Genomic DNA, 65124 nt, shown 5'->3' on the forward strand with positions numbered 1-65124 from the left:
AAAAACATTAACAAAAGACATTAACAAAACCATAGGACAAGAAGGATACAACTCCACACAATTCCCACCACCAGATCTCTGTATCCCATCCCCTCCCCTGATAGCTTTCCTATTCTTTATCCCTCTGGGAGTATGGACCCAAGGTCACTGTGGGATGCAGAAGGTGGAAGGTCTGGCTTCTGTAATTGCTGAACATGGGCGTTGACTGGTCGATCCATACTCTTAGCCTGCCTATCTCTTTCCCTAGTAGGGTGGGGTAGTGGAGCTCCAGAACACATTGGTGAGGTCATCTGTCCAGGGAAGTCTGGTGGGCATCATGCTGGCATCTGGAACCTGGTGGCTGAAAAGAGAGTTAACATACAGAGCCAAACAAACTGTTGAACAATCATGGGCCTAAATGCTGGAATAGTGCAGATGAAGTGTTGGGAGGTATTCACTGCAGACTATTGTGTACTTTTGCTTTCAGGTATATATTTTGCCCTAGTTTATGGATACATGTGAACATAAGTTCTATCTCACAGGACTGGTTTATACCTAGGTTATGGGACTTTGTTAGGAAGTGAACCGCCTGGAATAGAATTAGAGAATACTATGAAAGGAAAGGTCTCACCCGAGTAATGAAGCTGAAGGGTTGTCATTCCACATCTGAAGTCTCTGGACACAGTCTGAAATGAAGCATGCTGAGGTGGTACTCATTGCATTGATTAGTTTGGGATCTGTGGATGCAATATTATTTGGTATGAATTAAGAGAAGCATGCAGGAAAGTGTGCCCCACCCTAAGGTTCCAGGACTAGGGGAAATAAAGGATCTATAGTGGAAATGTGAGGTTCCTGCTGTTTTAGGGTTTAAGAAGACAATAGATAGTTATTGTTATAATTACATTGTTTGGTAATTGGGTTAACTTTGAAAAATCCCTTTGCTAGGATTTGCTGTATAATACCCAATATCACCATAATTTATGTCCTTTAACATTATTTGTATACAGTTGTGTCACCAGTTGCTTCTGTTCTCCCTGGTCTAGGCTTCTGAGAAAGTCAACATATCAAAGACTTCAGCCTATGTATTAAAAAGACTCAGTCTGTGCTTTAAAAAGTTTGAGGCATACAATTAATTTTCCCCTTTCATATTATTTAAATAGAGATTTATATGTCTACAAATTAATAGGAGTTTGCAGAAACACCATTCCCACCACCAAAAGACTGTGTCCCATCCCACCTCCCCTCCCCTCGCAGCCCCGGAAGCCGATTATCCACCTTCACCCTCACCCCAGGGTTTTTATTTTGGTGCACTACTCCAGATTTAGTCAAATCCTGCTTTTAGTTTCCCTTTCTGTTCTTCTTTCTCAACTTTTGTTGATGAGGGGGATAATCCCATACTCATCTTTATATTTCTGACTTAGCCCACCTAATATAATTCCTTCCAGCTCTGTCCAAGATGGATAAGATAAGGTGAGTTCATTGTTCTTAATAGCTGCATAGTATTCCACTGTGTATATATAACACAGCTTTCTCAGCCACTCATCTGTTGTTGGGCACCTGGATTGCTTCCAGGTTTTAGCTATTACGAATTGTGCTGCTATGAACATAGGTGTACAAATATCTTTTTGGTTGGGTGTTATGGAATCCTTGGGGTATATCCCCAAGAAAAGAATTACTGGGTCATATGGTAGGTCCATGTCTAGCCTTGTGAGAGTTCTCCGGACTGCTCTCCACAGAGGCTGGACCAGTTTACATTTCCACCTGCAGTGCAGAACCCTTCTTTTTTTGTTATTAATTTATTCATAAAATTAAAATATAAATAAGACCATAGAATAAGAGAAGTACAATTCCCACCACCAGAGTTCCGTATCCCATCCCCTCCCTTGAAAACATTCCTTTCTTTATCTCTCTGGGAGTATGGACCCAGGGTTACTATAGGGTGTAGAAGGTGGAAGGGCTGGCTTCTGTAATTGCTTCTCCACTGAACATGTGTGTTGGCAGGTAGATCCATAATCCCATCCATCCTGTCCCTATCTTTTTCTAGTGGGGCAATCTTCTCAAACCAGATTATAGAAGTGTTAAGTGGCTGATTCCACACAGAAGTTCTCCAGGCCTCCAGCCACTAGAGGGTGCTGCTGCTGCTCCTTGGCTCCTTGGTGGTTGCTGGAGGCCAAGAGCTGGCCCCATGTTGCTATTGGAAAATATTTGGATTATGTGAAATAAAAAGCAGTCCTGTCTTAGAATTATAGGGTTGTAAATCACTCTGGGGAGAAAAGGGGCCTGGGGAGGAGGAGACTGAGGAGGTGAGTTTACGATCTCTCCAGAAGCTCTCAATGGAATTACAGCCTCATAATTCACCAGGGCTGTTGCCTTTTGCTCCAGCTCAGCTTCAGCTCTTAGTCGGGCCCTCCCAGGAAGGCCAGTAGGGTGCCAAAACCAGAGGCTTGCTTGGAGAAAGCCTTCAGCAAGGCCCTTTACGTTTTCCTTGGGGAATGTGAGGAGAGGTGGTAATGGCCTTGATGTGTATGCATTGGGTGCTGGGAGTGGGTGGCCTCAGTTTTCGATTTTCTCACTCTGGTCTGTATCCAAATATATTCTAAGAATAGAAACTAAAGACCCCAGTTGAGCTATTGGCTCCATCTGTGACATTTTACAAAGTGCTAAGGGATCATGGTCAGGAGACTTAGACCTTTGTGTGTGTGTGTGGGGGGGGGGGACATGGAGTGGCATAAATGTGCCCTGCATCCTCTTCTTCATCTGGATGTTAGGACCATGTCTCCAGCTGGCCCTTTTACAAAATGGAAGCCATGTGTTCTCATGAGAAAGGAGAGTGATGCACAGCAGGGACCTCAGACTGACTGATGGATGCTTTCTGAGGGAACTGGCGCTTTCTTCAGTTCTGAAGACATGCCCATGGAAGGCCATCTATATTCTTGTCCTTCCCTATCCCTAGTTGTGGTCTCTCACATCCAGTGTAAAAGCAGACAAGTAAACATAAATTAAAACATTGCAATAAACTTATTTTCAATGACACACTGTTAAAAATAACTAATTTTTGCCAATATTATATTGAGTATCTTCGCATTAATGTTCATCAGGGATAGAGGTTGATGATTGTTTTCCTTTTTGGTAGAGTCCTTTCCTGCTTGGAAATCAGAGTGATGTCAGCCTCATAGAACATATTTAAAAGAGTGATTTCCCCTCTTCAATTTTCTGGAAGAGTTTGAGGAGAATAGGTGCTAGTTCTTCTTTGAAAGTCTTATGAATTTGTAAGAAAAGCCAGCGAGAGCTGAATTTTTAATCTTGGAAAATGTTTGATGACTGACTCAATTTCTCTTCTAATGATTGGCCCATTCAAGCTATCGACTTCTTGGATTAAGCTTGGCATTTGGTATGATTTGGATGCATAATAGCTAAGTAACTTGGGGTGTGCTTACTCGATTGGTGTTAGACGATGTGCACATAATTACACAAAATTCTCTCAACTTTCTCATAAAATGTTTTCATCTTACAGATGAGGAGAGTAAAGCATGAAGATGTAAGTTGACTTAGCTAAAGTCACTCATATACAACTAAGTGTCATACTGGAGATTTGAGTCTACACACCTTTATAACTACGATACAGTCCTCTAGGAAGTCTGCCCAGGGCCTCAGCTCAATAAATGATAGTCCTCAGATCGTCACACCAGCTATAAATCTTTATTTATTTATTTATTTATTTATTTATTTTTTAAAATAATTAGTGATTTAATATTGATTTACACAACTATAAGACAATAGGGGTATAATTCTGCACCATTCTTATCACCAGAGTTCTGTATCCCCATTCCCTCCCTTGAAAGCTACAGTAGTTCTCCTAAAGTTGCAGGTATGGGTTAACTATTATTTATTTCTAAATATGTTTATATTTGTATATATTTGCTCATTTTTCCCATTTTACCATATTCTTTTCCTTTCCAAGTCACACCTACACCTATTACTATTAGCTCTCTAGTCATTTCCCCCCCTATAATTTGTCCCCTACTGGGAGTATAGAACAAAATTCTTTATGGGGTGCAGAAGGTGAAAGGTCTGGCTTCTGTAATTGAGTCTCTGCTGGACATGGGCATTAGCAGGTCAATCCATCACCCCAGTCTGTTTCTGTCTTTCTCTAGTGGGTTAGAGCTCTGGGGCAGTGAGATTCCAGGACACCATTGGTGAGGTCATCTGTCCAGGGAAGTCAGGATGATGTCATGATAGTATCTACAACTTGGTGACTGAAAAGTTCTAAGATATAAAGCAATATATAATGATTATTGAACAGGAACCAAAAAAATAGCAACAGAGCAGATAAGAATAGGAAACTTAGTGTGGAAAAAAGTGAAGAAGTCTGTTTTAGGTATGTTACTAGATCTATGACTATTTTGTTTTTGCTTGAGTTTGATAATTAACAGGGAGGTGGACAAAAATATTGGCTGATAAGATGGTGTCAGAGTTGAGAAAAGGGATAGAAAGTTGAATTATGGCAGAGAGTAGCTCCCAATCTTGAAGAAAATCTATGAATAAAATTAACTGTTTACCTAATCCACCTGATCCAGGGCTCATATAAATTTATATTTAGCACAGGAGTCTGTGCATCCCCTGAATCCCTGTCAGTCTGAGCTCACGGACTATGATAACATCTGTGAACTCTCTATGCTGCACTCATTTCAGGACCAGTCTTCCTCCAGTGGCAGAGTAGGATGACCTAGCCTCCCTTTTGAGACTGGAGCAGTCCTACCATTGATAGTTTATAGTGAGGGCAAGGTCCTGGAGAGGCCCATGAGAAGGCTTATTACACTAGCTAGAAATATTTCCAATAGAATCTTTCCTAATCAATGTGCATTATTCTTGTCCTATATGAGTTCACAATGGGCAACCCATTGACTAGGCATGCAATTCCCTTTGCATTTCCATGTATGGTGACAATCCACACACCAATGACACCTCAGAGATGTAAGGAAGAAGTAAAAGAAACACACCTTATTTGGTGTTTGTTGTAATAGAACACAGGCTAATTATTTTTTTAATTCCAAAGTGTGCTTCAATCTAATCCTCAAACAATATTAAAATAAATTATTTCTGTTTATATAATAAAACCATAGCTTGAAGTAGTTTAAATGGCACTGAAAAGCAGAAGATAGAAGCCCACACGTTACTACTTTCTACTATTATAGCTAATTGAGTGAGAATAATGGTTATAATGTTAAAATTGCCACTTCTCCCCTGCAGTCAGATTCATTCCAAAATTTCTTTATATATATAATGCTAAGTCACATTTTCCTTTATTTTAATTTATTTATTGGGAAATTAATGTTTTACATTCAACAGTAAATAAAATAGTTTGTACATGCATAACATTTCCTGATTTTCCTTATAACAATACAAACCCACTAGGTCCTCTGTCATCTTTTTTTGGCCTATATCCTACCACCACCACCCCCACCCAAGAGTCTTTTACTTTGGAGCAATATGCAAACTCCAGTTCGATTTCTACTTGTGTTTTCTCTTATGATCTTGGTCTCAACTTCTGACTGAGAGTGAGAACATCCCATATTCATCCTTCTGTTTCTGAATTATTTCACTCAATATGCTTTTTTTTCAGGCTCCATCCAAGATCAGAAAAAAACAGTGAAGTCACCATTTTTAATATCTGAGTAGTATTCCACTGTGTATATATACCACAACTTGCTCAGCCACTCATCTGTTGTTGGACGCCTGGTTTGCTTCCAGGTTTTGGCTATTACAAATTGTGCTGCTAAGAATATATGTGTGGACAGATCTTTTTGGATGGGTGTGTTGGGTTCCTAAGAATATATCCCCAGGTGAGGAACAGCAGGACCATAGGGTAGGTTCATTTCTAGCTATCTGAGAGTTCTCCAGACTGTTCTCCACAGAGGCTGGACCAAGTTACATTCCCACCAGCAGTGCAGGAGGGTTCCTACAACCCCACAACCTCTCCATCATTTGTTGTTGTTACATTTTTTGATGTATGACATTCTCACAGGAGTGAGGTGGCATATCATTGTTGTCTATATTTACATTTCTCTGACAATTAAAGACTTAAAGCATTTTTCATGTGTTTCTTGGCCTTTTGGATCTCTTCTGTGGTGAATATTCTGTCCATGACCTCTCATCATTTTTGGATGGGTCATTTGTTTTCTTGTTGTTGATTTTGGCAAGCTCTTTATATATTTTAGTTATTAAACTCTTGTCTGATGTACGACATGTAAAGATCTTCTCTCATTTGGTGAGGGGTTTCTTGCTTTGGGTAGTGGTTTCTTTTGCTGTGTAGAAGCTTTTTTATTTCATGTAGTCCCATAGGTTTATACTTGTTGTAGTCTTCCTTGTAATTGGATTCATTTCATTGAAGATGTATTTAAAATTTATGCAGAAAAGAGTTCTGCCAATATTTTCCTCTAAGTATCTGATAGTTTCTGGTCTAACATTCAAGTCCTTGATCCACTGTTGGGTAGTATGCCAGCTCCCCCTGGCTTCTGCTTAACCATATGCCTATATAGGGATTGATTTGTTCAAAGCTTTGGTCTATTCACACAAATCACTTTTACATTTACATAAAGCACCACACTCCCTCCAGGGCATTGGTGGTTTAGTGGTAGAATTCTCACCTGCTCCACCCCCTCTCCTTGTCACACCCTGATCCTCTCCTTGTCACACCCTGATCTTCCACCAGTCACTTTTCGCTCCACCCTCTCTATGTCACATCCTGTTTCCACCCTACTTGGAGAGTATAAAAACAGCTGCTCTTCTGATTAAAGACACTTGGAAATTGCTTTCCGGCTCTGAGAGTTCCAGAGTGTATCTCCTGCAAAGTTAGTGCGGCACGAGTTCCTGATCCCTCTCCCATGCAGCAGCCTAGATCAGCTCCAGTTGAGTTCTCTCCAACCCAGAGAGCACTAGCTCGGGAAGAAGCACCCTCAGGCTATCCCGGCATCTGGTGCCCAGAACAGGGACATGTAAGCAGCAGATTTACAAGAAGACATCCTAGATAAGTACATACCTTTTGGGTATCTGCAATATTGTGTTAAGGCACTGTGATTTTTTTTCTTTCTTATTGTTTTCCTGAGATTTCTCCACCATGGAAAATCTTTTCCAAATTCTGCATTCTTTTTCCAGTATACAATTTTTATATATCTGGGACATTTTTCTCAGGGCTGCACCTTATATCCTGTTGATCATCATAGCAGCTTTTAAGGGATATATAGGGCAACCTCTCAAAAGGCTTAAGGACCTAGAGGCTGAGGTCCAAGAGATAAAGGAAGTGATCATAGAACCTAACCAGCACCTTAAAAACAAGAAGAAGCAAAGGCCTGTCGTGATCCTGACCCACCCTAATTCCTCTGCATCTTGCCCTGAGGCCCCTATTTTGGCATCTTGCCCTGAGGCCCCTATTTTGGCAGACACATGTCCGAATTCTCCTTTGGACTCCACAGCCACTTCTTCGGCCACCCCCATTTTGGCAGACACATGTCTGGAACCTCCTGCTGCCTCCACGGTTGCTTCTTCACCCACCCCCGTTTTGATAGACACATGTCCGAATTCTCCTGTAGCCTCCAAAACCACTTCTTCGGCCGCTTGTCCAGAAGCTTCCACTTCGGTGACTCCTGCTACCACTACACACTTATCAGAGCAAGTCCACACATTTCCGGTCAATGTTGCCCCCAATATACAAAAACCTCAGGCCTGGTATCCATATTCTGCCACAGACCTGAAGGAACTATGCCAGGCTATCAAGGATGATGGTATTCATGACCTATGGACCAGGTCCATTTTACAAGGCCTGCTTCAGAACCTTAATACCCCCCAACATTGGAGGGATGTAACTCGTGCTACGCTCCCAGGCCCCCTCTTCCTGCAATGGGAGGCATTCTTTCGCGACAAATGTTTGCAACAATTGCGGAAAAATATTCAAAATCAGCCAGAGGGTAATTTTGATGCATTGTTTGGAACAGGCCAATTAGAAACAGGGATTCAACAGGCGGAAGCCAAGTTTCCACCGGGGTATTTTGATCAGGTACGCTTGTGTGCATTAAAAGCATGGGAGCGATTAACACCACCTATGGGAGCGGCCTCACCCCCCATCTCTCCCTTCAACAAGAACCTGATGAATCCCTTGCTAAATTCATTGCCAGGGTCCAGTTGAGTTTGGAAAGGAAGATTTATAATCCTGACACTCGTTTTCTCCTCCTGCGATCCATAGTCTGGGATGGAATGCTTCCGCATTTTTGTCAGGCCTGTATCACTCTTAAAAATGAACACCCAGATACTTGGATTATAGCTACACAGGATCTCAGATCAAGCTCTTTTCAAGGACCTATGTTACAGGCCTATGCAGTTACCTTACATAAGCAAAAAGGGGCTTGCTTTCAGTGCGGTCGCCAAGGGCATTGGCGTACCCAATGTCCAGAAAATAGACCGCGACCCCGCCTCCAGTCAGGGCAACCCTGCCTCCAGACAGGGAATCAGAGACCATGAATGCTTTGTCCCAGATGCCAGAAAGGATTTCACTGGAGGAGAGATTGTTGGTCAAGGTTCCATAGGAATGGCACGCCTCTGCCAAATGTAAGCAGGGATTTAAACTAGGTGTGGGGCTTCCCTTAGCCCCGCCCCCAAGAGGGAAGGAAGCAGGTCGCCTGCTTGGTGCTGTGCCCTTCTTCCACAAACAGAAGCCCAGCTTGGGGCCCAATCCATTGCTACACCCACCACGCCAAGTAACAATAACAGAGGGTGAGCAGAAGGAGGAACCCGCAGTATGTGGGAACTTCCAGCATAGAAATAACCGGCTGGAGCAAGAGAACAGCTCGAATTCGGAGCCTGAGATTTTATGGACCACCCCTGTTTTAGAAAGGGGTCACCCAACTATGACAGTAAAGATTGGTAATATTCCTTTTAAGTGTTTGATTGACATGGGAGCAGATAAGACAATATTAAGACAAGCAGAGGTTCCCCAGAGTTGGGAACTCCTCCCAGGACCACACTTACATGGTGTTGGAGGATTGACTCAGGCATTCCGCACACGAGATTCCCTTCTGTGGGAAGATCCAGAAGGGACTACCGGACGCTCTCAGCCTTTAATAGCTGATATAAGCACTAATTTATTAGGAAGAGACTTGCTGGAATCTTTAGATGTAGTGATATCCTCAGACACCTCTGCAGGACACCACACTCACTCCTGTGAGACTGCTAGACCCAACCAGCACCCCCAATACTAACTTCCACTGTTTGTAACAGAACTCCCCACTTAGATTGGCTTTCTAATGAGCCTGTCTGGGTGGAACAGTGGCCTTTGCCTAGGGAGAAGCTAGAAATTTTAAAAGAACTCGTCCAAGAGCAGTTATCTTTGGGACACATTCGTCATTCTCAGAGCCCATGGAGTACTCCAGTCTTTGTGATTAAAAAGCGCTCAGGAAAATGGTGCCTCCTCCAAGATCTTCGTGCAGTTAATAAAACCATGCAGGTTTGGGGCTCCCCCCAAAGGGGTTTGCCTCTTGCTTTTGCAATTCCCACAGGAATTCCAATCATAGCTATTGATATACAGGATGGTTTTTTCTCTATTCCCTTACACCCACAAGATTGTGAACGTTTTGCTTTCTCTGTTCCTTCTATTAATAATGCCAGCCCTGCCGATAGATTTGAATGGGTGGTACTGCCCCAGGACATGGCTATTAAATCTGCCCTTCTTCCATATATTCATAAGGGCCTTAAGGTTTTTCATTATATGGATGACGTGTTAATATGGGGAGAATTAGATACAGATCTCTCCACCCTACGTGATTTTCTAATCCCTGCCTTAAAGAGAAGTGGACTTAATGTAGCTCCTGAGAAGATACAGCTAATTGCTCCAATATCTTTCTTAGGCTCAGAGATTTCCCTAACGCAGATTCATCCTTTAAAACCTTGTGTTACTTTTCCTTCTAATCTCACTCTTGCTTCTTTACAAAGTTTTCTTGGAAATTTAATTGGCTTAGGCAGTATCTTTATCTGCCTATGAGCTGCCTGCAACCACTGTTCAATCTGTTAAAAGGAAACAAACAGCCCTCCTCAAAGCGTATGTTAACCCCTGAAGCCTCCTTGGCACTGAAAAAAGTTAACCAGGCTCTCCAGGACATGCACCTCATTCGGTTCTCCCCCTCCTCTCCAGTAAATCTTCTAATCTTTAACTCCACCCCCACGGTAGTGGGGGCATTGTGGCAGAAACATGGCATTCTCGAATGGCTTCATACGCTAGTAGGCGGAGCTCCAAGACTCCTTACCAAAATTGATTCCTTAGCATTTATGGTTCGCCAAGGAAGAAACAGATCGATTCAGGTCTTAGGAAGGGAACCAGATTCAATCATTCTTCCCTTTTCTCTCACAGATACAGAATGGCTCTTACGCCACCATTCTCATTTTGCCATAAGTTTAATGGGTTTTCCAGGACAATTAGATAATCATTTTCCCTCTAATAATTTGATAGCTTCTTTATCTCTGTTGCCTCTACTAGTACCTAAACTTTTCTCTCAAGATCCCATCCCCTCTGCTCCTACAGTGTTCACTGATGTGATCTTCCACCAGTCACTTTTCGCTCCACCCTCTCTATGTCACATCCTGTTTCCACCCTACTTGGAGAGTATAAAAACAGCTGCTCATCTGATTAAAGACACTTGGAAATTGCTTTCCGGCTCCGAGAGTTCCAGAGTGTATCTCCTGCGAAGTTAGTGCGGCACGAATTCCTGATCCCTCTCCTACACAGCAGCCTAGATCAGCTCCAGTTGAGTTCTCTCCAAGCCAGAGAGCACTAGCTCGGGAAGAAGCACCCTCAGGCTATCCCGGCAATCCACTTGAAATTTGCTTTTGTATTTGGTGAAATATAGTGGTTCAGTTTCATTCTTCTGCATTTTTTAACCTATTTTATCAAACACCATTTGTTGAAGAAACTCTGCTTTTCCCATTTAATAGTCTGGGCACCTTTGTCAAAGATTAGATGTCCATAGATGTGGGGGCTTACTTCCAGGCTCTCAATTCTATTCCACTGGTCAGTGCTTTCTATTCATGTTCCAGTAACAAGCAGTTTTGATGACAATGGCCCTGTAATACTATTTGAGATCTGGGAGTATAATGCCTCCAGTTCCATCCTTTCTTCTCAAGATTGTTTTGGCAATTCTAGGTCTATTCTGGCTCCAAATAAACATTTGTGCTTTTTCTTGTTTCCTAATGTGTGCTTGTATGGCTATGAAATTCCCTATAAGAACTGCCTTAGCTGTGTCCCAAATACTTTGATAGCTGTGTCTTCATTTTCATTGAACCATTGAAACATTTTGATTTCTTCCTTTATTTCCTCTTTGACTCACTAGTTATTAAGTAATGTGCTGTTGAGCTTCCACATTTTGGGACTATTAATAATATTTTGTTGATTGTTAAGTGTTAGTTTAATTCTGCTGTGGTCTGAGATGCTTGGGATGATTTCAATGCTCTTGAATTTGCTGATGCTGCTGTCTTTGTGGCCTAACATATGGTCTATCCTTGAGAATGACCCATGTGGACTTGAATAAAATGTGTATTCCAGTATCCTGGGGTGAATGACTCTGAATATATCCAATAGTTCTAGTTTGTCTATCTCCTCATTTAGCTCCCTCATTTCTTTTTTTTCTGTCTGGATGACAGAAGTTGAGAGAGTGTCAAGTTGAGAGAGTGGGGTGTTGAAGTCTCCATACTATGACTGTGTTGTTGTTAATATATTGCTGTAGCTCTTTCAGTAGATGTTTGATGTATTTAGATGGCTTCTCACTGGGTGCATATATGTTAATAATTGTTAAGTCCTCTTGATTGACTGATCCTCTGAGTATTAAGTAGTGTCCATTACTATCTTTTTTAATTTTATCTATTTTGAAGTCTATCGTGTCAGATATGAGAATAGCTGGTCCTGCCCTTTTTTGTGGACCATTGGTCTGTATGATAGTTTTCCATCCTTTCACTTTGAATCTGTGTTTGTCTTGTTGAGTTAGGTGTGTTTCCTGTAGACAGCATATTGTTGTGTTGTGTTTTCTGATCCATCTTCCTACTCTGTGTCTTTTGATAGGTGAATTCAGGCCATTGACATTGATTGATATCAAAGATTGAAGATATTTTAACGCCATTCTTGTAGAGTTTTAGAGTGTTCTGATATATGGCCTATTTATGGTGGACTGACTGTTTATAGGAGACCTTTCAGAACTTCTTTCAGGGCAGGCTTGGTGATAGTTGATTCCTTCAACTGTTGCTTGTCTAAGAATGTTTTTATGTCTCCATCAAGTCTGAATGACAGTCTAGCAGGATACAGTAATCTTGGTTGAAAACCTTTCTCATTGAGTACTCTATAGATATCTTGCCATTCTCTTCAGGCCTGTAGCGTGTATGTGGAGAAGTCTGCTGCTAATATTATGGTTTTTCCTCTGTAGGTGACTCTTTGTTTTTCTCTTGCAGCCTTCAGTATCCTTTCTTTATCCTTATTCCTTTCCATTATAAATATGATGTGTCTTGGTGTCTTTAAGTCTGGGTTAATTCTGTTTGGGACCCTCTGGGATTCTTGAACCTTTATGTCTTTGATGTTGTCTAGAGAAGTTGTCAGCTCTTATGGCCTGAAGAATGCTCTCTTCCTCTCCCTCTCTTTCTTCCTCTGGTAAGTCAATAATGCATAATTTTTTTTAGTCATTCCATATGTCTCTGTTGTTATTTTCAGTATCTCTTAATCTCTTTTTGAGATCTCTTACTTCTTTTTTAGTTGTCTCTAATTCATCCTCGATCTTTCTAATTCTGTCATTCATTCAGCCTCATTCATTCTATTCTCTCTCCACTATTTCAGCTTTCAGCTCTCTACTAACCTTGAGATTATTAGTGTTTTCTTCCAGAGTCTCATTTGTTGTTTCTGTATTTCTGATGACAATTCTTTCAAACTCTTTACTCACTCCTGTGATAATTTCCTTAGCTAGTGTTTGGATGTTGACCTCATTGTTTTGTGCTTCAACCTTTGGGGGGCTTTTAGCTGGACTCTTGTCCTGGTTCATTTCTCTAATATTTCTTCTTGTTGGTTTAACCATTTTATATATTATGTTATGAGTTCCCTCTCTCAGTACTTTTCAAATTACTGATCACTCTTGCCTGGACTGACTTGTGTCTAGGTAAGGTACTTAAAGGGCTGACAGTTGTGGAAATAAACAGTTGTTTCAATATTATTTTAATCCCTCAGTTGGAACATGGGGGCTTTAAAAGCCTCTTTTGTTCTTTTTCTTCCCTGTAGTTGATGGGAACCTGAGGGCTTTCAAACTATAAGCAGGCTTTTTATCTTAATCCCTCACTCCTGACCAAGAGATAATACAGTGGTTATGCAAAGAGACTCTCACACCCCAAGGATCCAAATCTCCAGGCTCAATTCAGCTTCTTGGCCAAGCTGGGCAGCACTGCTGGGCCCTGTGAGTTTCTAAGCAAGTCCCATTTATAGTCTATAGGTTCTGAGGCAACTATGTTCTCATCAGGAGAACAACATAGAAAGGCTCCCACCACACAGCCCAACCGCTAGGCTACCAGGGTGTAGATCTTCTCCTGAGTTTCCTGGTGAGTTTTTTGTCCACCAGTGTCAGCACAGAGCCTTCCCCTGTGCTGCTCCAGCCTCTGAGGGCAGTAGCAATGGGGACTCACAGTTGCATTTGGTGAGTCTTAGGGGATTCCTCTCCTCCCTTCACCCATCATTTTGTAGGTAAAACAGACTGGAGGTGGTGCCTCAACTGATTAAACTGCTGGACTGTTACCAGCCACTTAATCTCTCCATAGGATCCTCTCTGCCCATGAGCCACACATATTTGCACTCCCTGGTGATTTGGTGGGTTCCTGAAGTTGTTCTAGTCCTGCCTTGTTGCAGTCCCAGGTGGTCTCCTTTGGTATTCCCAGTTGACCCAGGGGAGGAGGGGAGAGAAACACAGCTGCTGCTGAATTTTTTAAAATATTTATTTACTTACTCCCTTTTGTTGCCCTTGTTGTTTTATTGTTGTAGTTATTACTGTTGTTGTTATTGATGTAGTTGTTGTTGGATAGGACAGAGAGAAATGGAGAGAGGTGGGAAAAACAGAGAGGGGGAAAGGTATACACATGCAGGCCTGCTTCACTGCTTGTGAATAGACTCCCCTTCAAGTGGGGAGCCGGGGGCTCTAACCGGGATCCTTAAGCCAGTCAGTCCTTGTGCTTCATGCCACCTGTGCTTAACCCACTGTGCTACCACCTGACTCCCCATTTATCAATTTCTTTCTCTCTTTCTTTCTTTCTTTCTTTCTTACTTATTTTTTTTTTTAATCCAGAGCACTTTTCATCTCTGGCTTATGGTGGTGCAGGGGATTGAACCTGGGACTTTGGAGCCTCAGGCATGAGAGTATGTTTGCATAACCACTATGCTATCTACCCTCTGCCCCATTCTTCAATTTCTAATGCTACTTTCACATCTTCTGATATGCACCTCGCTAACTGAAGGTTACCTCTTTATTTTTATCATTTTCCCATTCTTTTATATGATAAGACAGAAAGAAATTAAGGAGGGGATAGAAAGGGAAAGAGAGGGGGCCAGTTAGCGGCTCACCCAGTAAGCATGCATTATATGAAGCACAAGGACCCACTCAGGAATTCGGGTTCAGGCCCCCATCACCTACACACAGGAATGAAGCTTCTAAAGTAGTGAAGCAGGTCTGCAAGTGTCTATCTTTCTTTCTCCCTCTCTATCTCCCTTTCCTTTCTCAATTTTTCTCTATCCTAGCCAACAAAATAGAACAAATGGCTGCCAGCAGCAGTGGATTCATAGTGCTTTGTGATTTGGAAGGTGAGGATCCTCTGTCCAAAGGTTATACTTCTACCCCATCCTGTGTTCTCATCTTTATCTCCTTTTGTATCTCATCAACTCTCCATTTTCTTTTTTTCCCCTCTATTTTGTTTTTTTATTATTTTTAGTATATTTATTTATTGGATAGAGATAGTCAGAAATCAAAGGAAAAGGGGAGACAGAGAGGAAAAGAGACAGAGTGACTCCTACAGCACTGTTTTACCACTTGCAAAACTTTCCCCCCCACAGGTGGGAACCAGAGACTCAAGCTTGAGTCCTCAGGCATTGTAACATGTGTGCTCCAGCAGGTGCTCCACCACTTGCCCCCCCAATTTCTCTCTTTTTTGTTTTTAATATCTTTATGTATTTAATAGAGACAGCCAAAAATCAAGAGGGTAGGGGATGAGAGAGAGAGAGAGAAAGAAAGACACCTGCAGCCCTGCTTCACCACTCATCAAGCTTTTCCCCTGCAGGTGGAAACTGGGGGCTCGAACCTGGATCCTTGCATACCATAACATGTGTGCTCAACCAGGAGCACTACTACCCCAGCCCCCAACATTCTGACAGGAAACAAGTTCTTTTTAATTGGTAAGATATGGAAGACTCAGGTTATTTAGAATATCTTGTCTGTGCGATCAGTATAACTTCATGACATGATTGTCCTCAGATGTCTGATCCTGTGGCCCAGAACTCTGAAGGAAAAAAAAAGGGGGTGTTTGTCTTATTACTATATCCCCAGCCTACAGTTCAGAAGAAAAGAAACCCAAGATTGGATGTGTTAGTGGGTTGAAGAGACAGGGCACCCAAAGAGAAGGTGTAACTGACTAGGGAGTAAAATGATCATGTACATAGCAGCACTGATTCTGTTGAAATCAGCGCTGAGTGGTGAATTTCAGGCAATTAGAGCCTCCTGCCATCCAGAGTTAAGGTGCTAATTGTGCAGCACCGAGGAGAAAGGGAAGAGAATGTTGAGGTAATTCAATTGCAGCAAGTCCTTTCTGAGGAGTCACTAGGGTGTCACCTCAGATTCAGAGGCAGGGGGAACCAATTCAGCCTCACCCACCTCCACCACTCCCCCATATCACTCTTGTATCTCACCCTGTCATCCCATCCACCTGTCGTAGTTTTACAGGCAGAATAAATGCCAGGCATCACTATGAGTAATGAAAAGGGAGAAAGAGGGGGCAGGGAGAGGAAATGTCTGTGACTGGAAGAATAGAAAAAAAAATGGAGGGCTCTTACCAAGAACAGATTGTCTGAAACGACTTTAATCATGCAGTAATAGAATAGAATTGCAAGGGCTCTACAGGATGATGTGTTGTGTGACAGACCATCCTGGGGGTTCCCCCTGCACTTCATACCCTCTTAACCCACCTTTCAACTCCAGCTGTTGCCACAGCAACCAGGTGGCATGCAGGCGTGCTGGCAGCAACTTCATTAGGGACAGATATTGTGTGTCCTTCTTGTCTTCCGGCCCAGGGCCTTATACTGCTACCAATGAGGGTAGAGTGGGAGGCAAGGATTTCTCACTGTTAAACACTTCTAAGTATAGAAGTCAAAGAAAAACAAAATCAACCTGCTTGGCAGTCTACCAGCTAGAGAGCCAGGGGAATCTGTGGTCACTCTCTCAACTAGGTCCTATATTTTCTAGAGCCTGATGGTGGTCTGAGTCCTACATCCCAGTGGGTCCAGATTGATAGCACCTGAATAAAGTGACTAGTTTTCACTCTCCAACCACAAATCTTACATCTCAGGACACTATCTCTCTTAAGCTACCCATCTAGGCTCTGTCTGGGGAACAAAAGCAGGCACTTACAATTTCTTTTCACACACTAATTTTTTATGTTTTATTAGGAAAATAATGATTTTTAAGACAACTGTCTCAGAGGTATAATTTCTCATCCTTCCACAATGCATATCTATACATCACTCCCACTGTCAACTTGGGTCCCTTGCCACCATTGTGCATTGGGTTCCAAAGGTCCTCTCAGCCCTCCTTCACTGTCCCACCCACCCACCCAACCAGTCTGTTGCCCTGATAGATCAGGTCTGGCCTGGGTTTCACCTGCTTTTCACCTTTCCCTTCTTGTTTCTTAAGTTCCCTTAATACATGATATAACATGATATTCACTCCTCTCCTTCCAGCTGATCTCAATTAACATGATTCTTTCAAGTTCCATTCATGGGAGAGAGAGAGAGAGAGAGAGAGAGAGAGAGAGAGTAAAAGGAAGGAACGAAGGAAGGAAGGGAGGGAGAAAGGGAAAAGGACAGTGGCAATGCAGCAGGTAGATGACACACTTTGCCAAGTATAAAGTTTGCAGTGACTGAAAAAGTGCAACAAGCAAGTAGAAAGACCTAGAAAAGACACCATAATGCACTTAATCAGATAGTTTCTACTTATTCCTAGATACCTTCCTCACCTACTTTCTATTTCACTTCGCTCAATCACTCTAAGTCAGATAAAGTAAGGACTACAAAAGCTGGATCAGGGCAAGAGATGGGCATACTTTAATGATGCCTCTTTTGGTTACTACAAGGCCACCCCATCATCAGGGCTCTTGTCAAGGAATCCTGAGACTCCCACATAGATATGATGGGTCTAGACCTCTAACAGATCCCTCTCTCTACTATTTCTGATAATCTCCATCAGGAACAACATCATAAATCCTTTTGTAGGTTTCTATAGGACTTTGCCCTCAAGGTGAAACAATGATGTCGGGACTGCTCTACGCTCCAAAGGAGGCTGAGTCAACACACTCTGCCACTCCAGGAAGATGGGTCCTGAAATGAGTGTAGCCTAGAATGTTCCTAGCTAACATCACTGAATGCAAGCTCAAACCTACAGGGATGCAGAGGTTACACAGGCTCCTGTGCTGAATATGGGCCCCAAATCAGATCAATGGGGTTTAAAATTAATGGCATTTATATTTTTTTCCATATTTGGGAGCTACTCTCTTCTGTGATCCAGCTTCTAGTCCTATGTCCAACTCTAACACCATCTCCCCCAGACAATACCTTTAGGCCACCTGCATGTTAGCTGTCAGGCTCAGGCAAAAATTAGTAAAGTCATGGACCTCTTGGAATATACCTAAAATAGGCTTCCTGCTTTTAGGTAGGCATACTCAGAAGGGTTCAGAGACTGTGGTGGTTCTAAGTGAAGGAACATTGGCTTGGACTTGAGGCCTGTTTACTCTCCTAGTTGGATGTGCTATCACCTCCAGAGTTGCCTGCTTTGTAATTAAGGTCAAGACCTGGTGTAAAAAAAAATGATCTCCATGGAGGAGCAAAGACACAGCCATGAATCTGGAGACAGCTCATCTCTCTCTTTCTACACCAGAGAGACACCTCAGCCTTCTCTCCCACCCCAGCCAATTACAGAAAGACTCAAATCTCACACAACATTTTAATTATTTTTTAATAAACTTTATTCTATATTACAAATAGGTTTTTTTTTGTTCTGAACTGCAAAATAGGAATGCCTTATATTTACATACACAGGTATACAATTAATTATAACAAAGGTACAGAAGCTTGCCTTTACCAAGTTACAACTGGGCTCCAATTTAAATAGCATAGGTTTCCTTTTTTAAAAACTTTGTTTAAATCTTTTTTTTTCTTTAATCTCACTAACATATTCTTTTAAAAAAATCAAACCAGATGACCCTCTTCCTTGAAATAGATTTTACCCACCTGTCTTGGAGGCTCATTATAACACTGTTTTCTAAGGGTAGGATTTGCATTGTTCTAATAAAGGGTCAGTGTTCAAGGTGTGAGCTTTCTGGAAGGTGAGGTGGGCCGGGGACTGGAAGGGAGGGGGACAGGACCAGAAATGACCTGCCTTATGTCTTTCAATTACCTCTCTCTGAGGCTCCAAGTTCCTGGCCTGTTTTTCAAACTGCCTATATATCCATTATCATCTCTCTTCTTCCCTCTAGTATTGGAGACTGAAGTTGAGATAATCTGGCTGGGCCTGCCGCCCTAACCCCACCACCTCAGCTCATTGAAACATTGTCTCCTGTGGTACCTTGGAGATGCTGGTTGCTATGGTGACTTGGCGGGACCCCGACAGAGGAGAGAGAGGCCTGTACCTACAAGCTATCTCAGGGAATATACAGCAGCTGCACCACATCTTGCTCTCCCATCTCAGTATCTGCAGGTGGGGGACCTATTCTTGACAACAAAGCCAACTCATGACCAGAAGTAAAGGGCTCAAGTGGACAGGCAATGATGAAGGGAAAGGGGCTAATGCAAAGCCACTGGTTTCTGAAAGGAAACAAAAACCTCTGAGGTAAATTAGCTTTGCTTTTGTAAGAATGGAAGGTTCCAGAAGCCAACCAGCTGAGGAAGAGAATATTGGGGAAGGAAAAGGGGAGAGCCTGTGAGGACCTGGAGCCTACCCTGCTCTTGTGTCCTGGTCAGTCCTGTTTGGTTAGAGTGCCTCAGTTTCACCAGTGTCCTTTGTGTTGCTCTTATTAATTTTTTTCAGTGAAAGAAAGAGACCAAAGCACTGCTCAGCTCTGACTTATGGTGGTGCTGGGGATTGAATCTGGACCTCAGAACCTCGGGCATGAAAGTCTTCTGCAGAACCATTATGCTGTCTCCCCATACTTGCCTTACTATTTAGACATTATCCTCTGTTCTGAATTCTACTCTTAGGAAGGAGCCCTCCTGAAATGTGCTTGAGTGTTAATATCAGAGATACCCACTCACTGAATAAGTTTCAATTCCAGATCAAGAAGCTTGTAGAAGAGCTGTGTAGATCCTGTCTTCCTGCCACAGCATTTGAAAGGGTTGGGGACTCAGGGGTCTCTTGACTAGCAGGGTGACCAACCCCTAACAGAGTGTCCCTGTGGTTTGGAAGGGGGCTCTGGAGGACCATGTTGGATTCAGCAACACCAGGGACAGCCATGACTGGATGGAGTGAAAGCAGGAATGGGAGGGAAGAGGAGTACTCCTGGTAAGCAAGGCTCACCGTCTCTGCCCATATCCACAAAAAGTTCTTTTGATTCCTTAGGGGTTTTGTACTGCTTTGCTTTGGGAGTAGACACCCCACCAGTGAAGAGATTTAATTAGGGGCTCTGAGTCCCTAGTACTTTTACAGCCCACCCCCAACCCCCTATGTTTTATAAAGTTCAACATTCCCCTGAATAAAACATAATAATTGTATTGTGGGATCAAGAGTTGTATGTTTGTTCCTTTATTCTTTTCTTTCATAATGCCTCTTCTGACAGTCTGAAACTATGACTGTGGGTGTACTCCTTCACAGAGAGGAAGCAGGGCACAGGGTTTCTAGATGGGATGGGGTGGGGGGGGGGGCAGGGGTTCCAGGAACCCTCCGAGCACCATGAGCAGAATAGGTTCACAGAGCTCTATTCTCTGTGATGTGGTCGTACCTCAGTTTTCCACTCTAAAATGGGGGACTCGCATTTCTGTTTCCTTATCCAAGGCATAGGGAGAGCACCCAGAGTATTAGCAGCCTGGAAGGATGCTTCCTTGAATGGTGTGGACATCTGGGAATTTTTTGGAATGTTCTGGTCTCTTCCTTTCACCGTCATTACTCCCCTCCCCCCCCCACTAGGGGTCTCTTCAACATTAAGGACCCCTTTGTAAGCCTGCACATTCTACAGTAGGTAAGCAAATAAACAAAATCCAAAAACCAAAGGAACAGAACCCTAACTAAACAACTCATCTCTGGTTTCTTTTGGAAGGGGGAAGCTAGAAGAGTCACTGGTCCTGAGTACAGACAGGAAAAGTGGAAAGTATGGGGGAGACCCTTGACCCAGAGCAGGAAGAAGACCAGGAAAAAGGCAAGATCTACTGGGATGGGGTGGGGGTCTTCTCTGGGGACTTGGGTGTAGGGGCTGGAGCATCAGAGGTCATTTAGGCCAGAGTTGGGGGTGGGATTCTCCCAAGAGTCACCATTCCTGGAAGAGTTCAATCCCCAGAAAGATGTGTTTACGGCAGGGCAGGAACTTCAACTCACAGGGGTACCCCTCCTTAGCTCCTAGTCAGAAAGGAACATTTGTCCTGTGTCATTTTTTGAGATTAACTATGCCAGTTACACCCTTGTGAAGCCAGGAATAGAGGCTCTAAAGCAAGTGGGGCTCCCTACCCTCATACTAGTGTTCTGGAAACATCTGTAGAACTGGCATCTTCAGAGTGGAGGTAATTTGGAAAACCTTTGCTTTGGGTCCTCTAGGGTGGAAGGGGAGGACTCACAGGGCCCCAGCTAGATGAGGGCACCCCCATCACTCAGGAAGGGAGATTAGAAAAGTGGAGGCTGAGGATGAGGGGCTTGGGTGCAGAAGGGACATGTGAAAGGAGCATGGTCAAAAGACACTCTCAGAAATCAGATATGGTATGGGGGGTATTAACAGGAAAGCTGGTGGGGGTGCTGTGGCAGTACATCAAACTGAGCTAGGAAGCAGGAGCTGGGACTGAGGGAACCCAACCAGGGACCCCAACTTTCAGTTTTCTCCCACCTCCACCTCTCCCTGGGCACATTCTATCTAAAACTTTGGGTCTTCTAGAAAAAAAAAAATCCTTTCTCCAGCCAAATCTGTGTCCACATCTCAGGCCTCATTCCCTAAAGCCCCCAAACTCAAGAGGGGGTCCAGGTTCTAGGCTGGCTGGGTTGTACTTGTCTGACTTGGAGACATGCCTTGGCATTGGGGCAACCCAGCTCTCTCTAACACTCCAAAGAGTGAAGAAGGCATGAGGAAGCATTTTCCTGAGGAAGTAACTGAGCTAACCTCATGGAATGGAATAGCCACCAAAGAAAGGCAAAGAGTGACAAAATCCACACCAGAGGGACCTGTGCCCCTCGGGAGAAGTGACCATCCCATAGCCAACTTTCTTAGCTTCAACCTACCTAGTCGTTCAAGTTCAGGTCCCAGAAGATCTTCCATAACCCCCCACTGACAAACACACACACACACACACACACACACACACACACACACACACCATCAGCCTGCAGTCTACATAAAACAGGTTAGTTATTTTAAGTATGTGACATCCTGGTGACATGTTGGCCATAAGGAAAGGAATGACCAGAGGTGGGGAGAAAGAGGAAAAGTGGAGGCATAGTCCCGTCTTCCTGTCTCTCTGCCCAAGGAAAAGGTCCACCTTAAATAGAACTGTGACCCTAGAAATTAACAGTGACTGGAGAGGAGACCTTGAGGGGACCTCCCTGCTCTAGGATCCAGTGCAATCAAGTCCCCTTTTAGGTGTGTCTTGGACCCCATCTTACCTGAGCAGCTCTGGGGTCTCTGGCCTATCAGGAGGAAATTGGGGGTGGGGGAGGCAAGGGGACATGGGATAGGAAGATATTTTGGGGGGAGAAGGACAATTTTCTGACAACGCTGCTTTTTCTCTATGCTAAAACACATGCACTGAGAAATTGAAATGGAAGAAATGGGAAAAAACTAACAGTGTAAGGAGAGAGAATATCTAGGGGTCATATGGATTGGGGTTCTGGGGGGACCCTGGGTGATACCTCTAGCCCTAGGCAGGCCCCAGAGAGGTGGGCCAGGCAAGTATCAGGAAAAATCTACCCACCCAGGAAAATAAAGTCTGCCCCCACATTTTCCCCAGGGGAGAGGAGACCAGAGTCATGCCTCTCTGCCTTCCTCTCCTCTTCCCAGATGTTTCTCAGATGCTGTTGAAGCAACAGAAATGGGGGGTAAAGAAGAAACAAAGTTCTGTACCGACAAAAGAGCAATAAAATAATAATAATCCAATAAAAAATAAAAGCTTCTGCAGAGCCAGAATAGTTTGTTCCTCTTTTTCTTTCCTTTCTTTTGCTTGCTCATTTTCCTCTAACTGTGCAAAACTTAAAAAATAAACCAAAACCCACTCTCAGGTGCACACAGTTTCCATTCAGCAAGTCTGTGTTTGATATATCCAGGACCATCCATCTCCTCCCCAACCTTTCACACGTGCAAAAAAAAATCCAGCTGGTGGCAGCTGCCTTAGCCTGCCTCCCCAGGACTCAGGCTTCTTGGGAAGAAAGAAAATGACCAAGAATGGAAATACCATGCTTCTTCACCTGCTCAAACCTTTGGTTATGTTTTTATTTTTTCCTTGGTGTGTGCGCTGCCCACTCTTCTCTCCTCCTGATTTGAGGGACTGGAGTTTCTTCTGCATTGGTACCACTTGATGCCCTTCTCTGGGCCACCATTACTTGGCAGCCTCCAGTCAAGGCCAGGTGACCAAACACCCTGATTTCCTGTGGCTAGGTGATGTCCCCTTACACCCACCAGCATTTAGCATTGAAATACTGCATTGTGACACCCAAGATGAAGGAGATGCAAAAGCAGAGAAAGGAGGCACTTTGAACTCCTCCCCACTATGGGACCAGCCATTTTTTCTGAGCGCGAGCACACACACACACACACACACACACACACATCAGCGGCACATGAGCTCACATGAGCACGTACTCCTAACAAAAGAAGCCAGCAGTCTGTAAAACACAGGATGCTCTAGAAACTTTGCTTAAAATGCTGTGAATATCCAACCCAGCCTTCAAAGATGGTTCTTCTTGTCTCCTGTGGTGATGGGTCATCTGCCTCCAGGGCTGCCAGGTGGTAGGTCCCTGTGCTTCTCCAACAAACCACCTCTCACCACAGCCTCTGCCTATCCAGTACCCATGTCCAAACACACATTCTCCTGGCTGGCTAGAAAGACACATCCATCGACAGAGGGACAGTTGAAGAGACAGATCCAGGGTCACTGAGAGCATTCTTATGCCCCTTTTCTCTTCTCCGGTGCCTGGGCCCTTCACTTTGACTTCTCTGCCCCTCTCAAATGTAGCCAGCTAGGAACTGAATGTGGCTGGCATTCTGGCCTGGTCCTGTGAGACTGTACCTGAGTGGGTCTCCTTCAGTGGTGCCAGTTGGAGGGAAGTGACCCAAGAGAAAGCAGAAATGCTAATGAACTCCTGCTCAGGCATGTCTGGAGGGTCCAGGGACAAAGACACTGCACAACAATGGCGGCCAATTCTGCAAGGGGCTCAGGGGCATGGATGCCTTCTACAGCGTTCCGAGGAATGGTAATGGGATGGAGCCATGGAGACAGCTGGAGGTAGACTCGCCTGGACACACTCTGCGTTACACCTTGACCCTGGGTGAGTGATGACAAGGAGGATGGAGAGACGCTCCTTAAAACAGTACTCAAGAACCTGACAATGAACTAGACCCATGACCATGATGGTGCCTCATCTGCATATGAGTTGGAGAGAAAGCAGTGACTTCTGCTTCCAGGGTAGACGGAGTTCTTTCCTTATCTCCTCTTCTGTGTTACAATTGTGACACTGTGCTGGGCTTCTGGAAGAACTCCCAGAAGACTGGACGAGAACCAGGAAGCCACTCTGACTCCTTGCATGCACTCTCCACTCTAGTCACCTGGAACAGGGGTGCCCATCCTTCTCAAGGTTGCAAAGGGCCCAGATCACTGGCTGAACCCCTGGAGATGAAAATATGATGGAGTGATCCAGGTACCGAGCTCAATGTCTCTTCCCCAGGTCAAAGGTCATGGGCCTCTCCGGAAGTAGACAATAAAGTAGCAGCACAGAAATGTCTCCCAGCCAAGGCTCCCCTGTATCACTAGGTCCTGTTGCCGAGACATGGGGTCAATGGGGAAAGAAAGCCCCTCTAGAATTTTCTGGTCCATTCTCTCACTATTGACATGGCTATCCTGGACTCATGGAGGGCTGGTGGCTTGGTTCAATCACATTGACAGAGCAACTGGGAGAGAAAGGAACCAGGAAGGAGAAGACAGAAAGGGGGGGGGGAGATAGGGAGAGAGAGACAGATGCTCAGGGGGGTGTTGCAGGCGCCAGTTGGAACTTGCACTTGGTAAAGATGATAATCTAGACTGAGGCACGGCTTGGTGTGTCCCTTCCTCCAGGGTGGCCCTGGAAGGACAGTTCTCAGCTGTCTAAGCTCATGAGGGTTATGACTTGTTCTAGTTTGTAGGCCAGTTTCTGCTTTCCACACTGGTCATCGTGGTCCAGAGGCCCCAGGATCTGTGGAAGAAACAACAAGCATGAGGAAGTTATAAGTCTGTAAGGACAGATCTGTGTTCCCAGAATGCAGTAAGGCACCAAATGGACATTGTGGGAAGGTTCCAGAAGTTTCAAGAAGGCTTGGACATGAAGATCTATATATGGAGTTGCCAGGTAAGCCAGAAGCCTGGGTGATGGTGGGGAGGAGTACTTGGACATGGGGTCAGCATTTTGTATCCAAGTGCCCACACCATCAGATCCAAGAAAACCTTTGCTTCCCATCACTTATGAAAGATGGCTGACATGGGGCAGGAGACAGTTTACAGGGACCTGCAGGTTACAAAGCACCTGACTGCAGAGGTGGTACAGAGAGTACCCGGCAAGCTTATGGCCTTGGCCCTTTGTTACCACACAAGAGTAACAAAGGCAAAACAAACTCTGTGGCAAAGCAAAGGAACTCTGTGGATGGTGGAACAGTTCTTTGTTTTCTCTTGATCTCATTTAAAAAAAAAAAGTGGGATGTGGAGTTGGCTTAATGGCATGTTTTTGATTTCCTGCACCATAGAAGAAGAATATTTTTAAACAGCATGACTCCAAGTTCAATGTAGAGGATCATACTCATGGACTGGGGAAATGTGGTTTCATGGATACTAAAAATCCCATGGCTGTCCATGAATTAATGAATGTAGGAGGCCCTGGGTAGAAGAAAAGAAGGACTGGTTGATAGAGGCAATGACTAGAACTGAAATTTCCAACTAGGAACAGAGAAACAACTGATTCCAGTCTATGCAGTTCTGTTCTATTCTATCCTGATCTTTATCCTACTCAACCATGTTTGGCCATCACATATCCTACCCTACACTTCCATATCAATCCTTACCCTATCACACACACCATATTGCAGCCTATCTTCCCTTCTTCTCTCCTACCACCCCAAACCCTACTACAATATAATATATATTACTGTCTACAATGCTACCCAATCTACACTATTGCATCAAGCCATTCCATACTCTACCAAACTATATTCTATCATACCACAATGTAACATAATATCCTAGACTATACCCTACTCCCCCTACCCTATTCTGCCAAACCATACCCTACCCTACCAAAGCATTCCCTATCCTATTCTACCCTATCCAACCCTGCCCTACCCTACCCTTCCACATTATAACATGCTCTGCATGACTACATTTAGTCCTCACTGTCCCAAATCATATTTTATTCACTCTACCATATTATACCAACCATAGAAATCATACCATATCCCACAAAATTATACCCTGTCACATTCTAATATTCTCTACCTTACCCTATCACACCAAACCATATCATATTGAACCTATTCTATTCTACCTGTCTAACCTGACCTCACCCTACCAAAGCATGCCCTAGCCTAGCAAAACATATCATACAATGCCACACCAAACCAAAAACCAAAGACAGGTGCCTCTTCAAAGTGGACTTAGCCAGAAAGGAAAACCTAAAATTAATAATAAAAGAGAAGGACAATGGAGGAAGAAATAAAAATGAAAATAAAATAATAAGGGTAAAAAAAAAAGGAGGTGTCTACTAATGGGAAAATCAGTTGGGAAATAGCTCAGCTGGTAAGAGTACAGGGCTTGTGTATCTGAGGTTCCTGCTTTGATCCCAGTGCCACATGTGCCAAAGTGGTATCTGGTTTCTATCTCTTTCATATGTGAAACTGAAGATCTCATATGAAACAAATGAATAAATGCATGTATAACAAAAAAGGTAGGGTTAAAAGCATCATTTCTAGGGTAGAATACTTTTAACATCATCTTGATCCCTTAAACATACCCCCAACTCCCAGGCTTCAAGTGGTGGAGTTTCCTCAGTGGGGGAGGGAAGGGGTTATTTGTGGGTTGGTGTTCTTGTGCACTGAAGTCACCACAAATAGGGCTTTCTAAGCTCTCTGTCCCCCCGCCCCCATGCAGCTGGGCTCACCTCCTCGCTGTACTTGCCCACGTAGGAGAAGATCTCAGAGAGTGCGCTTATGGTGTTGAACTCATTCATGTGCATCCGAGACTGCTCAGCCAGGTAGGCGTTCATGTCCTGGTCGCTGATGGCCGGCATCTTCCCGATATCTGAGTAGTACCTGCCAGGGCACAGGTGCAAGGAAGGAAGACTTTGGAGCAATGCATTCAGAGTACAAGAAAGGGACACTCCTACTTCTGGCTCTGGGCAGGTGGGCCCTTGTGGGCTCTTGGAGGCCATGGTCACTGTCTCCCTGGGTGGGTGGGGATCTTTGTAACTCTGGATGCTGAAAGAATTGGGGTCACTAAGGCATTGTCACAGGATGGAATGGGGCACAACCAGGGACTAGGGGGAGCCTGTGTCCTATATAAACTTTACTCAAAGAATCCTACAAGAGAGTTGGGAAGTCAATATAATGGTTACGCAAAAGACTTCACAGCATGTGGCTCCACAGTCCCAGTTTCAACCACTATATGCCTGAGATGAGCAGTGTTCTGGTTCTCTCTCTCTCTCTCTCTCTCTCTCTCTCTCTCTCTCTGTGTGTGTGTGTCTATCTCTCTGTCTCTTTCTTTCTCTCCTTCCCTCCATCCTTCTCAGAGTCTCAGAAGTCCCACTTTGGTCTGCTAGTCTCTCCCAACCTTATCCATCATCATCAAATTCTCTCTTTCTCTCTTGCTATTACCTATTATCTGTCTGTCTGTCTGTCTGTCTGTCTGTCTGTCTGTCTGTCTATCTATCTATCTATCTATCTACCATTTTGTTTCTCTCCTACAGATGGAAGAAGTCCTCTCCACTTGGGAAGGAAGATTTATTGAAGCAGTGGCTCTGTCCCAGTGGTCTCCCCTCTGGGGGAGGGGATGGAGGGTTATCTGGGAGTCCATGGGGGGCTGGGGACTGCTGGGGAGAGAGGCTGGTAGAAGGTAATCAGTCACTGTCACTTGCAGCTGTGCACTGCTGTGAACTGGTTAATTAGATGCCAGCATTTACATTTTTAATTTCTGTAATTTGACATTTTATGCAGCAAACCTCAACTCCCCTGCCAGAGGGCATGGCATGGCTTCCTAATGAGGCACCTAAGAGCCCAGTGGCCCCAAGACAATCCAACTCACAGGTGCCTTCTGGCTATGGGCTTCCTAAGAGACCAGGCACCTGCAAAGGCCAGGAAGCATCAGACTTGGGTACACAACTAAAGGCTTCCTAGGTTCCCAGTTCAGGCCACATTAGATGATTAAGATGGTTAAGGCTGGGGAAACAGGTCCAGGAGCATAGAGCCCAAGGACAGAGGTAGGCCAGCCACCAAAGAGGAGTCCAAGGTGTAGCAAGTGAGGCATCTGGGCACACAAAGTTTTAGGTCACTGGCTTTTACCTGTGTGAGTGCAGTCAATGATGACTGGCCCTGGGGTCTCCCAGTCCTCGAGGCTTCATCAGGAGAGAGAAGGGGTATTCTCAGGCCCTGAAGTACCAGCCTGGTCTGTCTACTCTCTCACACTGCATCCGTCACCATCAGGTACACTCCCCTACCTCTACCTTACCCTTCAGGACCCAGGAGCTGAGTGACAGGCTGGTAAAGCTGTCCTATTGCAGCCATGAGGAATGGCAAGGGAAAGGCAGCACAATCTGCCCCTTGGGCAGTGCCCAGGCCAATTGGCATGCCACATTCACTAAGTCCCCTTGTTCTGAGCCCAGCCACAATGCCTGTCCTTCTACCTGGACCCTTCATGAACCATTCTCAGTATGGGGTTGTCCTTATACCTCCAGAGCTCCATGGCCCTCTAATCCTTGTCCTGTTTTATTTGGGCTTCTTTGTTCAATTTCAGCAGAGCCACCCTTACACTGCCTGGGTACATTAAGGTTCTGGGAAATCCCAGAACACTCCAGGTATGAAAATTCCAGAAAGGTTAGATTTATTGCCTCGATTTCTAGAACCCAATACATTCTAATGTTCCATTTTACAGCAAAGACCCAGGGATCTCAGTGGGCCTCAAAGCCCTGCCATATACCTAGGTTTGTATAGCTGCCCCCTCCTGGGCTCCAAACCCATCGAATGATATATGTTTGCCAAGTCAAGGGTTCTGCCTCAGTGGTTGTATGGGTGAAAATTGTGAATAAGTGACCTCATTCACTTCTCTTCTGCATCCAACAGTCAGACTCAGTCCTGCTAACATGACAGATTGGAACCTCCTCCAAATAGTTATGCTCTGTTACCCACAGAGAGTCAGGGTGACAGGCCAGGTTGGAGAGCTCAGGTTCTCACTGGTCAAAGAAGACTGTCCTCAGAAGCAAAGACACTGCCTTATCTGTTCCCTACCCTGGGACACTTCTCGCAGTATGTGACTTTTTGTAAATACCACCTCCTACTGCTCCTATCTCCAGGTCCCCAAAGGACACAGAAGCTCAAGTCAGGGACAACACCATGTCCAAAACAGTACATAGCCATCTCTCCATCTTTTCTCACTCCTGGTCCCATAGCAAGGCACTAACACCCCAGTGCAATGCACTGAAGAGAATCTTTAGAAAATGCATCTGTGGGAGTTGGGCGGTAGTGCAGCGGGTTAAGCGCAAGTGGCGCAAAGCACAAGGACCGATGTAAGGATCCCAGTTTGAGCCCCTGGCTCTCTACCTGCAGGGGAGTCACTTCACAGGCAGTGAAGCAGGTCCACAGGTGTCTATCTTTCTCTCCCCTTCTCTGTCTTCCCCTCTTCTCTCCATTTCTCTCTGTCCTATCTAATAACAATGACAACAATAATAACTACAACAGTAAAACAACAAGGGCAATGAAAGGAAATAAATAAATATTATTTTAAAAAAAAGAAAAAAAATGTATCTGTGTTCCCTGCATAGACAACCTCACCAAGGCACTGTTGGCAGATTTACCTGTACCCCCAGCCTGTTTCTAGCTCTCCCTAGTGGGGCAGTGCTCTGGAGGGGTGAGGTCCCAGGAACCATTAGGGAGGTTGTCTGTGCAGGGAACATAGGGAAAGAGAGAGATAGGCTGGGAGTATGGATCGACTTGTCAATGTCCACATTCAGTGGGGAAGCAATTACAGAAGCAAGACCTTCCACCTTCTGCACCCTATAATGACCCTGGGTCCATACTACTACCAGAGGGATAAAGAATAGGAAAGCTATCAGAGGAGGTGATGTGATAGGGAGTTCTGGTGGTGGGAATTGTACCCCTCTTATCCTATGGTCTTGTCAGTGTTTCCCTTTTATAAATAAAAATTAAAAAAGAAAGAGAAGGATGAATATGGAATGATATCGGTCATAGATAGCTGAGATATAAGAACACAAAGCAGATCTCAGACTGGGTTTGGTGTACTGAACCAAAGTAATGGACTGGAGGGGAGTGGTAGGAAGTGGGTTGCTCTGATGCATGATGGTGGAGGAGGACCTAGGGTGTGGGGACAAGAGTGTTCTGCAGAAAATTGAGTAAAATTACCCATATATCAACAGCTATATTTACTATAAACTGTTAATTCCCTCAATAAAAATAAAAAATGGTTTAAAAAAAAACAGCAAGTTGGGTGGTAGCGCAGTGGGTTAAGCACAGGTGGCACAAAGTGCAAAGACCGGCATAAGGATCCTAGTTCGAGCCTCCAGCTCCCCACCTGCAGGGGAGTCACTTCACAAGCGTTGAAGCAGGTCTGCAGGTGTCTATCTTTCTCTCCCCCTCTCTGTCTTCCCCTCCTCTCTCCATTTCTCTCTGTCCTATCCAACAACAACAACAACAATAATAACTACAACAATAAAACAACAAGGGCAACAAAAGGGAATAAATAAATATTAAAAAAAGAAAGAAAACCAACCCCCTATCTCATTCATTCACGGAGCTCAGTAAGTATGCAGTCTGCTGCTCTGACACCCCTGCCCTCATATATTTCCTCTTATGCTTCTGCATGGATGTCTTTCTGGGACTCCCTCCATGAATTCTTTGGACTCATATTCTCCAAGTCCCACAAGCCCGGCTCCAGGGCTGGGGAGGGGCTGTGTGCCCTCCTGCTCACCAGAGTCCCCAGGGAAGAATCTCACCTCATTCTTCCCCAGTCACAATCCAGCCACAGCAACCACAGACTAATGAATAAATAATGAGGTGTCCCTACATCTCTAGGACTGCACCCCACTTGGCCTGTCACCCTTTTGCATTCTGGATGGATGATTTCCTTAGGAGGCATGCTTAAATATTTAAAAATTCCGAGGCTTTTATTTCACAGGGTGGCACGTGTGATCGATGGGACTGGACTGTGTAGCCCACCAGCTCTGTCCCCAGAGGGCTGGATGACTGGGCTCTCCATGATGTCCCATACAAGCCAGGCTGGTGTCACTGCCAGAATGACCTGGATGCTTTGCTGAGTAAAAACAGGAAGTGGTCTCCACGTACTCTGGGAATTCTCTTGGTGTGTCACTGCCCTTGAGTATGAGAGAGGAATTTCAACTGAGCAAGACACACCTATTTGTGGGGCAACATTGGTGAGTTCTGCTCTGGGAGATGAGTGTAGGGCTGGAATGACACTGGGAACAAAAGATTCTTCCCTCTTTTCTCCTCTCCTCTCCTCTCCTCTCCTTTTCTCTCTCTCTCTCTCTTTCTCTCTCTCTCTCTCCTTTTCTCTCTCTGTCTCTCTCTCTCTTTCTCTATATCTCTCTTTCTCCTCTTTCTCATATTCTAAATAAGGACACAGACAAAAGCCCACACACATGGTTTCCAAGGAAAACTGTGAACTTACTGTGACCTCCCAACATCTAGCATGACAAAGTCTTTGGGAGCAGGAATAGGATGGAAAGATGAAAGAAAGAAAGAGATGTGACAGACAGATCAGAAAGGGAGATAAAAGATGGTAAAAGGAGGGGGGGTGGATGTAAGGAAGAATGAGAGAAAGGGAGAGGAAGTAATGAAGAATGGGTGGGAGGACTGGGTAGAAGGTGGGAGTGAGTGTGGAAGGGAAATGGGATGCTGTGGTAAGAGGATATGGTGAATGGCATGGAGGATGAGCAGAGGATCGGAAGGAGAGTGGGATGGAAAATTAGCATATATTCAGTGGAATACTACTCAGCTGTTAAAAATGATGGTATCATCTCTTTGTCTTCATCTTTGATGGAACTTGAAGGAGTCATATTAAGTGAAACAAGCCAAAAAAGAGAAGAATGGATAATGGGTGATCTCACTCACAGGTGGGATTTAAGAAACAAGGACAAAGGGGGTCGGGCAGTAGCACAGCGGGTTAAGCACAGGTGGCGCAAAGCACAAGGACTGACATAAGGATCCCAGTTCAAGCCTCAGGCTCCCCACCTGCATGGGGGTTGCTTCACAGGCAGTGAAGCAGGTCAGCAGGTGTCTGTCTTTCTCTCCCCGTCTCTGTCTTCCCTTTTTCTCTCTATTTCTCTCAGTCCTATCCAATAACAATGGCATCAATAACAACAATAACAATAACAACAAGAGCAACAAGGGCAACAAAAATGGGGGAAAATAGCCTCCAGGAGCAGTGGATTCGCAGTGCTGGCACCTAGTTCCAGCAATAACCTTGGAGGAAAAAAAAGAAAGAAAGAGAGAGAGAGAGAGAAAGAAAGAAAGAAAGAAAGAAAGAAAGAAAGAAAGAAAGGAATAAAGGACAGAAGGGGGCAACAAAGGGAGACTTGCACTGGGCTTGGAGCATTCTGCCTAAACACGAGACTCTAGACATGGAGGAGGGAAGGGAGGGTCTGGAAGGGGTATCTTGGATATCTTGGGTATCTGGTGCAGGATGGTGGGAAACCACCAAGGTTGGGGTTATGCGCTTTACAGACACCTGTCATGGGGAGATGAGATATTGTATCCATGTACCAACAACTGAACTATAATCATGCATTAAGTCCAAAATAATTTTTTTTAAAAAGAGGGAGGATGGAAGGGAAATGGGTGACAGGATGGGAGGGAGGAGGGGCAGGAGAGTGGGATAGAGAGTGAGAGGAGAGAAGATGGGAGGCAGGGTGAGGTGATGTGAGGGAAGGTGGGTCTCAGTATTAGAGAGAGGGTGGTGGGGAGGAGATTGTCTAGCCCGCAGAGATGTGACAGAATCCTCTAGGTTCATTAACCAACAGAGTGTGAGAGACTTCCTGAGCCCACATGCCTTCTGTCTCTGAGATAAATCACCTCAGCCAGGACAGCCCCAGCTTCCTTCTGGGGGGCTGGAAGTCCTCCCCCAGCCCTGTGCTGGGCTGGCTTCACTGAAGGGCAGTGCAGGCCTTGTGCTGTCACTACATGTCCCCATTAGCTAGTCAGTCAGTTCGAAAGGGGGGAACCCTGCTCCATGGGGTGGAGGCTCCCTTGGGTTCAAGGAGCAAGGTGGAGAAATTAGGTGCACTGTGAATTCTGATGCTCCCAAGAACCCCATTCCGATGGCACTTCATTTTCTAGCATCAGACAACTCCCATGCCAACCTCCTTGTGGAGTGAGAGTGGAACTATTATCTTCAGAACCAGCACCACTATCACCACCACCACCACCACTGAGAAGCCCTCTGGACTTGGATCCCAGCCAGTCCAGAACATCCCCTGCTCTTTGTCCATCCCTCCATCTTTGACCTTGACCTTTATCATAGAAAGAGCAGAAAGAGAGGGAAAAAAAAAAACCTTTCTAGAGCATGCATTAATTGCTAAAAAAAATACTGGTGGAGTAAAACACAGACAACATCCTTCTCTTTGGGCTTACCTTATTTAACATGATTTGGTGAATTTTAGGAAAGGAAAAAAAAGAACACAAAGGGGGAAATACAAAGTAATGCTTAAATTGGGTGTGGTGTGTTGTTGCACCACAGCAAAGGGCTCCTGGAAGGAGACTAGGGTGGAGGGGGGTATCTTTGGGGTCCTGATGCCTGATGGTGGGAAAGACTCTAAGTTGGGGCTGAGAGTGTGCAGACACTTACTGTGCTGAAATGGGAAATTGTACCCATGTGTCAACAGCTGTACTGGAAACCATTAACCCCACCCCCAATAAAATGGTTAAAATAAACAGAAGCCATCAAACTGCTACTCAGAAGAACCCCACAGAGGAGGGCTCCTGGTGACTGCTAGTAGCTGCATGACACAAAGCATGTGTCACACACCAGCAGGTAACAGGACACACCACTAGCCTGGCACAAGCAGTCTCCTCACCTCTCACTGACAGGCATGTGCCTGGGAAGTGTTCTCTGGGCAAGTGCTTCCTGAATGCTCCCAGTCCTTGACCTCCCTCCTCGGTTCCTCCCTCCCTACTCCCTCCCTGCCTGAGGTCCATGACTAGAACACTGGGGCCCAGCAGGAAGGCCAGGGCCCAGCTGCTAACTCTTGCCCCTCTCTCTTTGCAGAAGAGCCAACTGAACACATTGGAGGGCTTGCTCCTGGCGATGCTATTGTCAGAGGGTGAGACTCTGTTGGCTGCAGGCACGTGATGGCCTCTGTCTGTGACACAGATTTATCAGACGTGGGGACAAAAGAGTGAGCTCTCTGGTGCCCACGGCTGCCTGGAAGCCTCCAAAAACAACAGTGGGGAGGGGATGGGGAGAAGGTGAGATAATAGGGAAAAAGGAACCAAATGCCACTTTCAAGCAGATATCTCTGTGACTGCAATGGTTCCGAGGACCTCAGCCCTGCCCATTTAATTCCTCAAGTGCAAAAGAAGGGAAGTGTTAGGATGAATGATGGAGGTTGGACATCCCTTCTTTTCCTTGGGCAAACTGATTCCTTTGGGACTGGTTGGTGGGTGTGCCTGCTTAAGTATGCACATTACCATGTACAAGGACCTGGATTCACACCCCCAGTCTCCACCTGTAGGGGGAAAGCTTTGTGAATGGGGAAGAAATTCTGCAGTTGTCTCTCTGTCTCTCTTCCTTCAGTCTCCCCCTTCCCTCTTGATTTCTGGCTTTCTCTATCTAATAAAGATAATTTAAAAGAAAAAAAAAAGGAGAAGCTTCAGGAGTGGTGATGCAGGGCTGTGGGTGTCTCTGTCACTATCTCCCTCTCCCCTTGTTATAGATGGGCAATTATGAAAGTTACTGATTATCCTGGTGGAAGTTGGGGGGCAGGGTGGTTTCCAAGCCTGTTGTACAGTGGAAAGAAGAAAAGAAATCTAGGGGACTTCTGGGAGGTGTGGTTTATAGAATAGCCATGATCAGATTGGTATTGGTGCTTTCCCCAAAACAATGACTGAATACAACAATAGACTAAATTGGACCCATAATATACAGCTCAAAGATCTACAGCCTCAGACACCAAATCACCAGTGTGTCCTGGAACCTCACCTCTCCAGCGTTCTGGCCCACTGGGGAAGGACAGAAACAGTCTGGGAGTATGGATCGACTTGCCAACGCCCACGTCCAGTGGAGAAGCAATTACAGAAGCTAGAACTCCTACCTTCTGTACCTCCAAAACAACCGTGATCCATACTCCCAGTGGGGGAGAAGTGATAGGAGGAAGATAAGAGGGCTCTGAACTCCAGCTCCAACAGCACCCAGAGAGAGAGAGAGAGAGAGAGAGAGCAGGAGGAGGAGAGAGGGACACATGGAGGTAGTAATATTGTTATGAATGGCTTGCAGAGGAAGAGTGGATTGAATCAGGAAGAAAAAGGGGGAAATTATATATGAATGTAGACAGACAGTTGTAAAGAGGATGGCTGGGCCATGTGGTGTCTTGCAGTGGGGGGTTCAGAACCCTTGTGGTGGGAATGAAGTGGAGTTGACATGTAATTTTGTAAATAAATATTATATCACTAATAAAATTTAAGAAAAGAAAGAAAAAATTAAAGAGGTCTAGAAGGAAGCTGAGTTCGGGGATCAGGTTTTATCTTGGTCATTGAACTCACCCTCTACTGAGCCACTCTGTGAACACAGCTCTGTACCCTTGCAGGTCCAGAGTGGGAAGACTATCTGTTTCCCCTTTTAACTATTGAGATCTCTGAGGGGAATGCAGTCATGAAGCTTCACCTGCTTCCTTAGCTCTGGTGCTTGGCTCAGCAAATCAGCCCAGGTCTTTCCCTTGAGTTAGTTTTGCATGGGACCCAGCGCCACAGTGCTGAGATGCAAACTTTGGGCCCCCTGCATGTGTGGCACTGCTGAAGGACCTCCCTGGCCCCTTTTCACTCTGCCTCATGGAGAGAGACAGAGAGAGGAGAGAGCAGCAAGCACCACTCCCCCTCTTAGGGAAGTTCTTTTGTGCCAACTATGGTGCTCCCATGTGGTGTGTGTGTTTGAACCCAAAGGCCTGGAACATAGGAAAGTGTGTACTCTATTGAGTGAGCTCAATCTGACCCCTCCTTTATGAGAGATAGAGACAGAGACAAAAAGATAAGGTGACTGCTCCGTTCTGGCATATGTCTGCTGGGATTGAATTCTGGACACTGTGCGTGCAAGGCCTGTGTGCTTCCACATTCAGCAGCATCCCAGGAATGCTAGTATGTCTGGTTTTGCTTCTGAGGGAATTAGAATAGGGAGTTCCATTCCCATCATATGCTCAGAAGGCATTTCAGCCACCCAGATCTGAGGCTTTGGGAAAGGGAGCTGCCCAGCCCAGCCCAGAGTCCCAGTCCCTGTGCCCATTGGCAGTCCTGGGCTCCCAGGATGTAGGGGAGGGGTGCAACAGTAAGGCCAGTCTTTGTGAGGGACCTGTCAGTCACTTCTGTCACAAGAGCCAGCCCATACTGGAGGTGGGAGAACCCCCAGCCCCTCCTCACACACACACATACACTTCATCAAATGAAGTGATCAATGAAAGTGAGAAGCACCCCCACACCCCCTACTCACCTCTCCACCCAGCTCTTGTAGCTGGGGATGTCCTTGGCATAGAGCAGCTTGTTGGAGGGTGAGTCCTTGCCCAGTCGGTGCTCCGATGTGGAGCAGGAATCCATGAAGGTCTGCGCCACCACTGACAGGCAGGCGTCCGTGATGCTGCTCTTGTGGATATCGAACACAAACTGGGGATTCTTGATCATGTTGACCCAAAACCGCAAGGGCAGGCTGTGAGGAAGATTAGAAAGAGGCAGGAATTTCAGCCACTGAATTGCAGATGCTACTATGATGCCATTCTGACTTCCCTGGGCTGAGGACCTCACCAAGGTATCCTGGAACCTCATTCCTCTGGAGCCCTGTCCCACTAGGGAAAGATAGAAACAGGCTGGGAGTATGGATTAACCTGTCAACACTCATGTCCAGTGGAGAGGCAATTACAGAAGCCAGACCTCCCACCTTCTCCATAAAGAATTTTGATCCATACTCCCAGAGGGATAAAAAATAGGGGAGCTTCCGATGGAGGGGCTGGGGTATGGAACTCTGGTGGTGGGAACTGTGTAGAACTGTACCCTGGTTATTTTATAATCTTGTTAATCATTATTAAATAATTAATAGACAATAAAAAAAGAAAGAAAGGCAGGAGGTCAGGGGAGGAGGGTGGGGACTGGTGGCCTGGCAGCCTAATGCTCAGTACAGAAAGTTTTCTGGAGAAAAGAGAGAAGGATGAAAAATAGTTGTTATTTCTTTGTATTTAAAGTCTTATTTCTTTGGTGAGGGGGGAGAGGAAGAGAGAGAATGCCAAAACATCACTCTGGCATATGCAATGCTGGGGATAGAACTTGGGACCTCGTGTTGGCAGCTCAGGCATTCTGTGTGCTGCACCACCGAACAGATCATGGAAACTGATCATTCTTGGAGTCTCCTTGGGTTGAGAGAGAGCTTGCTGGGAAAGGTGTGTTCCTTACCATGCGTAGGCCCAGGTGTGAGCCCTGAAGTCACACAGGGGAGTCACAGAACCACAAGAAACTCTGGTGTTCTGCTCAAGCTGTCCCTTTGATTCTCTCTCCCTCTGCTCATCTCTCCCTCTCTCTAGCTGTCAGAATTAAAAAGGTGACCTGGGAGTGGTGAAATCGCATACATATGAATGCCCCAACTCTGCAGAAGGAGGAGGAAAAGGAGAAGGAACAGGAGGAGGAGATGGAAGAAGAGGAGGAGGGGGAAGAGGAGGAGGATGAGCAAGAGGAAGAGGAGATGACTTTGACAGTCTTTCTAATGCTATCAATGAAAATACCAGAAAACCGTGGACCCCCAAGATTACACAGGCTGTCCAGAAACAAAATGCTTCTAGGACCCTGGAGGAGTCAGGACTGGTGCCCAGTTCAGGCTTGCCATCCTCCCTTAGCACAAGGCTTTGGGCACCATGAGCTGTTCAAGACCATGCAGGGTCTGACCTGGATGCTGGATGACCAGACATTTGGAAGACTTGCCCAGGCTTGCACCTGCCTCCCTGCCTTCCATTGTGTCCCTTCCTGCCTGGCACAACACAATGAGGGCACCAGGGCTGAGCAGTGGCAGAGCAGCCCCTGCATGTCTCATCTCCAAGCTGACATGTTTCAGATCCCACAAGCATAGTTCTTTATCTGCCCCATCCTGTTCTTTATTTCCCCTCCCTCTTTCCCCCAGTGAGCACGTACTGCATAGTAGCTACCATGCTAGTGAGGGTCAGCATGATTAGGGCACCCCTGTCTCCTAAGTAGCACATATCTTGGGGGATCACAGAAGACATGCATGCATCCCAGTATAAGCTCTGAGAGCCACGCTGCTAGAATGGACAGATGTACAGGGCACGACCTCAACCAAAGGAAGCTGTCATCAAGTCTATTCAGACTCCATACAGAGGTCACACTTTCTATGGGTTAGTCAATGTTTCCTTTTTATTTTAAATAAAAAATTAAAGAGAGAGGGAGGGAGGAAGTGAAGGGGGAGGGAAAGAGGGAGAGAGGGAGAGAGGGAGAGAGGAAGAGAGGGAGAGAAGGAGAGAGGGAGAGGGAGAGAGGGAGAGAGGGAGAGAGGGAGAGAGGGAGAGGAAGAGAGAGAGAGTAGGAGAGAGGGAGAGGAAGAGAGAGAGAGAGAGAGAGAGAGAGAGAGAGAGAGAGAGAGAGAAACCATGGTACTATTCAGCTCTAGCTTATGGTGGTGCTGAGGACTGAACCTGAGACTTCGGAGTCCCAGGCATAAAAGTCATTTTGTGGGAGTCAGGCGTAGTGCAGTGGGTTAAGCACATGTGGTACAAAGTGCAAGGACTGGTATAAGGATGCTGGTTCGAGCCCCCAGCTTCCCACCTGCAGGGGAGTCGCTTCACAAGCTGTGAAGCAGGTCTGCAGGTGTCTGTCTTTCTCTCCCCCTCTCTGTCTCCCCTCCTTTCTTCATTTCTCTCTGTCCTATCCCAACAACAACAACAACAAAAAGTCATGTTGCATAACCATTGTGCTATGCCTTTGGCCCCTGCTAGATTGAGTTTTAAAGAAGCTAAGCATCTAATCTGAATGAGGCCCAGGGAAAAGGGGGGGCATAGGGAGGGGACTCATCTCAATTAAGACAAAGAAAGGTGTGTGATTCATTTTTCAGCCTACTAACTCCACTCAGGGAATGCTCCTAGAGTACAGAACACAACAGGACCCAAGCCTGGGCAATGTCACCAAAGGATACAAAACACACACACACACACACACACACACACACACACACACACACACACACACACACACACACACACACACACAGAGTCAGTCCCACAGGGATACTTGGGAGATGCCTACAAAGCTCCCATGCAGGTGATTGGATGTGGGAGGGGCCCAGGGTTCCTGGAAGCCACCCACATAGACATAGGGAAGAACATGCCAACTCCACACAGACCCCTACCTCCAACTCATAGTTGCCTCAACCAGGAAATAGATCTTTTCTTTCTCATGGAGGAAATAATGAAAAAGCACCAAAGGAAACTGCTTCTACAAGGACCTGCTGTGCTCTGCTCTCTCTGGTGGCCTCTGCCCAGCCCACTGAGACACGGTGAAAAGCCCAGTCCCTCCAATCAACAATAACTCATCATCCTCCCTCCACCACCATCTCTCCGCCTCTTCTCATTCACCCTAGTGTTTTATTGATGTTTGGACTGCTGCTCTCATGGTGGGTAATAGTTACAATGTTTGTGTGTGCTTACTTAGCCTCTTAGAACCTTGAGTGAAAGTCTTTGAATTAAATTATTTCGGTGCAGAGTGAACTATTTCTCTGCTTGCTGCAGCTCCCAGCCGTCAGGCCGTACAGACAACAAATGCTATAAATACAGTGAGGACTTCCCATTCAAGACTGTTAGTCAAGCAACAAGTATTTATTAAGTAGCTAGAGTGTGCAGGTGCAGGACTAGGGAAGGAAGCTCAGAGATCTGGGAAGGCTAAGAAGCATTTTGTTTCATTTTGGGAAATCCAGAACAGGAATGAAAGGGACAGCAAAAGGGAGCTGTGACAATCAGGGTGCCTACAGCTGCCCCAGGGGGAGATCAGGGCAGCTGGGTCAAAATCTTGGATAAAGGACTCCAGCTGCTCTAGTCCACAGCTAGTTGGTTCTGGAAGTGCCATCCAGATGATGAAGTCCGGACACCCAGATTTTCTGCCCATGTGTGTTTCCTACCCCTCTTCCTTTTGCTAGTTGAGCTGACAAATGCATCAAACAGGGAAACCACTGTACCACCATGAGGAGTCTCATGCCTAATGAAATATTAGCATATTATTAACATCAGTGGTGGCACTAATCTGTGGTTGATTGCAGCCACTCAGGCTAAATGAGCAGGAGGTTAATTTAAAAGAGTAAAAGTTGTGCTTGCGTGTGTGCGCACGTGTGTGTGTGTGTGTGTGTGTGTGTGTGTGTCTGTATTAGGAAAGGAAGTGTTGAAATTTTGGTCAGGAATAAAGAAACAGTCATTTCAACTAACTCAATCAAACATCAGTTGAATCAATCAGTGGACTTTTAAACCATTTCAGAGGTAGATCAAGCCCAACTCAATGTGCAGATATCATTTCTAAGCTCATTACTGCTTCCTTGCCTGGGTAGCAATGACCAGGTTCAGAAAGCATCTTTTTGACACAGGAGACCTTGAAGGAGGACATAGGATAGCACTGTCCACTCCTGGCTTTCCTCCATTAAAACTGGTCATCTTTCCCATGCACCTCTCTGTCAGGAAATGATGATGTGGAGGGAGGCTCTGCTTTATCCCGAGGACAATATGGTGGCCGTGGAAGTAAGCTTATATCAGTGGGAAGGTTTGGGCTGAAGACAAGTGGCTTAGATACCTTTTCTTCTGGTTTACGTATATTGAGTGACAAGAATGCAGATGCATATTTTGATAATACTGATTCTCTACATCTGGTACGAGAAAAGGTCTAGGCAGGGTCATTCCTGCATCCCCAAGAAAGCTGACACTCAAACGGATGGAAACTAGTAAGACTGGCAAAGTCAGTTAGATAGGCAGGCTATAGGCCCCTCACACAGCTCTGCAGAGTCATGATAAAAAGATGGAAAGAGGGGATGAATGGTGACTCCGCTTGTATAATGTTCATATTATTATGAGCAAGGACTTGGATTCAAGTCCCTAGTCTCCATCTGCAGGGGCTAGCTTCACAAGCAGTAGGAGAAGTACTACAGATCTCTCTCTCTCTCTCTCTCTCTCTCTCTCTCTCCCCTCCTTCTATCAAAATGAAATGGTGTGAATGATGGTGGAGTCATGCAGGAACCCAGTCTCAGTAATAATCCTGGTAGAAAAATTAAAAGGAAAAAGGAAAGAAATGGGAAGAATCAGGGGCCAGGCAGTGGCACATCTGGTTGAGCACACATGCTGTTGTGCACAAAAAGACCCGGGTTCTAGCCTCCTAGCCCCCACCTGCAGGGGGAGGCTGCACAAGTTGAGAATCAGTGCTGCAAGGTTCTTTATTTCCCCCCTCCCTCTCTAGCTCCCTTTCACTCTCAGTTTCTCTCTGTGTCTATCCAAACAAACAAACAAACCTTTTAAAAATAAATGGAAAGCATTAAATTCCACCTCACCCAGAGGCTGGTGTTTGGACAAAACTGATCTGAAAGGCTGGCAGAACTCCACATTGGAAGAGCTTCTAGCTAAGAACTTTTTAAAAATTTAAGTTGCACTGAGCTTTATTAGTTGCAAGAGGGTAAAGGAGAGAAGGGTATGAGTGGTCCCAGCTGTGGAAGCATCTCCCAGAGACAAGGTTGTGACTCCAAAAAGCCTAGCTAAGAATTAATGTGGGAGCCAAGCTTACTCTTAAAGTCTAGGGTCCAAATTTCTGCTTCTGCAGGTTTTTTCCCCCCTACTTCAGGAGAGAGTGGAGCTGGGCCAGGTGGTAGTGCACCCAGTTGAGGACACATGTTACAATGTGCAAGGACCCAAGATCAAGTCCCCAGTCCCCTCCTGCAGGGAGAAATTTTCACAAGTGGTGAAGCAGTGCTACAGACGTCTCTCTGTCTCTCTTCCTTCTATCTCACACTTCCTATTGATATCTGGCTGTCTCTATCCAATAAATAAATAAAGACTAAAAACATAAAGGAGATGAAGCAGCAGGGATAACTCTGTTATCACACATCAGCACCATAGGTGCTGGCATTCCACCTTCAGCTGAGCTTGGGTTGGGGGCTCAGAGCTGGTGTCATTGTGACTAGTCGTGTCATGGTGTCATGGCAGCCCTAGGTATCAGCTGGTAGCTGGTCCATGGGCTTGTTCTGGCTTGGGAGAATTATCTGAAAAATAATGGCCTGGACTAGGAACAGCTTAAAAACTAGTAAGGTGATTCAGAAAATGATGGGTCTAAATATCAGCTCTCTTAGTTGGGACAGAATCCTCACGTAGGGGCCATCTTGACCCTGCATCTTCATTAATATTTATTGAGTCCTGGCTTTGTGGAAGGCTTCATAGTGCAGAATACTGATGCCTAACCTTGCATGTGTTGACCTGAAGCAGACAGCGTACACAGACAAAGTCAGAGGAGGATACATGCTTAAGGAGAGGGAAATAATAGCCAAGACATTAATGATGTCAGTCAGGACCTACTTCCATGGCCCCAAAGACACACAAAACGATTACACGGAAGTCTTATTCCCACAGAGGAGTTCACGGAAATTCAAGAAACAGGGAGCCAGGCGATAGTGCACTAGGTTAAGCATCATAGTACAAGGTGCAAGGACCCATGCAAGGATCCTGGTCTGAGTCCTGGGCTCCCCAACTGTAGGCGGGTTTGCTTCACAAGTGGTGAAGCAGGTCTACCAGTGTCAATCTTTCTCTCCCTCTCTCTATTTACCCCTCTTCTTTCATTTTCTCTCTGTCCTATCCAATAAATAAAATGGAAAAAAAATGGCTGCCAAGAGTAGTGGATTCGTAGAGCTGGCACCAAGCCCCAGCAATAACCCTGGAAGTGAAAAAAAAAAAATCAAAAGATAAGATTATTGTTTCTTTTTTAAGGTAGTTTTTTTTTTTTTTTTTTTTTTTTTTTTTTTTTACCAGAACACTGTTCAGTTCTGGCTTATGCTGGTGTGGGGGATTGAATCTGGGATGCTGGAGCCTCAGGCATGAGAGCCTCTTTGCACAACCATTATGCTATCTACCCTCTGCCCAGTTTTTTTTTTTTTAACATTTTATTTATTGGATAGATATAGAAATCTAGAGGAAGGAGGAGATAGAGAGGGAGAGACACCTGCAGCTCTGCTTCACCACTTGGGAAACTTCCTTCTGCAAGTGGGAAGATCACTGTTTCTTGAATACAACAGAAATTCTCCTTGTCATCCCAGCTGACCCCTACATGTGAACTTGAGGGCCAGAACTACTCAAGAATGGTTTAGACAGGAACTTAGGGGGTCATGTAAATAGCATAATGGCCCTGCAAAAGACATTCATCTTTGAGGTTCAGTCCCTGGCACCACCATACACCATAAGCCAGAGCTGAGCTGTGTTCTTCTATAAAAAAGGGGGATGTTGGGGGAAATTAAAGGCTTTTTTCAAGTTATTTTCTAGCATATTTGCTCTGATAACAGAACCACATTCAAGCAGATTTACCCATTTACAACAATCTCTACCACCAGCCCCAAGATCAAGAAGGCACATTTGACACCTCCCTCATGTCTCCATGTCTGCCGACCTTGCAATCAAATGTCTTATTTTCTCAAATGCCCTCTTCTGTCATACTGAATTTTTTTAAAAATCAACTTATTTTTTTATTGCCTTCAGGGTTATTGCTGGGTCTTGGTGCCTGTATGACAAATCTACCACTCCTGGTAGCATTTTTTCCTGCTTTTGAAAAAACAAACTAGTAAGAAATTGAGAGGGGAGGGGAAGATAGAGAGAGAGAGAGAGAGAGAGAGAGAGAGAGAGAGAATACCTGCATCCCTGCTTCACTGCTCATGGAGCTTTTTCCCTGCAGGGAGGACTAGGGATTTGAGTCTAGGTCCTTATGTACAGCAATGTCTGAGCTCCACCAGAAGTGCCACTATCTGTCTACCCTCCCCCCCACACACACACATAAACTCTTATGCATGTCCATCCATTGGTCAGTTAATTTTTGCTCAGTGACAGGCAGACATGTCTCAAAGCTCTGAAGAAGAACCATCACCAGGTTCTGCCCTCTGCAGCCAGGCCCACTGCCTAAATGCATTTTCTATCTTTGTATTTTTCTTTCTAGTCTGACCACAACCAGTGTTTGTCAGCCCACTGCTGGGAGGCTGTGCCTGACCATTTCAGGGGCTGGCTGGCACAATGTTAGGCACATGGTAGTACCCGGATGTGTGCATCAGCTGACAGTGGCATCTGGCATGTGATCACTTATTCATGTCTCTGGTTTCAAGCTTGCTTGTCAAATTATGGAGAGGTGAGATGGCTGGGAGGACTTGACAAAGTGAAGTGAGCCTACAAGAGGAGTCTAGGTGTGCCCAAGTGAGCTACATCCAGATGATGAAGGTGGTCAGATGTTGCTGAGGACTTATTCTGATGCAGTCTCTGCCCCCAGGTTTTTCTATGCCCCGCTAAATCCTAGAGTGCCCCCTTTCAACCAATCCTGGCCCTACACATCACCCCTGGTTGTCGCCCAATAAAAAGCCCCCTCACCCCTCCCCTCTCTCTCTCTGGGCTCTCGGCTCTCCCTCTCTGAGGTCTCGCTCCCTGCTCTCCCCCCGTGGTCGGCCATTGCTGGCTGGCTCCACGTGGTCTGAACCAAACCTCCCCCCCCCATCCTATAATCAAGATCTGTGTACCCCTTTGCTCTGGACGTCCGCTCTCTTCTCCGCGGTGCAGCCCGACACCAGACCACCTCAACAACATCTGGCGCCCAACGTGGGGCACGAACCCACGACCCTGAGATTAAGAGTCTCATGCTCTACCGACTGAGCTAGCCGGGCGTGGTGTGGGTACGGAACAACAGTCAGGGCCCCTGGGGAGCAGAGGTGGCCCTTCCTAGTGTGTCCCCTGTCCCCCACTCACCAGTTGCTCTTCCAGGTGTGACGCACATGCGGGTCATGGATGCCGTGTTTGTCAGCCTGCTCATCCAGGAAGTCAAACATGTACTTGATGGCTAGGGGCAGGGCGGAGCCTCGGTGCGCCGTGCTGAAGATGGTTTCAAACAGGTCATCCACGAACTTCTGCAGCGTGCCCTGGTGATGCGGGGTGAGTTCAGACATAGTCCCTCAGACACTTAAGAGTGGGTTTAGAGTCTGCCAGGCTCACTAAGCAGCAGAAGGGGAAGTGGGGGGAGAGCAGGGCTTGGCCAGCCGGTTGGGGTGATCTCAGGTAATGCATATATTCAACCTTTCCCTCCCTTCTTGCCTGCCTCTCTCAGAGTGACATCTCCTCTGTATGTGGCAAAGAGATCTCATACTGATGACTGGCCCCACGTGAGCCTTCCTCTGCCAACTGCACACACTGCAGTTTCACACCCTTTGGCGGTGTTATTTTAGCACTTTTTCCCAAATGCTAATGAACAACTCAGCTTGCTGGGTCCGAGCAGACAAACACAATCTGCTGGATGTGCTGGGACATTAGTCACACTGCTAATGAATGATTACTGGTGCAGCTCTGCAGGGAGCCAAAACAGGGAGCCAGGGAGGCAGCCTGGGGAGGCCAAGGCACTGCAGACACATGAGCTGCCCACAAATAGAACCAGTCAGCACCCCAGAAGTCATGGAGGAAGACCCAGTCTCCATCAGAAGGCATGGTGTATGACACCCGAGGGGAGGAAGCCATCTCTCATTAGGCCCTGCATCAGAACATGACCCGACAGACCTGCTGCTCTCTTTATATTTAAGAAAGAGAACAGAGGACAAAGGGGGACAAAACTTCAGACTGTATACCGACGACGTTTGCCTTGGAGACTGGGGTTGCGAAAGAGTCTGAGTGTGGGGACTGATTTGCAGTGTCTGTCATCTGTGGTTAATAGAAAGCACAACCACACACGTTAGGAGTTCTTCCTGCCCAGGCATCTCAGAGGGTTAGGGAAGCCCCTTTCCACCTGTGCCCCGCATCACACCCAATAAATACCTTCGTGGCGAGGAGTCTGGTCAGGTAGATTTCGGACACCATCTTGCTCCCCCGATCACCCTCTTTCTGGTCCCCATGCTCATGATTCTTCACCAGGTGCCACAGCTTCACCCCACTCTCCAGGTCAGGGGTGATCATGGGTGTGCGTGAGCGGAGGCTGTCAGGGCTGCCCGTGTACCGGATCATGTTCTCTGCCGATGTAACGAGCCACATGTGTGGCATGACAACGCCACATACCGCACATGCCCCGCAGCCCAGCCCAGGCAGCCTGCCATCAGATCCTTCCCATCTATGCCTCATGCTGTCATCCTGCCTTGGTTGAGTCCAGTGCTGTTCCTAGTCCTTCCAGGAATCTCCATGACTATTCTATCTCCCCTTCCTTCCCCTTCCTGCCTCTTTCCAAGCCTTCACTTTTCATTTTTTTTGTTTATTTATTTATTTTCACCAGGGTTATCACTGGGACTCCATGTTAGCACTATGAATCTGCTGCTCCTTGTGGCGATTCCCAATACCCCCTCCCTGTCTTTTTATTTTCCTATTTTATTTGACTGAACAAAGAAAAACTGAGGGGGGGGGAGAGAGAGTGAGAGAGAGAGAGATGGGTTCAAGCCCCCCCCCCCCAGTCACTACCTGCAGGGGGAAGCTTCATGAGAGGTGTACTAGTATTTTAGGGGGGGTCTCTTCCTCTTCTTCTTTACCTCCTACTTCTCTCTCAAGTTCTCTTCATTTACTTCCAAAATAAATAAATCAATATGTGAAATAGTTTAACTAAAGAGAGGGAGGGAGAGAGTAAGATAGACACCTGTAGACTTGCTATACCACTCATGAAGCAGAACGAGTCCCTGGCATAGTCATTTCACTGTTTCCGATAGCTGTCTGGAAGTCTTTTCAGTCACTGCCATGTCTATAGGAAGACTGTGAGTGGGCAAAATAGCTCACTTGGACAGTGTCCTACAGGTGTCCCTCTTCCTTTCTATTTCCTTCTTCCCTTTCAGTCTCTGTCTAATCCAAGAAAGGAAAGAAGAAAGAATGAGTGTGTGTGTGTGTGAGAGAGAGAGAGAGAGCAGAATAGAGGAAGGAAGGAATGCAAGAAGGAAGGAAGGAAAGAAGGAAGGAAGGGAAAAGCAATAAAAGGAAAAAGAAAAAAGGGAAGTAAAAAAAGGCTGCTGAGAGTAGTGGGTTCAGTGTGAAGACACTGGACCCCAGAAAGAACCCTGGCAGAAACTGAAAGGAATGAAAAAAAAAGAAAGAAAGTGAAAATAAATAATAAAAAATAACTTAATAAGCTAGGGACTGGCCCCTCCCCTCATGCACTTCAAATCGGTGTGACCTTTATATGTTGTTTAGCATCTGAGTTATAATTTGCTAATTTGCATAATAAGGGGAAATAATAATTATTGAATTCATAAGATGGCTGTGAGAATTATGGGGAATAATGGCTCTGACAAGTCTGTCTTCCAGCCTGTGAGGTGCCCCTGAAGGTTAGATTTTCTCCTTGTTCTCAGGACCAAAGTCCTGCTCCTGAACCAGAGGTCTTCTCCCCTGAACTTCTCTCCTCTCTGATGGCAGGTAACCCTACACACATATCCTCCCCTTCCAGGGGGTCTGCTGTCTGCCAGCCATGCTCCCATAATAGCATTACTGTTCCCACTTCCCCTCCCGGGCCATCCCATGCACTCACCATATTTACTGGCTGAGGTCCTGGACACTGTGGAATTGTTCACTACATTGTAGGCTGTCACTTGCTTCGACACCAAAGCCACCACAGAACCATCCGGCACCTGCAGGAAAAGGTACAGAAACTCTGCCACTCGAGAACACGGACAAGTCACGATGAGGCTGACTCATGGGGGGCAATCAATAATATGTCACCTCACAGCGATGAGAATAGCACACCTGGTAGAGCACTCACACTACTGAGAGTGAGAACACAGGTTCAAGACCCCGGCCCCTAGCTTTGGGGGGGGCACGGGGGAAGAAGCTTCATAAGCATTTGAGTAGTGCTGCAGATGTCTCTCTTTCTTGCTCTTTCCTCTGTCTCTATCAAAAGAAAGATAAGGGAAAAATGGCCACTGGGAACAGTACATTTGTCATGCAGGCATAAAGCCCCAGTGGAAAAAAAATATACAGAGAGAAAATTATTTTTATTTTATGTGAAATAATAAATTACCTGCTGGTAATAAAAAAAAGTAGAGAGAAAGTTGGAGAGATAGCCTAATGGTTATGCAAAAAGACTTTCATGCCTGAAGACTTGAGGTTTTAGGTTCAATCCCCAGCTGAGCAGTGCTCGGGTCTCTCTTTCTTTCCCTATCTTTCTCTCTGAACTTCCTTTCAGCAAAATAAAAAGATATTAATATATATGTCTAGAATTAGAAAATAATAGTGGCCTATATTAGGGCCGGGTGATGACACAGCCAGCAGAGAGTACATATTATCATACTCAAGGACCCAGGCTCAAGCTCCAAGACTACCTGAAAGAGGAAAGCTTCATAAACAGTGGAGAGTACTTAAGGTGTCTCTGTTCTCTCTTTCTCTCTCTCTATGTCTGTCTTTCTCTGTCTCTGTCTCTCTCTCTCTCTCTCACTCTGTGTGTGTGTGTCTGTCACCTCAATCAAAGAAGAATAGCAAAAAGAAGGAAGGAAAGAAGAAAGGAAGGAAAGAAGGAAGGAAGGAAGGAAGGGAGAGAGGGAGGGAGGGAGGCAAAAGGAAACAGTGGTCATCAGGACTGATGGTGTGAGGCAATCCTCAGCAATAACACTGGTGGGGGGAAAAACTATATCAAAACGATTAGGCACAACAAGTGCTGTGTAGAAGGTGTGGGATTAACAGTCACCCCTGAACACTGTGGGTGGAAATTTACATAGGTCTAGCCCCTATGGAAAATAGTATAAAGGTGTTCAAAATACTAAAAGTGGATCTAACATACAATCCTGCAATTCCACTCCAAAGTATCTGCAAAATACAAAAAGCTGTGAAGTCGAAAAGACAGATGCACACCTGTGTTCACTGGGATGCTACTGATAATAACCATGATAATGAAAACAACCAAGTGCCCAAGGACACGTGAGTGGATAAGGAAGTCCTGTTGTATACACACGCCATAAAACACGACTACTGCTCTGCTGTCAGGAAATATGCACCTGCTTCCTGCCACAGCAGAACTGTGCTAAGAGAATTAAGTCAGAAAGAGAAAGACAAAGGTCAGATGATCTAACTATAAAGAACCAGAGCAAGGTAACTGACAAAGTCAAGCACAGCCAAACCCTTAGACTCTGGTGGAAGAACCAAGGCCACCAAACGGGGATTAAGGACTGGAGGGGTATGGGCACTTTGGTGGTGGGTATGGTGTGGTAACTTCTACTGCCAACAACTATGAAATATGTGCAGTCTGATAAACCAGAAGCTTCTTATTTAAAATGAAAAGGATGATTGTGCCTTCACTGAGAACCAGGAGAATTGGAAGGCTGTTGACTCTCCTACAGATTAAGATAGATCCAAACATGGAATACTATTCTCATGTCACTCACTCTTGGAAGGCCTCTGACAAGTGGTCCTTACTAGTACCTTCTAGCCTGATGGTTCCCTGGACACCACCCAGTCTTTTTTTTTTTCTAATTTTTTTATCATCTTTATTTATTAGACAGAGATGGCCAGAAATCTAGAGGGAAGGGAGTGATAGAGAGGAAGAGAGACAGAGAGACATATGCAGCCCTGCTTCATCACTCACAAATCTTTTCCCCTGCAGGTGGGGAAAGGAGGCTCGAACCTGGGTCTTGCACACTGTAACATGTGTGCTCAACCAGGTGCACCACCACCTGGCCCTGACAGCACCCAGTCTTAAGAGTCTTTTCTTGGGATCTCTGACCACAGTTCCTGGGAACTCTGCCTACAGGAAGCCCAGTCATCAGCATCCTTTCTCCAAACAGGGCAGGCTTTCCTGGCAGGGGGACATCAGTTTTCCCTGGGGCACTAAGAGACCATGATGTGTCCAGCCTCCCCGGAGTGGAGACTCTCTTATTCAGGACTCAGATGTCCAGGGAAGCTAGCTGCCCTCTCAGAAGCCCCTCCCCTCTTCCACGTGAGCCTCACCTGGTAATGAGCCAAGGTGTTGAGTCTCTTCCAGTCATTCTCAATCTTGGTGGTGATGTCTTCATCCTGCAGTATCATCCTGGCCCCACTTCCTTGTCGCCACTCTGTGGAGAGATCAGTGGAGCTCAGAGGGTTTCCTGAGACCCATTTCTTGGGGATCCTGAGCCCCATTGTATGGACTTCTGCACATATCATCTGTAAGGTACATCCAGAAACAGATGAGTGACAGCAGATGCTCCGGGAGGAGGAGAGAAAGTGGGGAGTGAGAGAAAGAAAAAGGCAGGAGCTCTCTGTGCAGAGGGTCCTGATTCCATGTCTCATTCCTACAAACTATGGGACCTGCCCTTCGCTGCCCCCTGTTCTCTATGAGCAACCATACCCGCAAGAAGCAGATGCTTAGTTAGTGGTGGCTGAATGAATGACTGGGGGGCAGGTGAGGTCATCTCAGCTACACACATACCCATATGCTTGACTGAAAGATCTCGAAGCCAACAAGAAAGAGACTGCAGCAGGCTCAGTCTCTTGGCATCCTGTTCCTGTTCCAGGAACCCCAGAACTGGCAAGTGGGCCACCCCTGGCAGAAAGGCTTGGGGGAAAGTGCCTGCAGAGACCACCATCCAAACTCAGCTTCCAGTCTCAGACCTGCCCTGTCCTCTCAAATTACATATGGACAATCACCTTTTGACTACCTGTCTAATACCTGGTTGCCAGGTCCTTCAGGTATATACTTACAGCCCTACTTCTCCCGGGCGTGTTCCTACAACACTCAAGCTGGAAAATGGCTTCCACATGGGGACAGAGGCTGCTGCTTCTCATGAGCTGCCCCCCTCCCCACGTCAACCCTGCCTCACATGGTGTGAAGCACGTGCAGGAGAAGTGCACATTCCAACCTCCATATGTATGTGTGTGGAGGTCACAGGAAGCATGCATAGCAGCTCTGGTGCAGGAACATGGATACATGCACAGGTCTGCACCCCCATACCAGAAGAAGAAGAGAAAAAAAAGACTGGCCTTTAAACTTTAAATGTTATGGGGGTTGGGTGGTGGCACACCTAGTTAAGAGCACATAGTACAAGCACAAGGATCTTTGCAAGGACCCAGGTTCAAGCCCCTGGCTCCCTACCTGCAGGGGGAATGCTTCACAAGCTGTAAACCAAGTCTGAAGGTGTCTAATTTCTTTCTCCCTCTCTGTGTCCTCCTCCCCTCTCAATTTCTCTGTATTACTGAACAAGAAAGAAAAAAACAGCTGCCAGGAGTGGTGGATATTGTAGTGCCAGCACTGAGCCCCAGTGACTAGAGGCAAATTTATAATAATAGTAATAATGATAATAAATATGCTACAATTTAAAGGTTATGTATGTTGCAGCCAGGCAGCCAGGTCCAGCCCTGAACTCCACAGACTCGTGACAACCCTGAGCCTTTGCAAGCAGTTTTGTGCTGGGGCAGCTGCCTGACAGGCCGGGCCTGACCTCGCTGTAGATTTTTCCCCCTGGCCCACAGAAACAATTTCCTCTCCCATCAGGGATGAATTGTGATTACACCACTTGCCGCATTTCTGGCACAGAGAACACAAATTCCTTCCTGTTTTGTGAGCTTGTCTGTAGCTCGAATAAAAGAAAAAAAAATTACAGATCCTACTGGCCTTTGGAGAAGTTGAGATGCCTCTAGGGTCCAAATGCCTTTTTCGAAATTAATGAAGTGAATTAGGGTGACAGACCCCGACATCAGCACCAGGGTCACTGATTATAGTGCTAAATGAGGTCATCGGAGTACAGCGATGTGGAAGACAGACCCTGCCTTTTGGGGGACCAGTAGTGGTGGGCTGGTGTGCCCAGCTGCAGCCACACTGTAATTCTGGTAGCAGCCGCCTCCTCTCCACCTCAACCTTCGATTTCTCTGACTCTCAGGTGTCCAGTGGCAGATCCCCTTGGCCCCCAAGGGGGATCTGCCCTTTTACATAGTCACTTGTGCAGATCGGGCCTTCATGCCTGCTTCCTGGCGGAGCTTTTTAGACAAGGATGATATAAACTGGAGGTGGACTGGGGTGGGGAGAGCACTTAGCTCTAGCTTTGCTTTTAGACCATTTCAGACTGTTATTCTTTTTTTCTTTTAAGTGATTTAATATTGATTTACAAAATTACATATTGTGGTCCAGGAGGTGGCACAGGTGATAAAGCTTTGGACTCTCAAGCATGAGGTCCCAAGTTTGATCCCCAGCAGCATATGTGCCAGAGTGATGTCTGGTTCTTTCTCTCTCCTTCTATATTTCTCATAAATATATAAAATCTTTAAAAAAAATTCCATGTGAACAGGGTTATAAATTCACTCCATTCTCACCACTAGGGTCTGAATCTTCAGTCTCCCCACTAAGCCACCACAGTTCCCTCGAAGTTGTAGACATGGACCAACGATCATCTCTACAACTATCTGTCTACATTTATACATAGTTGCCTTTTTTTTTTTTCTTATCCAATCCTCTCCTCCAAGCTACTCATGACAACATCACCACCTCCATATGTCCCTCTCCTTTTCCTTCTTTCTCTCTGGGTGCTGATGGAGCTGGAGTTCAGAGCCCTCTTATCTTCATGCTATCACTTCTCCCTCACTGGGCATATGGATCAAGGTTGTTTGGGGGGAGCAGAAGGTAGGAGTTCTGACTTCTGTAAGCCTGTTATTTTTGTGATCTTTTATGCAAGAAAAACAGTGTTACATGTGGGGCCTGGGTGATGGTGCAATTGGCTGAGCTCACATGTTACATGAACAAAGACTGGCCTTCAAGCCCTGGGCCCCACCTGCAGGGGGGAGCTTCGCAAGCAGTGAAACAGTACTGGAGGTATTTCTCTTTCTCTCTCTCTCCCTACCACCCTCAAATTCTCTCTGTTTTATCAGATAAAAGAAAAAGTAAAAAAAGAATAACACAATCCCTAAGAAAGAATAGAAGATTCACAAAACAGGCACTGAGCCCCAGTGATAACCCTGGTGGCAATAAAAAGGAAGGAAGGAAGGAAGGAAGGAAGGAAGGAAGGAAGGAAGGAAGGAAGGAAAGAAGGAAGGAAGGAATGGAAAAAGTGTTACATGCTCTGTTCCCCTGAAAGATCCAGAAAGGTAAATGGGCCAATTCTCTATTCTCTTCCCCAACGTCCTGGTGATAAAAGCTTAGCATGATGGAGGCTAGTAGGGGCAGCCCCTGACCTTCAGGACTACAGGGAAGTGGTCAGGCTTCCCCGCCCCAGCCCTTCCAGCCAGGGAGGCAAAGAAGGCTCAGCTCTGTGCTCCTGACAAGGTCTGATATCCCTGCTCTTCCCCTTTGGGCTCTTTCTGTGTAGCTATAGAGCTAACTGCACCCCCATGTCCTGTGGCCCACTGTCCTGCCTTCTGTGGATCTGCCTGTTAGGCCAGCCATAGCTTCTCCTGTCTCCACACTCAGCAACTTGGTTTATGGCAGAGGCTAGAATTCAGAAGCTAGTCTTGAGCATGGAACACAAAGGAGCTAATATCCCTCTGGCATATGCTGGGACATGGAGGAGTTAACAAGGCAGGTGCTGGGTGCTGGACCAAGCAAGGTGACCCTGACATCTGCATGCAGTGCCCCAAGTGGACATCCAGCTCAGACCTCTGCTGCAGCCTCATTCCCTGCTCCAGGCTCAGAGCACAAAGGACAGACACATTCCCAGCCTGATCTGTTACATGTCCACCTTCCAGGGAAAGAGAAAGGTTAAAGGAGAAAAAAAATTAAAAAGATGGAAAAAACTCCATTATCTTTATCTGCCTTTCACATCGGGTGCAGCATAAAATGCAAACTGGAGACAGTTGCTGTGAACTCTTTATATTTCACTTGGGAGATAGTGTATCCTTTATTGCATAGAGGAATTGCTTATTTGAAACACACACACACACACACACACACACACACACACACACACACGGGTTTTTTTTTTTTCAGTACAACTTGAACTGGCAAGAGGGAGAAGATAGCTGAGTTCTTTCTAGCTACTGAGCATTTAAGTCCTATCTCAGACTCTCTGGAGGTGAAGGTCTACCTAGGAGACCACTTCATAGTAGGAAGGACCTGTTTGCTCTCTTCATTGCTCTGCTGTGTGACCAGGGTTCTGGTGCTATGCCTCTCTGGGCTGCAGAGTCTCTCCCTGTGGTAGATCAGAAGCAAGCTGATATTTTCCTCTGGGAAGTGAAGGGAGGGAGGTTATGAGTCCAAAGTGGCTCAGGAAGAAAAGTGGAAAAGTGGGCTGACTTTGGCAACACTGTGAAGTCTAAGAAACTCTTCCTGAAGCTAGAAATGAACCTACCCTATGACCCTGCAATTCCTCTCCTGGGGATATATCTTAAGGAAGCAAACACCAAGATCCATCCAAAAATATCTGTGTACACCTATGTTCGTAGTAGCACGATTTGTAATAGCCAAAACCTGGAAGCAACTGAGGTGTCCAATAACAGATGAGTGGCTAAGAAAATTATTGTATATATACATAATGGAATACTACTCAATGAGTAAAAAGGATGAATTCACTATCTTCACCTCATCTTGGACGGAGCTTGAAAGAATCATGTTAAGTGAGTTAAGTCAGAAGAAGAAGGTTGAATATGGGATGATCACACTCACAGACAGAAATTGAGGAATCGGAACGGAAGGAGGAAATACAAAGCAGAAGTTGGACTGGGTTTGGTGTATTGCACCAAAGTCAAGGACTCTGAGTGTGTGTATATGTGGGGGGGGGGTGTTCAGGTCTTGGTGCATGAAGGTCGAGGAGGACCTAGGTGGGGGGTGAGAGTGTTTTGCAGAAAACTGAAAAATGTTACACATGTACCAACAACTGTATTTACTGTTGACTATAAACCATTAATCTCCCCAATTAAAAACATACACACACACACACACACACACACACACACTCAAAAATCTCTTCCTGGCCAGAGCTGCCCTGATGTTAGTACTTCATATATATTTGCTGTGAGTTTACTGATCTTGGAGGGGATCAGTTATGCTCTATTCCTGTGGGTGAGCTGGGGGGTGGAAAGAGACATAACTTTGGCAAAGAGACTCACCTATTGCAGTGGGCGGGGCCCTTGGCACTGGGCTTTGAGAGCTCACAGACACTCATCTGGCCCAAAAATACTCCCCTCCCCCACCCACATGACTTCACTCCTTTTCTGGATAATCATTCAGTGAGCAGGTGGGACCCATGTCATTCCCTCTGGCTTCTGGGATGGTTAGTTGTATGTGTCAGCTTGCCCAGGGCATGATATTCAGTATTTAGGCAAACATTATGCTGATATTTCCTGAGGGAATTTCAGAGGAGAATTATATTCACCTGTTGGAAAAGTCATGAAGTATTTTCCTATGACAAAGTGCATCATGGTTTTCTGACAATCCAATACTGATGAGGGTGGACCCATGGAGATACATAGTTCACCTGGTTAGCGCAGAGGACTGCCCTACACATGACCCAGGTTGAAACCCAGCTACCACTATACTGCAGGAAGCCTAGGCGCTGTGCTATCTTTCCCTCTCACCTTCTGTCTCTCTGTTTCTGTCTTTTTCTTTCTACCTGAAAATAAAAGTTAACAGGGGCTAGGAGGTGGTACATTTGGTCAAGTTCTTTAATGTGTGGGAAAGCATTGTGATGGGGTAGAGGAGAAAGTTCGGTGAACTTCAGTACCCGGAGTAGTGAATCATTTCTCTCTGGGAGAGTAAGCATGCAGAGTGGAGATCCCCTACCTGAGGATGCATGGCACCGAAGAATATTGCACATATATTTCCTCAGTCCACCAACGGGAGAATGTGTTCACGCAAACACCGGGCCCCTTTTCCACTGAGGAAGGGACAGAACCCAGTGCCAATTCTGAGTCTCAGCACCTTTGGTGGCTATGTGGTCACCTGCTGTCCCCCTTCTGGAAAGCCAGAAGAGCACAATCCTACACACCTGTGCACTTAAAACACAGGAGTGTTTTCTTTTTATTTTTTTGAAAATTATTTTATATTTATTTTCCCTTTTGTTGCCCTTGTTGTTTATCATTTTTGTTATTATTGATGTTGTTGTTGTTGTTGGATAGGACAGAGAGAAATGGAGAGAGGAGGGGAAGACAGAGAGGGGGGAGAGAAAGACAGACCCCTGCAGACCTGCTTCACCAGCTGTGAAGCAACTCCCCTGTAGGTGGGGAGCCGGAGATTCGAACTGGGATCCTTATGCCGGTCCTTGTCCTTTGCGCCACCTGCGCTTACCGCCTAGCACCCACAGGAGTGCTTTCTAAACTCACCTTCCAGTGTGGAAGCTCTCTGGGCAGACTCTTCCCTGGCTCTTCTATGGCAACTACCCTTCTACTCACTGTGCACACAGGGACCCCGAGAGGCCAAGGTGGACCCCACTATGACTCCTTTGGAATGCTGCCCGCTACCTGATTACCCTAGTAAACTGTCTCTGCTCAGATAACCCCTTCTGGAGCACTGCAACTACCTGGAGGATAGGGAGCATGTGGTGGTGGGGGGGGGGGTCTTCCTTCCCAGTAACCATCTTTTCTCCCACTGTCTCTGAGAAAGACCTTCATGTCACCAATGTAGGATGCTTGTGACAGCAGAATCACTGAGGTGCAGGCTCAAATGTCCACTTGAACAGCAGGGACCAATGACCGGGGGCACATATGGACACACTCATTCATACTCTACCAAGACTCAAGTATTCTCAGTACCCACACCTTACTTCAAGTGATTTTCACATTTTTTTCCTCCTTAGGCCCAAATCAGCACATGCAGGGATACCCCCAAAGTGAAGGAATGCACTAGTTCATCTACACTCTCTCTGGTCATTTAGTTGCAGGCATGGGGTCAAACACATCTCACCACTCTCCAGCCAAGAGGAGATGGGGTCAAGAAAGCCCTGAGAGTGAGGTGAGCAGCTGATCTGTCTGGTTCCCAGTCTTTCGGCATCAGAATGGGGGAAGGTGAGGAGGCCAGGAAATGAGAGGAGAGGAAAATTCCCTGTGGATTTTAGAAAATAGCATAGATGCCCATATGCCTTTGGTGGCTTAGCTAAAACCAGCTTAGAGACCAGATGGAAGGATTAGGGGGCATCTGGAGGTCCTCCCACCCCGATGTTGCCATGAACCTTCAGACACATTAACACCTTTCTTTCCATGCCCAGGATCAACAAACAGACACATTCAGTTTCCTTCAGTACGAGGCTAATGATCAGCAACAAAGCAATAAATGTAGCCAGTATGTGCTATGGGCCCAGCTGAAGGAGTAATACGGGCCACTCGAAAGGCTTCCACATGCATCATCTCATCTTATTCTTAGGATGAGACACGTGTTACTGTCATTTCCACTTCACAGGCAAAGAAACAAAAGCATGGAAAGGTCAAGCAACTAGACTAATGTCACACAGCTAAGACTTGATGACACCAGGACTCAAACGCAGGCATGTGCTATTGATCTAGATGGAATACCCAACTGCCTCACTTCACCAAGAATGGAGTCCCCAGTTGAATTCCCTATGGTGGTATCTTATGAAACACTGCAGCAAAGCATAACTAGGTCTAAGGACCCCATGCTCTGGGTAGCCTGCCCTTGTTTATGTAAGGCTACTCGATCTATTTGTGGAACAGCCACATAAGATGTCACCCTGCTCCCCAGGAAGATGTCATATCTCATTTCTCTCTCTTCTTTTTCTCTGTCCTCCATCACTGACCCAGATCCCTCAGGCCTTAGGCAGTCAGCAGAAATTACAGGCACCCAACAAAGGACAAGGGAAGAGCCTGAGGGGAAAGCAGTGGCAAGACCACAGACCGCACAGGCTCAGGCTCCAGACCCCCATCCTACACACAGGCACCTCTGCTCCTACCCTAGGTGACTGAAAGACCCCAGAGCAGTGTGACTGCTTCCTATGCCACTTCCTATGAAGACACCTCCAGTGTGTCCCTAAGGGTTATGCATGTGTTTCCCTAGTGTCTTCGGGAAGTATTAAGGTACATCTGAGTTCCTGGGTGACATGAAGGTCCCTTCCTCTGGATTCCTTGGGGCCATAAAAGTGCTACCCGAGACTACTGGGTGGAGGGTACTGTGAAAGGGCCCCTTGGGTTGCTGGGTGCCTAACATGCTTGCACCCTTACAGTTGGTAGCTGTGAAAACAGCCCCCAAGATGGAGAACAGACCGCAGCAATGGATCACAAGGGGAAGGTACCAAGGTGACAGCAAAGTCATATGGGAGACTGACCCATGGAAGCAGTGAAAGGTTCCTACTCAGCCTCACCTGAACCAAATCACTGAGTCACAAGTGATTTGGACTGCTCATGTGAATGGAACGACTCACAAAGAAATGGAAAGAAGGGGTGAGAGAGGGTAAGGAAAAACCCATACCAACATGGGGAAGGGAGGTCTCCAGATTATCAGTTCTACCCACCTCCTCACATTCATTTAACAAATCTCTGCTCACTCCACTAACAGAGTCTGAATGCAGAAGTTCATTTTTTGTGCTGTAAAGGAGAACCAGGATGGTTTCTTGAGAGGGCCTGAGACCCTTTAGTGACCAACTTTCTCCACTATGTCTTTCTGATGCCCTGTGAGGGTAGGAGGAGCTTTGACCAGTCTTGGGATAACTCCTTGGCAGGGCAGCCTACTTACCCAGGTCCATATCTGCAGCTTTGGGCCGATGGGAACAGGGAACGTTCTTGAAGATGGCATCTAGAATCTTCTCCTTAACCTGAGTAATTGTGTCACAGTTGAGGATCTTCACTGGGATCTCGGAGCTGTTGGCATTGTCTGGGTTGACACAACTCAGGACCTAGGAGAGGGGAGAAGAGGTGCATGGGGAAGGGTGGCACCAAGCCACCCAGGATGCCCAGCTCCATCCCTGTCCTGTCCTGTCTTTGAACTGCAAAGGGTGAGGTCACCCCATCCCAACAGTGCCCTCACTTAGTCCTTTGCCCTTATGCTCAGGCAAGCAGCAGGAAGATCCCATGACCCTGTGACTTCACTGCCCTTGAAGGAACAGGAGTAGCAATGAATTACCTGCACAAGAAACTTTATGAAAATCCTGATTTTTCCAAGGGAATAATGTCCCAGCAGTAGGAGGCAGTGAGGAAGGACTTTGTGTGAGAGAGGACACTAATGCATGCAGACTTGGGCTCCTGTCCTCTCATGAATGTGCACACAGGTACATGCTTGCGCTCTGTCACACCCATTCACATACATGCACATACTCCCACACAGATGTGCATTTAACACACTCATGCACTCAAGGGACCTTTTCACTCTGAAACCTTTACCCCATCATGCATGTGAACCAGTCTCTCTCCCACACACCCACTCTAATGGGAGCCTGGCTTCAGTCTCAAAAGGTTTCATGAGCTTCCATTGTGTGTGTGTGTGTGTGTGTGTGTGTGTGTGTGTGTGTATGTGTGTGTGTGTGTGTGTGTGTGAAGGACTGGGGCTTATCAGAGGCTAGAGATTCTATAAAGAGCCTTTTTTTTCCCCTTTAAAAATAAAACAGTGGTCTTTAAAAATTGCAGGTTCAGATTATCTTCAATCCCTTCTGGCTTGGAACCTGAAACCCCAGGTTAGAAGAAGGGGCCAGCACTTGGCTTCAAGTTTCGGGTTCTCTTTTTGGAACAACTTAGAAAAGTTCAGGCTCTGCTTAAGGCACCAAACTCTATGATCTCCTTGGGAAAATAAGTTCTGGATCATTTCCAAAGGCTTTCCCACACTGGCTGTTCTCAGAGCAGACTCCTACTTGGAGGAGAATACAGCTCAGGTGGATCATGGTGGCAGAGGGTGGGGGGCACACAGATGCTCCCAGATGGACAAGCCATTCTGGGCTACCCCACTCCCTCTGGCTCAGCCCTCTGAACCCTCAGTTTTTGCTATGAACTTTCACCGGCAGCCCCAACCATTTTCCAGTTGCATGTCTGGTCTGCAGACTCAGACAGCAACCTCCCTCTGGTCCCTACCCCTCCTTCCTGTTCCATGTGGTGGCAATCAGGCCGCAAACCCCTGCACACCTGCCTTTGATTAGTGGCCAGACTGCCAGGAGCTCTGAGACCAGCATACCCATTCCATTAAGATTTCACAAAGAACCAAAAAAAAAAAAAAAAAAAAGGAAGGAAGGAAGGAAAGAAGGAAGAAAGGAAGGAAGAAAGAAAGAAAAAAAAAACCCTCTCTGCTCTATAAAACCCAACACTTAGCCACAAAATATCTCAAACTTTAAATGAAGATGAGAGGAACTCTGGACTTTGTGTCCCTTCTGAGAGTCACCCCCTTCTTTCTGGAGCCTTCCAGAACCTTCCTTGTGCCCACTGTGGCCAAGTACTGCCTGATGCTTTGTACTGCTCTGTTCATTCCTGCAGCCCTGGCCTCTGGGTCCACAGGGAGAGGAGCTGGGGTCTTGGTGGCTCAGTCTCACTCAGACAACAATACAGTACAGCTTTTTTTTTTTTTTTTTGAAGGTGGGGGGAGTTTCCTCTCCTGTGACAGTGTGAGGCTGAGGCTACAAGCTGAGTACACTCTCATGGAATTTCTGTTTGTCCTCAGAAGACTCCCTGTTTCATGTGGGATAGTTCAGGGCACCCAGTAAAAAAGGCATTGGCCTAACTGAGGGGCAGGGTCCCCTGATCTCTGACTTGCCTTCAGTTCCACCTAGAAGCTCCCCACCTGCATACCTGGCTTTCTAATGTGTGCATAAAATATATGGTGGCTTTTTCTCTCCTGCCAGGTCAGTGCTTCTCAAACTCTTCAAAATGAAGAGAAGCCCTGAAAGGTATGTTGAAAGTCAGATGCCGACTCAGGAGGTCTGGAGTGGGGCCTGGGCTTTTGCATTTCTGTTGGCTCCTTTAGAATCCAAACAGGCTCTCAAGTGATCATCTGACATTCTCACAGGCTGCTGGGAGAGCACCTAATATCCCACCAGGGTGCCAGGTGGGCAGCCAGCCCTGTGGCAGTCAGGAGTACTAGCATCTCATTAGTACTCTAAGAGACTCCTGTGAGAGCATCTGGCAATGAGGCAGGCTCCTGGGGAAGCATCTAGAACTCCAGAAGGCTCTCAGGTGGGCACCTAGCCTTCTAGAAGGTTAACAGATGAAAAATCAGCACTGGAATAGCCCCCTGAGCATGTCAGTCACACTGTCCCAAGCTCCCAGAGATGCCATAACATCTAGCTGGCTTCCAGGTGGGAAGCCGATACTCTAGGACACTCCCAGGTGATACTGATAGGCATCCCCAGGAGTCCAAGTTATACATCAGTCAGATTCATCACCTAACACCTGCCTGTAGGGTGCTCCACGCCTGAGTCTCCCAGCACTTGCATCAGAGTCAGGGTTATCCCTGCCAGATCAGGTTGGCAGCAGGTGACCTCATGTGCCCCTCAGCTTCTCCAAACTCTGGAGACGCCCTGTTGTTTTCGATGGGTTATGTTGTTTTCGCCGGGCTGGCTTCACGGGCGGGTAACAGACAACCCGGGACTCATGGCTGGGTTGTACGCAGTATCTCTTTATTCATGCAGGACGCAGCACAATCTAAGACGAGCTAAGCTAAACTCAAGTTACAGTACTCTAAAACTCACAATGCTGTCTTTATATATACTTCCCAAGTAGGGTGGAAACAGGATGTGACATAGAGAGGGTGGAGAGAAAAGTGACTGGTAAAAATCAGAGTGTGACAAGGAGGGGGCAGATTAGGCGAGAATCCTATCACTGAACCACCAATGCCCTGGAGGGAGGGTGGAACTTGTTAACAGTGGTTATGTAAATAGAATGAAGTGGTTATGTAAATAGAATAGTGTTAAGCAGGGGGGATTTAAACCAAATGAAACAGAAAGGGTCTCATGCATACCAACAACGCCCTCTTGCCTTCCTCTGATTTATATATTTATTGGACAGTGACAGCCAGAAATCGAAAGGGAAGGAGGTGATAGAGAGACAGAGAAACCTGAAATACTGCTTCACCACTCACAAAGCTTTTCCCATATAGCTGGGGGCTGGGGGCTTGAACCAACCGGCTTATCTGTGCTTTGTAACGTGTGTGCTCAATTAGGCGCATCACCACCCATTCCTTGCCTTCCTCTTTTTTTATTTGCCTCCTTCATCATGGAGTTACTGGTCAGCCCAGCTAGCTCTCTCTGCCCCTCACACCTAGGAGCTGCCACCCATGATTTTCTTCCACAGATGTGAAAATAGCTAGCAAAACTCCCTACAACCACTTATTTTAAAAAGTTTATTTATTTTTGGATAGAGACAGAGAGAAACTGAGAGGTAAGGGGGAAGAGAGAGAAATATTTGAAGTATAGCTTCACTATTTCTGAAGCATGCCTCCTGTATGTGGGGACTGAGGAATTGAACACAGGTCCTTGTGCCTGGTGTTTTGTGCAGCCCCAGCCATTTATTTAGTATTTATTTATTTTTCATCTTTATTTATTATTGGATAGCAACAGAGAGAAATTGAGGGGGGAGATAGAAAGGGGGGGAGAGAGAGAGATAGCTGCAGCCCTACTTCACCACTTGTGAAGCTCTCCCTCTGCAGGTAGGGACCAGAGGCCTTGAACCTGAGTCCTTGTGCTCTATAATACGTACACTTAACCAGGTGCACAACTGCCTGGTCCTGCCGTTTCTATTGTTAATACTTTGTTTATTTTGACTAGACAGAAATTCAGAGGGAAGGGAGAGAGAGAGAGAGAGAGAGAGAGAGAGAGAGAGAGAGAGAGAGAGAAAGAGAGAGAGAGACCTGCAGCACTACTTCACCAGTCATCAAGTTCCCCCCTTGCAGGCGGAGATCAGGGTCTTGAATCCAGGTCCTTGTGTACCTTGTGTGTTGTAACGTGTGCACTCAAACAAGCATGCCACTGCCTGCTGCCTTGAGTGCCCCTTGAAGCCAGTCATCTACAGCCAAGCCCAGTGTGCTAATCCTGCTTTGGCCTCTGCAAGAAGGGATGCTGGCATCTGGGGACAGAGCTTTATTATAGCTCACTGTGTGGAGCTCAATGTCAGGGAGCTGCCAGGGAGACAAGAAACAAACATAGCAGAGGGGGAGAGAGTGGGCCAGAGACATTTCAAAGGTGAGAGTTCTGGCTCATTAAGAAATCTACTCAGGTTTCTACTTTAGGGAGTTTTCCCCCTCTTTCCTGTTGAAATCAGAGCCTCTAACTTTTCCAGAGCAGATTCTTCTGAGATCAGATGAGATCAGGTGTGTTCAGGATGGTATGGCAGTAGACTCTGGAACAGATTCTAACAGCAAGAGGCAGAACCCTGGTTCTCATGCAGTTGCTTCTTCAAAGCTGCCTGAACTCAGCCAAGTCCAAGAAATCTGTCTAAATGCCTATTGGGTCTTGGGGTCCTCTGAAGCCGGGTCACTGGGGTAGGTACATCAGGGGTTCATGGCTCCCAGCCAGCAGGTGTGGCTTTGCTCAGAGTGGAGGTGATTGTCACCCCAGGTGGCTGTGAGAATAAAAGCCACCTTCCACTCACTGCTACTGTCCAGGGGCCCCACCCCCTGCTCTGTGAATTTTATTTTATCGTATTGAGAAAGAAAGAAGGAGACCAAAGCACAGTTCCACCACCTGTGATATTATCTTCAGTTTTCTTTTTCTTAAAATTTTGTTATTATCTTTATTTGTCGGATAGAGATAGCTAAAACTCAAGAAGGTAGGGGGAGATAGAAAGGGAGAGAGAGAAAGACACCTGCAGCACTGCTTCATTGCTTGTGAAGCTTCCCCCTGCCAGTGGGGGCCAGTGGCTTGAACCCAGGTCCTTTTGCTTTACCACTCACAAACTATTCCTCCTGCAGGTGGGGACTGGGGGCTTGAACCTGGGTCCTTGTACACTATAACATGTGCACTCAGACAGGTGCACCACCACTAAGCCCCTGGTTTTATTTTTCTGTCAAGTGATGAGACCAGAGTTCGAAACCAGAGCCCCAGACTTTCAAGACAAGTGTTCTATCACTGAGACACTATCCAATCCTACCAGTTCTCCACTATCTTTATTCCTGGTCTCTTCTGCCTCCACTTCAAGTCAACACTGACACATTTTCTTGTTCCTTCCTTTCTCTTATTCTATCCCTTTCCTGGACCAGGCCTGGTGGAAGTTCATAGCTCTTTCTAAGAAAGTCCACGAGACAGCTCTCTGAGTCTAGAGGGACAGACAGAAGGATGACCTCTGTAAATATCCATGCTGGTCAGCCTGCCTCCTGCTTTGGAAACCTTATCACTCTGCATTCTCAGAGCAGCTTCAGGAAGTAAGTATCACTATAATATTATCTCCATTTCATTAAGTTCTATATTACACCTATTTCTTCCCCACATTGAACAAATCTAGGAGACCTTGAAGGTGGTTCCATGGTAGGATGCGTGCTTTTCAGGTAAATCCTTAGTCTGATAAGATAGGTACAATAGACAGAACCATGGACAGAGCCAAGAGCAACAAAAACAAGAGAGGTGGTCTTCATAGATGATAGATGATGGAGTGGTGCTTTAATTTCTCTCTCTCTCCCTCTCGTAACAATATTTGGTTAGAGAGGCTTTGTGCTGGTATCACACATGTATGAGATCCTGAGTTTGTTCCCAGGTACCAAATAACACACACACACACACACACACTTCATGAACCTATCCCCCCGCCCCGAGTCACCCAGCTGACCAGAAGCAGTAAGTGTTCCAGTCAAGGTGTGTCTGAGTTCCAACCCCTCATTGCCAGACACTGGGTTTTGCTGCCTTGGGGGTGATAGTATATAGCAGAAGTGGAGTCTCACTCTGCCTGAAGGGCTCCTTAACTTCCCTGGACAGAAGTTTCAAACCACTAGGCCAGCTGGCCTAGTGTGCCACAAATAGCTGGGGTCCTGAACATACCTGAGTTTAGATTTGTGGGCAGAGGTAAGCTCTGGTTTCTT

General features: G+C 46.1%; 1 protein-coding gene and 1 non-coding gene across 2 annotated transcripts; both read right to left on the reverse strand.

Annotated features, from left to right (window-relative positions):
- Positions 1-18232: 18232 nt before the first annotated feature.
- Positions 18233-60013, reverse strand: LOC132539727 (plexin-A4-like). The gene is made up of 10 exons (XM_060195665.1): positions 59984-60013; positions 58876-59035; positions 50244-50347; positions 47836-47935; positions 46155-46345; positions 45102-45271; positions 36593-36805; positions 26817-26967; positions 19652-24866; positions 18233-19448 (listed from the first exon to the last, which is right to left on the reverse strand). Exons 1-9 carry the CDS (start codon positions 60011-60013, stop codon positions 24771-24773), a joined length of 1215 nt encoding a protein of 404 aa, XP_060051648.1. The 3' UTR covers positions 18233-19448; positions 19652-24770.
- On the reverse strand, positions 44947-45019 carry TRNAK-CUU (transfer RNA lysine (anticodon CUU)). Its single transcript has one exon. It is a non-coding gene; the product is annotated as a tRNA-Lys (tRNA).
- Positions 60014-65124: the final 5111 nt, after the last annotated feature.

This window comes from Erinaceus europaeus, chromosome 8 (genome assembly GCF_950295315.1).
Source record: "Erinaceus europaeus chromosome 8, mEriEur2.1, whole genome shotgun sequence".
Classification (NCBI taxonomy): domain Eukaryota; kingdom Metazoa; phylum Chordata; class Mammalia; order Eulipotyphla; family Erinaceidae; genus Erinaceus; species Erinaceus europaeus.

Bases quoted from the DNA above. Each gene is read 5' to 3' on its own strand.
- LOC132539727 (XM_060195665.1), bottom strand. From the start codon at position 60,013: ATGATCCACCTGAGCTGTATTCTCCTCCAA. The intron at 50,348-58,875 runs GTAAGTAGGCTG...ATCTCTCCACAG, and splicing joins AGCTGCAGATATGGACCTGG to AGTGGCGACAAGGAAGTGGG. The intron at 26,968-36,592 runs GTGAGTAGGGGG...GTGCCCTGGCAG, and splicing joins TACAAGAGCTGGGTGGAGAG to GTACTACTCAGATATCGGGA.